This window comes from Phallusia mammillata, chromosome 2 (assembly GCF_965637545.1).
Source record: "Phallusia mammillata chromosome 2, kaPhaMamm4.hap1.1, whole genome shotgun sequence".
Classification (NCBI taxonomy): Eukaryota; Metazoa; Chordata; class Ascidiacea; order Phlebobranchia; family Ascidiidae; genus Phallusia; species Phallusia mammillata.
In genome coordinates, this window is record NC_137253.1 from 26,545,806 (window position 1) to 26,617,099 (window position 71,294).

The window sequence follows — 71,294 nt, forward strand, 5'->3', positions numbered from 1 at the left end:
AATAATCGTGTCCCCTGGTCTTTGTCACAACAACCCGTCCACCAGTTTTATCTGCAGCACAGCATATTCGGTATTACATGGGGGGTCTTAATAAGGATAGGATGTTCATCGTAAGCCACAGCAATATTTGTTGAAGAAAGCACATTGATAAAAAAAATAATTTAACTCGACTCAAACTGTAAATTACAACGCTATTTAATATGATTGATTTGGAATGCTAATAAGCTTAGGATTATGCTAACAATTTTCTCCGCTACCTGTAATAACACCATGATGTAAACCAGCAGCACAAATGTAAGAGTCAAAGGTGTAGGGGTTACTTCCCCACAAACGAATTACTTTTGTTCCGCAACCGGGTGGACAAAGAAAAGTCATCGGAGCAGTTCCCTTAAACTTTAACTGATCAGCTTGTTTTTTGCACCAATCTGTAAACCAAAGGTATCGGACATGCAAAATCGATGATATGTGTTTACTTAATGCAAGTGAAAACTTGTGCTTTAAATTTATGTACCCTTACATATATAACTTAACAAGCAAGTGGGTATTTTTTATTTATTCAAATTTTCGACACGGCTTTTACTTTTGCTTGACAATGAATGTTGGTCATACGGCTAGTATGTTTCCACGAAAAATAATTAAACAACTGAAATTTAACGATTTTTGCAAGACTTGTGAAAAGCGTTTATTTGAAAATAGGTTTAATTTTTAATAAAACATTAAACCAGATTTATTCTTACAATAAATTATTACTTTTACCCTCAAAAGAGAAAGATCCAGAAAACGTTCCCCGTGACATACTAAGGATTCCATTGCGTCTCACTCCTATATAAGAATCCATTCCAGCAAGTTTATAAACAGTAAAACTTCCACCAGCATCTGGAAAGAGCAAGCGGTAGTAGTGTTTTCGCAAGCTCATAACATAAAGTTTTGTTAATCCCATAACTGACTAAGCCGATGGATCAAATCATGGGAGTTATCCTGATGTCGGAAAAATGAAACGACCAATTTTGGTGGCAATAAATATATTCACGATGGAGGCTTACAAAAATTAGGTTTGCAAGGCATTGAAAATCTTATGTAATAAAACATTTTTTTTACTTGTTATTCTTCCGTCATGTATTGCAGCTGCACAAATGTACGAGTCGTCAGTGTAAATCCTAGAACCCCAAAGATCATCCACATGTGCAATGCAACCTTTGGGACATGCAAATTGGATGGAATCTTTTCTGTGGAAATTTATTTTGTTGACTCGTTTGACACATAAATCTGTAAAACATTACATTTGGGTATTATAAATTTTTATGATTATTTTTTCATTTATTTGAAAGAAACTTTTTGATATTTTTTGTAGCAGTCCCTTTGTACGCTGGCCTAAACACCGTAACACAAAACACGTGACACAATCTCAAGTGCAAACACACATCACGAATCGTTACACAAATATTAACACCAACGTTTTGCAGTGTTTGCGCGCGAGTAACAATACCTGTTTGTTAATATTTGTTTAACAATAAGTGCTCAACAAATAAATAATAGTCAGCGTCTGAAAAAAAACATAACATTCAATGCTACGTTTTAATTTCAATTGCTGTTGCTGCTGACTAGACTGGTTTACTAAGTGTGCCTAATGCAATAAACTAACTAAAAACAAAAAAGTCGAATGTCATGAGACAAAAAACGTTTTTGCAGTGGTATTTCATTTGAAATTTAAAACGGCTTTGTGGCTTTCATCGTGTGAAATTGGTCCCAATGGCGCTTGAGTGATAAAGGTTGGCGACCCCTGGTCTACGGGATAAAACACATCAACATTTTTAACAATTTAGTCTTAGGTTATGAGTTAGTTTGGGAGATTGAACACACAGGCGACACAAAAACACAAAAGAAAAAATACAAACGCTCAATAAATAGTAATATTCTATGTAACTTATCGTTGTTGCAAGTAATTAAAGATAGTTTATTCTAGTAATATAAAAAACTTTTGTGAATAAGGCTTACACATGGTTGCTAAACAGGACGAGGGTTAATAAAGGTTGAATATCCGCTGATTACACAAAATATGCCAATACTTTTTATTGTTTTGTAAAAAAAAGTGCAGCGTGATTGCATTAAACTCAGGAAAATATATTTCACAAAAAAATTCTTTTACCTTCAAAAGCGAAAGATCCCTTAAACTTTTTCCAAGACTCACTACGGATACTATTGCGTAGCGTTCCTATATACGACTCCATACCAACAAGTTTATAAACAGTAACACTTCCACCGACAGCATCTGGAAAAAAAAACAGGCGGTAGTCGTATTTTGCAAGAACGCAATATAACGTTTGGTGATCCCATTAGCAGATGGATCAAATCCTCGGACGTTAATAGCAAAATCCTGACGTCGAAAAAATGAAAACGTTTCTTAAACAAAGATCTGACAATCACTTGTGGTGGCAATCAATACATTTTCACGATGAAGGCCTACAAAAGTTAGGTTTGCAAGGCATGTAGCTGCACAAATGTAAGAGTCGTCAGTGTAAATCCCAGAACCCCAAAGACGTTTCACTTTTGCACTGCAACCTTTCGGACATGCAAATCCGATGCTTTTTCCGTAGAACTTTATTTTGTCGACTCGTTTGACACATGGATCTTCAAAACACATGTATTTATTTAATATTTATCAAAACCAAATTTCTGATACATTTTTCGTAGGGGCCTCATAGCAATTTTCTACGACATTCACAGAGCAAACTGAATATCTGCCGAGGTTAACTGTATATTTCCCAGGAAAGTAAAAGATTGTGTTAACGACCAAAATCTATATAATGTCCCAAACAAACTACAAAATTGATAATTTTGGAAATAAGCGAGTGCTTCTATAATAACTTGTGATGCACATTGCATGACGAACAGTCCGTGCAATTTGATATATACAGTTACCCAATTAGTTATCAAAAAGGTTGAAGTAAAACTTCAAGCTCTTGGTGTGTTGGAATGTATAGGTCGCGTGGTAAACGACCCCAAATTGGAACCGCTGAACCACACCAAGGTGGCCGTGCAACCACTTTGTTTTGTGTCCCGACTCAATTTCTTGCGCCTTTCTGGGTATAAAATATCAGTATAACACTGACCTATGAGTTGATCGCAGACAGCTTTACAAGAATACAGCATGTAAGAAAATTTGAAACATACAACGGGCGAATCAATTCCGAAGTGAAATCGAAAAGAGTTTCGAACCACACTTTAAATATGCAACGTGCCAACTTACCTCCAAACACATATGAGTGTATAATTCGCTTTAACGCATATAGCGCCAAAACCTTTGCCGTCCAAATGGCAACCTGCTTCAGCGGCTCCGCCACCAATGGCGATACAAACGCGATGCTGGTTATTCCATTCTGGGAGCTTCCCAAGTATGAAGGTATACCAACGACCATAGTCACAGAAAATGGTTCATCTACGAAAAATGAACACAAGTTTCACAGCCTGCTGTGAAGATTTATTTTTTAACTTTATGACGAAAGTAGGCTACTGTCCCAAATAGAAGGCTACACTTGTTTTTAAAAGCTTGAACAATTGTTAACACAACAAACCGTCTTTGTCGCAGTAAACGAAGCTCAAGAAACTGCCCTGTTTATTTATAAGTATAGTAATGACTTCGTGCCAGACCAATTTTCTAAACGTTGACAATCTGACTATGCTAAAGCGTGCGAGATGTTTTTTTTTTTTTTTTGAAACCATTTTATCGTACGATACACAGCCATTAGTCAATTAAGTAAATTGGTATAAATCTTGGGATAAGGTAAAAATTTGGAAAAAATAAAGTTAGTATAGGTCATAAGAAATGCATCGGATGCAACCCTATCTAGTCCTCGTTCCTCGATCAGTTAACTTGCATGCTTTTTACATACTGACTATGCAGTGGACGGCCATATCTTCTTTATCACCACCATTAAACTAACGATACCAACAAATTTGTCCACCAGCCCACGTTCCTAGTTTTAAACACCAATCTGCCTTTAAAAAAACTTATGCTAACATTATACGAAGTGCACTTCATATCTGTACTTTACCTATCTGCCGATGCATTCTGTTTTAATTTTTACGTGATCTTGTTTAGACATACACGCTTTTTTTCCGATGGTGGTGATAAAGATTTTTTTTCTCTTTTTTTCAACGTTGTTATTAATTTCAAACCTGCCCTAAACCCAAATGCCCTAACCGTCGGGTGAGACCAGGGGCCGCTCGTGCTAGGGTGCGGCGGAGCTGCAGCACCCCCTAAATATTTTTACTTAATATTCCTACCACAACATTACAGATAACTTTCATGACACTTATTTTATTCTTAAGTATAATTTCCGCTTTGACCGGCATTTTTTCATTTTTCAAAAGAAATTATGGCATTAATATGTTATCCATGGTGAAACTGCAGCTCCAGTTTCATGACTAATCGTGACGTTTCATGACGTTTTGCACTTGTGCGCATGCGCACTTGGAAAAGCTACAAGCCGGGCGAAATAGGCGACAGGGTGCTGCGGCTCGCGCAGCTCCACCAATCACGCAGCGTGAGAACCGGCCTGTAGTTCAGTGTTGTCTGTTCCGGGTTTGCTGTGCAACAAAACCAAACCCGTTTGCTATATTCTTAAGTTCGACAGTTAGTACAGTTAGATAATTATTTTGCCATCTTTTAGTTTATTTGTTTAAAGGTTAGTCGTGGTTTTTTAAAGTAACTGTAAGTGCGCTTCAGTTTTTGCAGTGATCATTGGATTAAAAAGTGTATCTACCACCTAGTAAAAGTAAAAATGGTCATCTAACCGGTTGAAAAGTCACGATAAACCTTTATAATAAAAACCTGAATAAAATGTTAAGAAAAATGTGATAAAACATCTGCTACTCCAAATATGTCATGCAGGAATAAGCAACCGCAAGAACTATTCAGTTTTAGTTTTGAATGCTAACAAAGAAAAAAATAGCTTTGTGACTGTGAAGTTAAATGCCTTATTGAACTTCAGGCAATATTAAAAGCAGAACAAACAACTGCACAAGCCACAGGAATTTTGAAATACCTTAGTGATGACAAATTCAATTTTTGGTTTCTTAACACACCATGTGGACAGTATTTGCAACCAAGTGCAATCTTGTGTATTGATATAATGGACATGTACTGTTTCTGTAAACAGTAGCTGCTAAATTGCTTCACAGGAAATGTTTCTTAAGAATGAACATTTTACAGGGGAGACCATCAAGCATATCCTGTTGTCAGAAAAGTTATTGAAACTTTTAAAAGAAAAGCCAGTTAGCCAGCAATTTCCATGAGTCTCTCAAAGGCAAAACGGTTCTTGTCAACACTGAAAAGGATGCAAACTTGTCTAAGGAACACCATTAATCCCAAAAAGACTTGCACTTGCAGTGATAGCACAAAATAGAAAAAAAAACAGTTTCTCTAGTTGTCATTTGGAAATCAAGGAAGAAGCTATCGATTATTTTGCTCAAACTATACCTTTCTGATTCATTTTGGTTTTAAAATAGAAGCACAAGGTTTAATAACATGGTAATAATATGTTTAATAATATAATAATTTAAGTGAGAGTGTTGTAGTTTTCAAAGCTTGGAGAGTTTTGCACTTAAAAAAAGGAATTATAAGCTATTTGCCACCAGATAAAGCAGCAAGTATAGCAGTTAAGAAAATTAAAAACAATTAATAAGCTTAGTTGTACACAAAAATTAAGAAAAGATGTTTAAATAAACAAGTTCTGACACAAATGTAATGTGGTTGTTAAATTTGTCAGTTATGATACAAATAAAAAGCTTTACGGCTGGTTTTTTTTGTGGCAATTATAATCTGTAAAGTGTCATAGAATATGTTGAAAATGCTGACTGTGGCTATACGTTACCTAAACTATACATGACCATATTAATGACTGAATAGCAAGTGTGTTAGTTAGTAGTCATTGTTATGACCAGTTTTACTTTAATGTTGTCCAAATGAAATACTTCGACCTTTTTCGACAGAAGTTTTTTTCTATATACTGTTGTTGTGTTTTACCGTATTTACAACCGCTTCGTTTTGAGTCTGTGTCACGTGTGTTTTTGTGCCACATTAGTGCTGCATGTTATTGAGTTTGGTCCGTCGCTGTGCAAGTAAACAAACTTCCCCAATGACACCGTCTGCTGTTTACACTCGTGTACATTATTGTGTAACAAACAATACGTCACAATGGAGTTGCCAATTAAGATTTGTATTACTTGTTTTTGTACACAAAACAATGGCTAGAAAACTAGAAATGTAGCTTTTCTATATATTGCAAACTTATATTTGTTCACTAACGGCTAAAATTTGTAGCAGCACCGCCAGAAATTTTAGGCACGAGCCGCCACTGGGTGAGACATCGCCTTTAATCAAGCAAACACAGTATTCTTCAAATGGTATTTGTGAACTACGCTTTTAGTGCCAAACAGATTTTGCAAATAATTCTTTTTGGGTAAATTATGCCTACAAATATCGAAAAATACTTCGTTTCCATGGCCACTTTATGTCCGTCTTTTATGGCCATGTGACCATATTTGGAAGTGACGCAAATGACGCATGGCCATATACATGCTTCTTTACTGAGTTGTAAACGGGCCTGAAATTGAAGCCCAAACCCGGTCCAAAAATGAATGTTTTTTTGAGAAGCCCGTGTAGGGCCGAAAATTTGAATGCTACGTCTATAAATAACTGCCTTCTCCAATACAAAAGACAACAAACGCAATAGACAATGACATTCAAAGGTTTGAACAAGGCGTTTTGTGGCTGTTGGGCATTAAGTTAAGCCCAGCAACTTACTACTTTGCTGGTTAAAATTATTTAAAAAGTCAGGCCCTGATCAAGTCCGTTTTTTCAAGAAACCCTAGCTCGAACCCGGCCCAAAAAGACCGGCCCGACTTACAATTTAGATCCCTTTCGCCTTACACTATTTCGCGAAGATGCTTTCGTGACTTGATGATCGTTCTAGTGCTGTTTTGCTGCTACGAATTCTTTTACCGCGCGGAATAAGCTAACCTTAACACAGAATAAGCTAATCAGAATGACCTATTGCAGATATACAAAACATTAATAGCGTTCCTAGCTTATCATTTGGAACAGCATTTACATAAAAAAAAACTTGCACCAGAAAGTGAAGTCACGTTACCGATACCACAGTGATTGTTTATCTGCAAATCTAACCTGTATTTTGACCATAATGTATAGCAGCGGCACATACGTTAGAATCCCCTGTATATATTCCTGTTCCTTTAACAGGAGATGACGTAAAATTGCACTCAGAACTGCACGTGAACATCGTTGAAGCTTCTCCATTAAAATTAAGTTGGTTGAATTGGGTCGAACAAACATCTAATTTCAAATACATAATATCAACTAGAATAGTGGTTTTCCTATATATTGCCAGTTTATATATACTACATCATATTTAACGATGTATCTCATATACCATTTACTATATTTATAATGGATATATACTTGGCATTGGGTCCCTATCTTTTTCCTGGCACTTTATAACATGATTGTTTCTGTAAGCATAATCTAATGGGTTCCCACACATATGCATATGCGATTTGGTAACAGTAAAAATAGGGCACAATCATTGTTAGATATTTACCAATTTACTATACACATCAATTGATCTACACATATGATTGTTTTTGCAAGCAAAAACGAATGGGTCCCCACACGCGCGTTTGTGAGGATTTATGGCAAACAAACATCCTGGTTATTTTTAGATTTTTAAGGAAAAACTTAACCAACTTTAGCCTTAACCCAACTTTAAAAGTTTTGTCGATATTCTTTTTGCATCATTATTGTCATATAATTACAAAAAACAGTAAATAAGAACAGAAAAATACTTTCAATTTAATCTCATGCTTTGACCTTGATATTGTCGTTCAAGGTCAGTTTTCAAGCACAATTTTCCAAAACTGAAAATGAGCTGAATAACTTAATAAAACGACATAGCATGGCTGCGCAAAAACAGCTGTTTGTAATCACCAACACGACTGTCTCGTAAAACGTCCGTCCGGACGTCAAGCTGAGGAGTCCCGCTGTATTCACATGTCCTTAATCGTAAACAAGTGAAATCTACCTTGAAATTTGAGACTTCTATCTGATTGACAGAGTACACATGTTATGGACTGTAAAAGTAACTATTTGGCCGATAAAGGCAATTTTTTTAATAATACTAAACGAATAACCTACTGCAAACAATTGTTTAACATTTCAGCACATTGGGGCTTGTATTTCTGGCCTAAAACTTTTATTTTTAGGTTTAAGGGGTAAACATGGGTGAATGCGATAAAAAGTTAAAAGAATCTTTAGAATAGCTTACATTGCACCAACCAACAAAGCATGAAACCCTCAGATTATGTACTTGGGTCAGTACGGTAGAACTACTAACAGAGGAATTAGCATAGCCCCTGGTTGAAATAGGTGGCGCAACGGAGCATAGGCTTTTATGGTGCTGACTCAGCAATTTGTTTATGGCACCGTAAATGTCTATGCTCCGTTGCGCCACCTATCGAACAAATTTCAACCAGGGGCTATACTAATTCCTCTGTTAGTAGCTCTACCGGTCAGTACAGCCGTTTTTAATTTTTTCGTTTTGGGGGCCTGTGGGTGAGCCACCAAACGCATTTAACAAACCAGTGTTAGACAGAAACGAATATTTTGGGGTTTAAGGGGTGAAACAGGGTAAATCTTTTTTTAAGGTACAAAATTCTTTGAAATACCTTATATTGCACCAAACAACAAAGCATATAACTCCTAAATGAAGTACTTTAGCAAGAATAGCCGTTTTAAAAATTTCACGTTTTGGGGAGCTGTGGGTGAACCGAGGGATCAAACGGGGTCATCACATGGACCATCTTTAGACCAATATCTATAATGTGTGCAAATTTAAAAAAGTTTGAACCATTCTTTCTTGACCAAAACGTGGGAACAAATCCGCGTTAGAAAGAAAAAAAGAAAAACGAAAAAAAATATAGACAAAAACAATATGTGTCCCCTTCAGGGAAGGGTACCCATAATAACCTAACTGAACCAAAGCATTGATATTATGTAACATTAAACCATTAAATGTTGCTTTGGCTGGGATATTATGCCCAAAACCAGTTTTAAAATAAAAATTTCTGGCAGTAAATCAAAATAATATAGCAAACAGTGACAAATCGACGACAAACCGTTTTTTATTGTCTTTCGCCCAACCTAGATGTTGACCGGCAACCACCTACCGACGCGACGTAGCCAAACCGAAAATAACCTCATAATGACGTTTTATTGCGGTTTCACTAAAACTCACATACACCAAGTATGGTTTCCGTTAATGTAAAAGAAACAAACACGCAACCTTGTAGCAGATCTGCGCTGTTTTACTACTGTAGCACTAAATTAACTACACAGCACTAATTAACTGTAGGCTGTAATACAGCAGAGTAGCAAGACCAACCATAAAGAGACCATCGCCCTTTACAGCGTGGGAAAAGTATATAACAATGTAACAGAATATTTACAAACATAAAAAAATGCCCGGTGGCCTCTCCTAACTTAGACGTATCGATCACTCCCATCACAACTCGTGGAATTACAAAGTTGACACATATTCAAAGCTATAAGACTAAATAGGCTGGTCGAGCTAAAATTTGGAAAGACAAACACTACTAACTATGTTTAAAATTGTTTTAAAATATGTTTAAAAACTACTAACTATGTTTAAAAGACATTAGCGGTTGTACTTCTTAACTAAGGACCGTAAACATAAAAAACGAACATTTTGAGGCAATAACGTGAAAAATAGGTAAATCTGACTAAAAGCTAAAAAATGCAAAAAAAGCTATTTAGCAACCAATAAAGTTTAACCTGGGCTATGCAGTCTTTTTTAACTTTATCAAAATTTCACGTTTTGGAGACCTTTGGTTGAACGCCTGGGTTATCGGAGTCAAAATTTAGTAAGACTATACCTTCGGCTCACTTCGTGTGTTATATAAAAAAAATCGCAGCACTTTTTTTAACAAATCGGCGCAAGACAGAAAAAACGAGTGATTTTGTGTGAAAGTAAAAAATATGGTCCTGTGTTAAACTCATACCTACCTTCACAGGTACATGCTGGACACAATTCGCAAGTTTTTGGACAGTAATCACTTGCGTAACTCGGAATATCCGAACAGTAACTTTTGAATTGATCGCAACTTGCTCCTTCTCTATCTTCGCACTTACACTCGTCGCAGACTCTGTGAATTGAACATTTAACATTTTGTTTGCAATGGAGCTTTTGAGTGAAGATAAAAATATGAACAGCAAATATGGTTTAACTAAAACATGATGTAGTTTACGTGTAGTCAATAAATATATCGCAAAACATAATCGTAATATACTTACGGGCATGGTTTTGCCACGCAAATCTTAGATTCAGTGTCACGACCTTCGCATAATTCGCTGTAGCAAAGTCTTAGGCGATACCTTGTTCCATTTCCACAACTCACAAGACAATTGCTCCACTGTGACCAATCGCTCCAACCTCCGGAAAATTATTATTCAATAAATGACGGTCCAAAAAAGAACGCCAGCAGGCATTCCGTTTACAACTCAACGAACTTGAAAACACTATCTCTAAGTATGAACATACCTAAATATTAATAAATGAAATTATACATTAACTAAACTTCGACATTTTCTAAAAAGATAAGACAACCGACATCAACAGGTGTATAATTGGGTAGGCTTAGTAACAATTTATTTTCATGTCAGCGTTACGCATTGTAAAGTAAAATCGACGGTAATTAAGCTTGGAGCAATACAAAAACATCCATTTTGTTTTTCAAACAAACTCTACACAAAGTTTAGTTTATTAAATAATTTATACCTTTATATTAACCTACCAGTAGTACACGATTGAGTGTTACATGGAAGAGTTTCTGTTGAGTTTTGTCCACAATCCACAGTGTATCCGGAACTGCACACTCGGATTCTGTTTGAGGTTCCACCTGCGCACGGTTCTGTACATGGGGTCGGGCTTGTCCATGGACCCCAACTGTAAACTGCAAAATGAAAAACGATAAAACAAAAAATGACGTAAAAAGATAAATGTCTATCCAAAGCAGTTTTGGGTAAAAGTTCCATCAGCAATAGTAGGGGGATAACTACACTCTGAAAATAACTTATATCAGGATAGTATATTTAATGAAGCGATGAGAGCTACAAAAACAACCAGGATGAGTTTAATTTCCAAACAAACTCTTCTTATTGAACTAAATTTAAAACTAGAAAAGTGGCTTTCTGATATACTTTCATTTTATATATTCTATAAGATATTTATGAATTTACTATACTATACACAATTTTGTCCACGTGTATGATTGTTTTTGCAAGCAAAAGCGAATGGGTCCCCACACGCGTGTTTGGGCGCACGCGTAACTATTTGGCCGATAAAGGCAATTTTTTAAATACTAAACGAATAACCTACTGCAAACAATTGTTTAACATTTCAGCACATTGGGGCTTGTATTTCTGGCCTAAAACTTATTATTTTGGGGTTTAAGGGGCAAACATGGGTGAATCCAATAAAAAGTTAAAAAAATCTTTAGACTAGCTTACATTGCACCAACCAACAAAGCATGAAACCCTCAGATTATGTACTTGGGTCAGTACAGCCGTTTTTAATTTTTTCGTTTAGGGGACCTGTGGGTGAACCACCAAACGCATTTAACAAACCAGCGTTAGACAGAAACGAATATTTTGGGGTTTAAGGGGTGAAACAAGGTAAATCTTTTTTAAGGTACAAAATTCTTTGAAATACCTTATATTGCACCAAACAACAAAGCATATAACTCCTAAATGAAGTACTTTAGCAGGTATAGCCGTTTTAAAAATTTCACGTTTTGGGGAGCTGTGGGTGAACCGAGGGATCAAACGGGGTCAAAATTCACATGGACCATTTTTAGACCAATATCTATAATGTGTGTAACTTTGAGAAAGTTTGAACCATTCTTTCTTGACCAAAACGTGGGAGCAAATCCGCGTTAGAAAGAAAGAAAGAAAAACGAAAACAAATATAGACAAAAACAATATGTGTCCCCTTCAGGGAGGGGGACCCTTAATAACCTAACTGAACCAAAGCATTGATGTTATGTAAAATTAAACCTTTGAATGTTGCTTTGGCTGGGATATTATGCCAAAACCAGTTTTAAAGTAAAAACTTCTGGCAGTAAATCAAAATAATATAGCAAACACTGACAAATCGACGACAAACCGTTTTTTATTGTCTTTCGTTTAACCTAGATGTTGACAGACAACCACCTACCGACGCGACGTAGCCAAACCGGAAGTAACCTCATAATGACGTTTTATTGCGGTTTCACTAAAACTCACACACACGAAGTTTGGTTTCACGCGTTTATGTGAATAAAACAAAACACGCAACCTTGTAGCAGATCTGAAAGCGCTGCCTAACTATTGTTGAAAAAACATACAACTACACAGCACTAATTTACTGTAGACTTTAAGACAGCAAAGTAGCAAGACCAACCATAAGAAGGCCATTGCCTTTTACAGCGTGGTAAAACAATCTAACAATGTGACAGCCTAATTTTAACATCAAAAACAATGCCTGGTTGTACGCGGGGCTATGCTTAAACGTATTTATGACTCCCACCTAATCTCGTGCTAATGAAGAGTTTTTGACACATATTCGAGACTAAAAGAGTAATCATGGGCTGATGGAGCTAACATTTGAGACAGCAAACATGGAACTCAATACGAGGAACTGTTTAAAATTTAAGCACGTTAGCGGTTGTATTTCTGATATCTTCTGAAAACGAACAGTTTGGGGTAATAGAGTGACCAATAGGTAAATCTGACTAAAAAGTTCAAAAAGTCATAAAACAAATGTCTGAAACTCCTTGGTTGTGAAGTCCCGTGTAGCTTTTTCAAAATTTACCGTTTTGGGGACCTTTGAGTTATTTGGCGTCAAAATTTTAACTTCGATTAACTTTATGTCACGCGTGTGAATTAAACAAATGCAACACGTTTGTTTTATTAAACCAGCACTGATCAGAAAAAGGGAAACGATTATATGTACTAAAACTTACAAATGTAGTTTGTATTTTTTCCTGAAAGTATAAAATGTGATTCTACGTCGCAGTTCAACTGTAAACCTACCTTCACACTCGCATGCTGGGCACATGTCGCAAGTTTTTGGGCAGTAATCACTTGCGTAGCTTGGAATGTCCGAACAGTAAGGTTTGAATTGATCGCAACTTGCTCCTTCTATATCTTCGCACTTACACTTGTCGCAGACTCTGTGAATTGAACGTTTGACATTTTGTTTGCAATGCAGCTTTCGGATAAGAAAAAATGTAAACAGTAAATGTTATGTTAACTAAAACATGAGTTAGCTACCTTACGTGTAGTCAATTAATGTGTGGAAGCTATTAAAGGCAACTTACGGGCATGGTTTTTCGACGCAAATCTTTGATTCAGTGTCGAGCCCTTCGCATGAATCAAGGCAACGTCTTTGGCGATTCTTTGTTCCATTTCCACAGGTCACAAGACAATTGCTCCACTGAGACCAATCGCTCCAACCTCCAAAAAATTTTCAAACTTACATGGCAACCAATAAATGACATCTCGAATAAAAAAAGTAACGCCAGGCACTCTGTCTACAACTCAACGGACTTAAAAATACTATCTCTCTGTACATATGAACTTACACAGATATTAATAAAAGAAATTATGCAATAATAAAACCATCGACTTGTTTAAATAGACAAAACAACCGATATTGACAAGGGTAATGGGAGAAGTTTAGTAACAATTTATTTCTACGTCAGTGTAACTCATTGTAAAGTAAAATCGGTAATCAAATTTAAAGCAATATTATCAAAAAACAAAAATCATCAAAAAACTTAACACAAAGCTTAATAATAATTTATAAGACTATATTAACCTACCAGTAGGACACGGTAGAGTGTTACATGGAAGAGTTTCTGTTGAGTATTCTCCACAATCCAGAGTGTATCCGGAACTGCACACTCGGATTCTGGTTGTGGTTCCACCTGCGCACGATTCTGTACATGGGGTCGGGCTTGTCCATGGACCCCAACTGTAAACTGCAAAATGAAAAACGATAAAACAAAAAATGATGTAAAAAGATAAATGTCTATCCAAAGCAGTTTTTGGGTAAAAGTTCCATCAGCAATAGTAGGGGAATCACCACACGCTGACAAAAACACATGTTAGGATATATATAAGATAAATGTCTATCCAAATCAGTTTTGTGTCTACGATTTGAAAAATCTTTAACTGCCAACAACTGCATTTCTACCTACCAGTTGAACACTCCTCAGTGTTACACGGCAAGCTCTCTAAGTTTTCACTTCCACAGTTGCCAGTTATTCCAGTACTGCAAAGTCGTGTTCTCGTCGTCTGTCCTGTTCCACAGTTTTTACTGCACGATGACCATGGATCCCAACTAAGCCAAGTTGTCTCTGCAACATAATAGCAACAGCGAAAGTTTTTGACTTTAAGTGGCCTAATAAGGTAACGCAAAGGCCTTACCTGGACATGAAATTATTCTACATGACTCAACGTTTGTTGAAGATCCCTCACAGTCTTGAACATCCCCAGTGTTGCAGTTTCGCGACCGGCGACGATATCCAGGCCCACATGTTTCAGAACAGGATGACCAGTTGTTCCATTCATTCCAAACTGTTAGATACGAACTGACAGTATTTTTAAGAAGAAAATATGCAACCCACCCATAGACAACATCAGTACCAATGATTAAGGGTTACTGCAAACTGATCATAAAAGAATATAATAACAATAAGGTAAATACATTTAGTCAAAATTTTGTAAAACAAGTTAAAAAATCACAATCTGCAAACAATATCTTCATATAATATATTTTATATGGTAATTTAGCAAATTCTAGTCAAATCACAGAAAAAGCTTGCCATTTTAGTAAAAGTTTGCTTGTTTTCATTCATCAGAAACTTTGTAACATTAAATAATTAATTAACTAACATACAATAAATCAGAAATATATTAGATGTATGTTAACATCTGCGGCCACAAACAAGATTCATTCACTGCAATGATTCTTTCAATTTGGGATTGGACAATCAGTAGTTACAGATTAAACAGTATGGTAATGTGCAAAAAGTAAGAAAGTTGTGAATATTAATTGTACCAGATCACAACTTACTTTGGTTTGTATAACTGAGAATGGAAAGCATTTTCCAAGTTACGAAATCTGTCAATGAATTCAATGGAATATATATATTTCGCCTAATGTTGCCTGTTGAAGGGTTAGATACTGTTCAGTTCAAATACTCTCAGTACTTTGGTTTGTATCATTTATGCCAAAGTTAAACCCACAATTACTATGGGTGTTATTGGTTGCTTTCTGTCAACTGGATTGCTTTCTGTCAATAGACTGAATGATTTTCAAATACTTACCTATTAAAACACATGCTGCACCAGGAGTCCATCTTCCATCTTCTTGACATGTAATTGTATTACGTCCTTCAAGTGTATGTCTATTAGCGCAAGTATAAGTAATTGTATCCGTTGGTGTGTAGGGAGGTGCTGAAGTGAAAGTTCCATCAGCAATAGTAGGAGGATCACCACACTCTGAAAATAACTTATGTTAGGTTAATTTACCCAATGAAGCTATAAGTGCTAAAAAAAAACTTGATGAGTTGAATTTTCTTAAAATTATACTTACTGTACTGAATATTAAATCAATTATATGCAACCATTTCCAGTTGATCACCAAATATATTGGCCGTCGTGTGTTCATGAAGGTCATCATTAGCGGGCTACTCTAAATTATGCAAGCTACTTAAAAGCGTATGAAAATGCTGACGGTTAGGGTTTTTAGTGTTGGGGTTATAGATTTTTTACCATAACATTATAATCCGACCTTAGATGCATTTTGGGGTAATATTCATACAAGCATGAAAATACGGTGTTTAGTACCACCCCCGTAGCATGTTAGAATATTAGCCCAAAACAGGTATTAGAGATCAAATTATAATGTTTCTGTGATTCCAAACCACCTTGTTACAGCAAGAATTAATTGTTTCGCTTGGCCGATTCAAGTTTTCGTTTAAGCTAGAGGAGGTGAGGTGTTGAAATATTCATCCGCGAGAGAGTTTTTGCTTTGAACGCCGCATTTTTGTAAGTTGCAGGTTTTGCAGTTAATATAAGTGAATTTAATCTAATTGCTTGTGTCTTTTTGTTTGTAGTGAAACTATATAAGGCTAACAGCATCAGCAGAGGTCGTGGCGCAAACACGCCACCCGGTGCACATTCTGCACATCCATGTTGCGAACTGCAACATGCTATGTTGCGAACCGCAACGTGCCGGTTGAACATAATTACAGCTCCAGACGTGGTAAAATTAGTTTTTGCTATTATTTCTGTGATATTTAGTCAAGCTTTGGGTTTGTTAACGTGTTCAACATGATTACAGCTCCACTTGGTAAAAAACTTTTGCTACAGGAATTTCTGTACTATAGTCGGGTTTTGGTTTGTGGTTGAACGGCAGGTGAAAAAGTTTTACATTTTGTGACAGATCAATCCAGTTTGACGTTTTTCACGCTGGACCGCTAATTTTTAACTAACAGTTATTTTGTCAACACAAGAAACATGCAAAAACATGATGTTTATCAAGGTTTGAACTGGTAAACTTGGTAAATTCCGTTCAGAGCTTAGAGACACAGAAGTTTAGTGCAAGGATCAGTCTTACTGCAAGATGGAAACTTGACAACAGAAGCAAAAACACTTGCAATTTTTGTGAACATACATCTGAACATTAACCCCCTCCCCCAGGGTTTAGCAAGCTTAGTTCCTTTTTGGCAATCCCTTTGCATGCACAAAATAAAACTATCCTTACTAATGCCTACTTGTTATTTATTTCACAGGTAATAAGAAAAGAAAATGAACAATCAAAAAGCTGTTAAATACAAATAGGACATGGCCAAAATACGGATGTAGCAAAACTTTCTGGAATTCCCATACATCTTGCATGGTACCACCTCCAGCATCTGTCACATCCAATCTAAAAAAATGGCATACACTTATTACAAGTTTCGTAAATTAGCATATTGGGCAGAGAGAATATTTACCCATTTTCCAATTTGTGAACCTTTTCCGCACTGGCTGCATAGATTACCTAAATTATCTGAATAAAAATTGAAATGAGCATAAAGGTATGGAAACCCCCCCACATTTAGCCAAACATATAGAGCCATAATCTGACCCTAGATTGCATGTACAACGCGTGGGTCCCTTAACCTTGAAACCAAAAGGGGACTGGGCTAATGAAGTGTAGTTCATGACTAATTTCAACGTTAAACCTCATTACATTGTACTTGTGTATATTATTTTACCCTTATGTTTGTACAATATAAAAAAGACACTTGGGATTATCAGGCAGCTGTCAAGTTTTAAGCATTTATTAAAGCGTAATTCAAAAGTGATTACCTGAATTATTTAAAATGTTTTCTGCAAACTGTTTTCTGCTCTTTTGCAGTGCCCTTTTAGTACTTGGAAAGTACACTTGAAATGGAATGGTGGAGTCCAACTTTGGAGCATTAAACAAGCATTCAGCAATCTGAAACAGAACAATTGCTTTCTGTAACAACGGATTTTTATGTTATTGAGCTTTACCTTCAAGACAAAAAATCCACAGTTGTGTGCATCTTGTTGTATTGGGTGTTTTATCGGTTGGTATGTGGTGACTTGCAGATCTGCGTCACTTTTATTTTTCCGAAGTAACAAGTAAGATCTTTTTGCAATCAAATAAAAGGTGTATGAATGCAAAATTGAATAGTGGTAGTCTGATAAAAATATGATTTAACTTACTGAAATTTCGACACTGCTTCACAATTATTTGGTTGGCTTGGATAAAATGGATCAATTAAAGTTATAGTCTGTGTTTTCCAGTGGACAACCTGCAATATGGAGTATATGATCATGTTTGTTCAATGTCTTTGTAGTTAAGACAATTTATTATTTCTAAATTATACCAACAGGTTCCAATGATTGCCTCCTTTGTTGTATGCACCTACCATGCCCACAAAATTGGATAAAGTGATCTGTCAAAAAATAAAAAATTGTAGGAATACAATTTGATAAGTTATACAATAAAACCTTGTTCAGGGTGTGGCGATGAAGAATATTCATCTTGCTGTCCAAAAAGCAAGTGACCAAGGGGTCAAGGTCAAGGCAGGCCAATATAAAGCCTTTAGTCCAAAAATAATCAGCGCAACATCGCTGTTACCTCATACAACAACCTCGCGCAATGTGTACTACCTGGTCAAAGTGCTAAGCTAGAGCCAACAAGAAAAGCTTTTGAACAATATTCTTGACAATAACTTGCAATAACCAAACCTTACCACCTAAACATCGTACCTTGTGTAACCTGACAAAGCGCAAACATCATGTACAGCAACTGCACCTAGTTCACCCAGGTGAATAACACGTTAACTTAAAGGTGCAACATGTCAACCCGCCATGTGCCAGAAGGCAATCGCTATGTTGCAGATGGCAACGTCTATGTTGCACATGGCAACCGCTGTGTTGCAGATAGCAACCGCTATGTTGCACATGGCAACCGCTATGTTGCAGACAGCAACCGCTATGTTGCAGATGGCAACCGCTATGTTGCACATGTGCACGAGGTGCAATTTTTTGCTCGCGAACCCGTCTCAACAGCATTGGTGAACTCTTTAAATTGTCGACTGCTTACTCAACAGTATTTGGTATCTCTTTTGTTCTTGTTTAATTTGTTTAACTTGAATTAATGTGTACTCAAACTGCTACTGGTCTTATTAGAAGTAAATGGAAGTTTTTGTATTGTACTGTAGAATGTGGCCAATTATTGTACATTTATTTCGAGACCTGTGTGTACCAGGGCTGCCACTTTGTTTGAATGAAACAATCTAGTTTGGCCTCAAAAATATCTAGAGTTATCTAGATAGAAAAATAAAACATCCAGAAATATATCTAAACACAAAATAATCCAATTTAATATGATATATTAGCCAACACCAACACATATGAAGGTTTTTAATATAATTTGCTCTATATTAAATGTTTAAGAAGCTTTACTTCTTCCTTTTCATCTCCCTATTTTTTCTGAAACTGTTATAACATTATAACGTTGAGGCATTTGTAGGCTTGTACTGTTACTATGGTCTTTACAAACGTTAAAAAAGGATCTAGATTTTATAGCCATCATCTAGATCCCAATTTTTCCATCTAGGCTTAATCAAAACTATCTGGATCTTGCTATACAATATCTAGGTTGGCAGTCCTGGTGTGTACTACCTAAATGCTAAACGTGCTTTTGTTATTATTACGTCATAATGGTATGTTTTGTGGTTTACAGAAAAACCGTTGCCATCGCCAAAGACAAATACCTATTAAAACACAGGCTGGACCAGCAGTCCATATTCCATCTTCTTGACATGTAATTGTACCATTTCCCTCAAGAGTATGTGTAGAACTATTGGTGCAAGTATAAGTAATTTTTTTCGTTGGTGTGTAGGGAGGTGTTGGAGTGAAATATCCATTAGCAATGGTAGGGGGATCACCACATCCTGAAAATAACTTATATAAAGATAATGTATTTAATGAAGCGGTGGGAGCAAAAAAAAATGAGTTGAATGTGCTTGAAATTATATTTACTGTACTATATATAAATTAATTATTTCTAGTTGGTCTCTAAAAACATATGAAGACACCGACGTTTAGGGCTATTAGGGTGAGGTTTTATATTTAAAATAATATTATGAACTAATCTTAGATACCGTTTGGGGTCAATACTTTCTCGGGTCACTGCACGTTTCCATTATTAGCCTTTTGTTTATTTGTAATACATCAGCTCAAACGGACGATCTCTTGACACCGCAGCCGCAATGATGACCTTATAAATAGGTCGAGACAGTGTCCACTTTGTGCAGCCTGTTTCATTAATATTTACGTGTAAATGCAAATATGATTCACTTTCGTTACCTTTCAAACATCACCTACATGTTTTTATTATGTTGCATTCAAAACCTTTGCATTCAAAATGAAAACTATATGTATCCCCTACAAGAAATAGGACCCATGAAAACTTCGTTTCAAAAGTTTTGCTTTGTTAGTAAAAAACAAAAGCTAGTCCTGTGGGCAGTTAAGCTACGAACCAACCTTCACACACACATGCTGGGCACAATTCGCAAGTTTTGGGACAATACTCGCGTGCGTAACTCGGGATATCCGAACAGTAAGGTTTGAATTGACTGCATCTCGCTCCTGTATCCTCGCACTTACACTCCTCGCAGACTCTGTGAATTGAACATTTGACATTTTGTTTGCATGGAGCTTTTGAGTGAAGATAAAAATGTGAACAACAAATATGGTCGAACTAAAACACGAGGTAGTTCACGTGCAGTCAATTAATGTGTTGCACAATTTTATTGTATATAAGCTTACTTACGGGCATGGTTTTGTCACACAAATTCCTCGTTCACTGTTATCACCTTCGCACGAATCAACATCGCAACCTCTTAGACGATACCTTGTTCCATTCCCACAGCTTACAGGACAATTGCTCCATCTGGACCATTCGCTCCAACCTACGAAAATTTTTTAAGCTTACATGACAACCAGTTATTAAAATTCGCAACATAAAAAGCGATAAAGGGTAATCGACGTCTGGATGTGTATACCAAATTGAATAGTGACTTGAGCGAAAATGCATCTAAGTTATAAGAAGCTTGCATATTGTAAATACAGGCAATTGTTAAACTCGCAAGACAGTTTTAACGCCATGTGTTGTTTTATGATTTAAGTAACTGGGCAAGACAAGGGATAAGAATTAGTAAAGATTACAACTAAAATAACCTACAGGTGGCCCGCCCCAGTAACAGACAACATCATATTTTCAAAGATGGACTTAAATTCAAAACAAAATCACAGAATGTAAACGTGCTTTGTTAAAAGAATTGAAATATTTCCCCCGTTTTTCGTTTAAATAAGCTTTTTATGTCAGTCGGTCAGCAATAATTAGCAGGCGTGTGTGTATCTTATTTGTCAGGCATTTCTCAGGTGACTTATCAAACGGTCATATCTAAAACGATACGTGAATTTAAAACAAACAGACAACAAATTGAGCTAACCAAGACATGCAAACTTGTTGCACAATAAAGTTTCGATGGAAGTTATTCCACAATCCGAATTCCGTCCGGTACTGCAAGATCTTGTTCGTGTCCGCGATCCTTCTCCACAGGTTTTTGAACAACTTGTCCAACTATTCCACGTGTTCCATTTGCCAACTACATCAAGTTTAAATGTTTCTCAGAAGCATGTGATTTAGAAAACAATCAGTTTGCTCCCTTTCTCCAAAGTATTATTGACAGATTAGGTATGTGACTAAATAGTGTTGTATAAACGTGCTTAAAAAACCCATATGTTCATCGTTTGGAAAAAGTCATCTCTTCAAAAAGTCCTAAACCGTTAAACAAAGTATTTGTTTTCAAAATTGATACGTATGTGCCCAAGCGGATTTTTGCTCGTAATAACATGGGGGAGCGCATACCGTAGCAATTCTTAGTGTTGCATTTCCACTTCTGTCTCCACTCGGTGCCACAATCATCATGCTGTCCTGTTGGACAAGTCCGTGTTCGGGTCTGTGATCCGGAGCCGCAGGACTTGGTACAGGGGCTCCACTGGGTCCACTCATTCCATCTGTAACCTATTATGTCCAAAAATAAACGTTTGTATCTCTATTTACGTAGTAATTGAATGCTTTGTGCATAATCACGATTTAGTTCAACATTCCTTTGTCTTTATTTTACTTTCAAGGCGGTTTACTTTGGAGGAATTCACAAACCGGTTACTTGGATTAAAATAATGTAGGAAAAAAGTATCTAGTAGCCGAAAATCTTCCAATTTATGGATACATTTTACGCTTTAGGCAAACAATGAAAGTAAAATTTTATTCTTTAAAAATAATTACAAGTAAACACACTAGAAAAAAATAAATAAGCTAGTGTTAAATATCTTTGCGTAAATGAGGTATCTTATTCTTACTAAAGGGGCACGCATCTGTGTTACAAGCCCAAGTTTGCTCGGTTTCTTCACTTCCACAATCGGTGTCTATTCCAGTATTGCAACTTCTGCTTCTTGAATGCTTTCCACCGTCTCCACACGATTTTGTGCAAGGCGTCCAGGGACCCCACTCATTCCACTGTATATCTTTAGGAAAACATATGTTGTAAACTAAAACTCATAAAACCCGCTATTGGGCAATAGTTTTGTGGGTTATTTTGGCCACGGTTCACAAACACAGGAAAGGTATGTTTTTCTCCGCTGTTTAGTTTAGGTTAGGTGACTCAAAAAACGTAATCTACGATGATACAATACCTGGACAATCATGCATGTTACACTCTTCACTCTCGCTAGCAGTTGTTCCACAATCGAACGGACGACCAGAACTGCAAATCCTTGACCGTGATCGAGTTCCATTCCCGCATGGATGACTGCAAGATCCCCAGCTCAGCCAATCATTCCATTGAATTGCTGCACATTTTTGACAAAGGTCTTACCAGCGAATTGAATGTTAAAATAGCTTTTACCAATGTTAGTTTAAGTGGCAATATTCGTTTTTCTCTGTTTTCGGGGTAAATGAACCAGCGTGTATGTCATGCAAGGTTTATGGAAAGAAACTAAAGTTGTTGTATAAACTTTTTCGTTGCGTTAATACGTTAGGCTGAGGTACGCTGCGACGCCCTGTTGCGTCTTATGAAATTTGTATTTACAAAAATTTGCGCAATATCTAGTTGAGTTAAAACAAAAATTCAAAATTTGAGAACAGTTTATTACCAGCACATCTGAAGTTAGTAAGGTTCTGAAACAGTGCCGTGGTCAGACCAAAACTTTAGTGGCGAGCAAACATACTGATGCTGCAGGTGAAGTTAATTGGCCAACTTTGGTTAATTGGATTGTAAATAATCTTTTTTTTCCTTCATTAGTCCCAAACCAACCGTCATTGCATGGAAAGTCATTGCAGTATTCATTTTCGTTCCAATTCGATCCACAATTGCTTTCCTGGCCAATATTACATGATCTGGAACGTGACCTCGTTCCCCGACCACATGGCAACGTACACGCACTCCACGTTGTCCATGGCAACCAGGAGAACACTAAAACATGAGAGCATCTATATGATTGAAAATTGTGACGGTTCAAAAACCAAACGTACTCATGACCAAAATTGAACAACAAATCAACCGCAAGATTTCCGCTGTCGAAAAGTACAACGCATGTAATAATTACCTGGACAATCAGCTTCATTGCACAAGTGATGTTCAACCGATAATCTGCCACAGGTTGACGGCACGCCAAAGTTGCAGTTCCGTCGTCTGATTTTCACTCCCTGTCGGCATGTAGGTGTACAGTCGCCCCAGTTTGACCAACTCAGCCACGAATAAACTGAACAGAAAATATAGTGCATTGTTCCAGACAGAACAGACACCACTGACTTAAAAATATTTTTTAACCTTGTGCTCTCACAATTGATTATTTTCTGACAAAAAGTGACCACTTTCTTTCCGATTTTTACAAAGCAAACACATAAACGTTTCTGGCTAAAAGCAAAAAACATTTACCTGGACATGGTGTATCACTGCACGACCGTGACTGCACTTCGTCTTTACTGCAATACTGCAAACAAGTTCGCTTTCGATCTTGCGTTCCACCTCCACACGTTTTTGTACAAGTTCCCCAAGAGGTCCAATTCGAATACTCGGCTGCACGCAAAACGTTCAAATATAGTGCTTTTACAATGTGTTGCGTTTCAGACTGTGTTTCACTTACGCGGACAGTCTTTAATTTTACAAGTTTCTAACTCGGTTGCTAGTCCGGGACAGTCAAAGCGACACAGCATTGCAGCACACAAAAACAGCTGATTTCTAATCACCCAAACGACTGTCTCGTAAAACGTCTGTCCGGACGTCAAGCTAAACACTCCAGCTCTGCCGCCTCAATCGTAAACCCGTGAATTCCTCCCTCGGGACTTATATCTGACTGATAGCGTACATATATTATGAGTTATAAAGGTAACTGGCAAAATTTTAAATACTAAACGAATACCCTGCTCAAACATTTGTTAAATTTTTTAAATATTTCTGCACCATAGGGTTGTATTTCTGGCCTAATACTGAAACCGAATATTTCGGGTGTGAAAAATGGGTGAATCCGAAAAAATGAAACAAAATTCTTTAAAAAACCTTACATTGCATCAAACAACAAAGCATGAAACTCCAAGACGCTGTACTTTAGTCAATACCGCCTCTTTAACAGTTTTGCGTTTTCGGGGCCTGTTGGTGAACCGCTGGGTCAATCGGGGTCAAACTTCAGGAGGATCAAATTTGGATTATTAACTAACATCTCTGTAAATTTGAATAAATTTAAAGCACACTTTCTTGACCAAACGCGTCTCACAAACCAGCGTTAGACAAAACAACAGAAAAAAGAAGAATGAAAAAAGAAAAAAGAATAAAGAAAAAAAGAAAAAAAATACGGACAAAAACAATATTTGTCCCCTTCAGGGAAGGGGACCCATAATTAGTTATATGCAACTATTTCCAGTTGATCTAAAATTATTATATGATAGAAGTCCTGCGGAACATCCACAAAGGTCATCATGTGCGGGCTACTCTTACATACGTCATCTAACATTATGGAATGTTCGTACGCCTAAACAATCCTGCAAGCGGATACAATGTTAAAAATAACGACCAAAATAGTGTGCCATCTGTCGTTTTGCCGCATTTCCCGAATGGTGGATAAACAAAAAAAGACGTAAAAAAATAAATGTCTATCCAAATCAGTTTTGGGGTGAAAGTTCTATCACCAGTAGTAGGGGGATCACCACACGCTGACGAAAACGCATGTTAGGATATAAGATAAATGTCTACTCCAATCAGTTTGGTATCTACGATTTAAAAAATCTTTATCTGCTAAAAACTGCATTTCTACCTACCAGTTTTTCAACTTGCGTTCCATTGACCAACTATATCAAGTTTAAAATGTTTCCAAAAGCATGTGATTTAAAAAACACACAATATGCTCACTTTGGATAATTTTATCCAAAGGGTTAATGATATAAAGTTTATAGAGCTCTTCTGGCGAGTGTATTTTTATTCCGACGTTCGACGTCCTATACAGGTCGTCTTCATCAGGATAAATAACACTGAATTCTAATGTTAATCATATATTAAGTATGTGACTAAATAGTGTTGTATAAACGTGCTTTATAAACCCATATGTTCACCATAAAATTAACGATCAATCACATCAGTTTAAATTAGGTCAGGTCAGTTGTTACCCAAGCATCGGTTGCGACAAGCAAACCAATACCGAAAAATGTTGCGACATTTTCACATAAATGTTGCGACATTTCCACATAAAGAATACATACATAATTAAATAATGTAACTTTTTACAAGCAGCCTTTGGATGACAAATGGCTTTTTTCTAAAGGCATTTTAGCCTAAACTTTTGCGCGATAGTGAAGTTTCGACAAACATCTTAAAGTGTTGCATGTTGCATGCTAAAGACCAGGACCGTAAAACAGATTTATGCACAACTGATATTGTTGATCTACTTCTCAATAAACAGAGGTAAAACAGACTACAGCAGGGGTGTCCAAACTGCGGCCTGCGGCCCAAATGCGGCCCCCGGCGGCATTTTAAGTGGTCCGCGTCTGTTTTTTTGAATTGTGTTGCGTATTGTCCGCCATAGTTTGGAACTAGGTTTTTGGGTTTTGGCGACGCTACATCACGCAAAAGCTTTCCATGGAACTTCATTTACCGGTAAAAAGGAAGGTGCTGACTCAACAAAATCCCTCAATTTCCTTAAATCCCGTAAATTTGTGTTCTAATTCTAAAAAACGTTGGCCCGCCGCAGGCGTCTTCACTTGGTAAAATTGGTCCCCGCTAAAAAAAAGTTTGGACACCCCTGGACTACACCAACAGTAAAACTTCAAACTTACAATCGTACAAACACATACCAAGCAAAGAAAGCATGTTTATAAATGCGGGTAGAAATAAGCATCATTACCTTGACTAACGCTCCGACCGAACAGTGCTAACATCAACGTAAAGAAGAAAATCAACATGTTAACTCGATGGTGTTTTCTCAGAACTACATGCCGAAGCTCATTTCGACAGGCTATATACGGTGATTGGAGGCGTTTTTTGTAACAATTTTCGGGCATCGTTCCTCTGCCTGGAGGAGAATTTACAAATTATTTGTGGGCTTCTTGAAACGAAACCAGGGAATTTGCGGTTTTCTGCAGAAGCCTCCGTGTGCGTTTTTTGACTAAAATAGGTAACTAAGCGCTGCAGGGCGTGCTGCTGCATTTGAATTGAAACACAAAATTGCTATGACACATTAATTACCTTCTTCACAACGGATTTTAGACAGTCACTATAAACGCAAGAAGAAATGTGTAAGCTCGCAAAATAAATCTAAAACGCAAATTTGTGTGCTGTCAGAATTCATTCTGCCCGAAAATGCACACTAACAAGTTAACAAAGGTAACTTTAACATTTTTTGAAAACTTGGTTTACGTCCCTCTTACCGTAAAATGTCCTTGCATGAAGTAAATTCAACCAAATTGAGAGGCTATCTAGGTCGGTCCTGAATCCCAAGGCTATAAGTAGCAGAGCACGAATATCATAGGTAGAACAGTGCTTTTTTAAGGTGTTTTGGTCCCCCAAATTTCTCCAGCGGTTTCCCAAAATTTGGATTTGGCTGTTTTTTTGGTATTTAAATGAAACATTTGCGGTCTCATAAAACTACCTAGCGGTCACCCAAACCAAACCTTAAAAAACCCTGGGTAGAGCTACTAACATAAAACCAACAACAGACAAACTTTGTTAAATACCGATACATGGCGTAAAGCGTACAGTTATTTACACAGTGAAACTGGGACATGGTTAGGAGTTAACTGTAGGGTTAGCAACTACGTTTATAAGTTGGGTTAATTAATATTTTTATCATAAAACCTCGCCCTAAACTTAAAAGCCAGAACCGTTAGCATTTTCACCCAATTTGCTTACAAATATTTGCAAATGCTCTTTGTGCCAACCAACAAAATTTAGCAAACCTTGTGTGTTGTGAGTTATTATTGTGTTAGTAGTTTTACGAAAACCATGAACCCAAGGAACCACGAACTTAAATCTAAAAGGTAGCGCAATGCGATAGGCTATAAACGGTGATTGCAAGCGGTGTTTTGACAACTTTTGGCCATCGCCTTACTGCCTGGAGGTATTTACAAAATTATTTGTGCACTGTTTAAAATGCAACCACGGAATTCTGCAGCTTCTGCAGGAGCCTTCGTACCGTTTTTACCGCAATAGGCGCCAACGGAACTGCAGGGCATGTAGTGACTTTGGAGATTGGAAATGAAAACCGATATTTTTAGACCAACACCAAGTGGTGCCCCAGGGTAGTGTAAAGCGTTTTGAATAATACTCAATAAAAAGTGTTGCTTAACTCTAGCACACCACAAACTATTTGTAATATTTTTTTAAGTTGCCGATTTTGTAAACGTTAAAACAGTGAATGTTGAAAAAGTGCAGGAACTCTTGTTTTCAAACAGTTTCGATACAACATCGTTTTTTTGGTAAAAGCTTGCTAATCGAAAAAAGAATTTACCAACATTTGAAAAAATAGAAACACCTTTCGCATCTCGGTTGTGTGGTTTAGGAAAAATGCATTAGGTGAGTCAGCTCGTCTCCACAATCAGAAACATCTGGAATATCTTCATTTACCTGGGATATTTCTTCCAGCACCCACTGATGGAGATATGAGTACAAAGCCATCTTTTTCTTGTCTAAAACGCAAATATTTATTGCTTTGTGCTGTCAGAATTTATTCTACAAGAAAATGTACACTAACAAGTTAACAAAGGCAAAATTAAATTTTTTTGAAACCTTGGTTTACGGCTTACGCACTAAACTCCCGACAATGTTAAAAGCACCAACCTATAGACAGGCCTGGGAACGTACACAGAGCTGCTCTTACCGTGTAAGGTCCGAACATGAAGTGAATCCAACCGAATTGAGACACTGTTTATACGTCGGACCTGAATCCCAGCGCCACAAGTAACAGATCACGAATACCATAGGTAGAGCTACTAACATAAAAGTAACAACAGAGAAACTTTGCTAAATACCGATAGATGGCGTAAAGCACACAGTTATTTAAATTAACAGACTGGGATATGGTTAGGACGTAGTTGTCGGTTAGCAACTAAGTTTATAAGTTGGGTTAATTGATATTTTTATCACAAAACCTGGCCCCAAACGTAATAGCCAGAACCGTTAGCATTTTCACACAATTTCCTTACAAATATTTGCAAATGTTTTTTGTGCCACCCACCAAAATTTAGCAAACTTTGTGTGTTGTGAGTTATTATTGTGTTAGTAGTTTTACGAAAACCATGAACTCAAGGAGGGTTAAATCTTATAGATAGCGCAATGCGATAGGCTATAAACGGTGATTGCAAACGGTGTATTGACAACTTTTGGCCATCGCCTTACTGCCTGGAGGTATTCACAAAATTATTTGTGCACTGTTTAAAATGCAACCACGGAATTCTGCAGCTTCTGCAGGAGCCTTCGTACCGTTTTTACCGCAATAGGTGCCAACGGAACTGTAGGGCATGTCGTGACATTGAAGATTGGAACTGAAAACCAAGTGGTGCCCCAGGGTAGTGTGAAGCGTTCTGAATAATACTCAATAAAAAGTTTTGCTTAACTCTAACACACCACAAACTATTTGTAATATTTTTTTTAAGTTGCGGATTTTGTAAACGTTAAAACAGTGAATGTTGAAAAGGTGCAGGACCTCTTGTTTTCAAACAGTTTTGATACAACATCGTTTTTTTGGTAAAAGCCTGCTAATCGAAAAAAGAATTTACCAACATTTGAAAAAATAGAAACACCTTTCGCATCTCGGTTGTGTGGTTTAGGAAAAATGCATTAGGTGAGTCAGCTCGTCTTCACAATCAGAAATATCTGGAATATCTTCATTTCCCTTGGATATTTCTTCCAGCACCCACTGATGGAGATATGAGTACAAAGCTATCTTTTTCTTGTCTAAAACGCAAATATTTATTGTTGTTGTGTGCTGTCAGAATGTATTCTGCAAGAAAATGTACACTAACAAGTTAACAAAGGCAACATTAAAATTTTTTGAAACCTTGATATAGTCATAAAACACCCAAAAATGCTAAAAGCACCAACATATTGACAGGCCTGCGAAACGAACGTACACAGACCGTAAAACGTCCAAACATGAAGTGAATCCAACCGAATTGAGACACTGTCCATGTCGGACCTGAATCCCAACGCCACAAGTAACAGAGCACGAATGCCATAGGTAGAGCTACTAACATAAAACCCACAACAGACAAAGTTTGCTAAATACCAATAGATGGTGTAAAGCGCACAGTTATTTAAATTAACAGTAAGACTGGGACATGGTTAGGAGCTATTTGTAGGGTTAGAAACTAAGTGTATCAGTTGGGGTCATTGATAGTTTTATCACAAAACCTCGCTTAGCCTGAACCGTTAGCAATTTCACACAATTTCCTTACAAATATTTGCAAATGGTCTTTGTGCCACCAACCAAAAATTAGCAGACTGTTTATGTTGTGAGTTATTATTATGTTAGTAGCTTTACGAAACCATGAAGACCGGAAGGAGTAACCTTTGAAGATCGCCTAAAGTTCAAAAATTCGATAGGCAAAAGAGACTGATTTCATGTAGTGTATTGACAACTATTTGTCGCCAGTTTACTGCCTTAAGGGGTATTCGCAAAATTATTTGTGCACTGTTTAAAATGCAACCACGGAATTCTGCAGCTTCTGCAGAAGCCTTCGATCCTTTTTCGACCAAAATAGGTGCGAACTAGCTGCAGGGCATGTCGCTACATTGGAGATTGGAACGGAAAGCGTATATATATTTAGACCAACACCAAGTGGTGCCCCAGGGTTGTATGAAGCGTTCTATATGCAATAACAAGTTTTGCTTAACTCTAACACACCACAAATGATTCTTAATATTTGTTTAAAGTTGCCGATTTTGTAAACGTGGAAACAGTGACTGTTGAAAAGGTGTACAACCTACAGAGTTCAAACAGTTTCAATACAACATTCTTCTTTTGGTAAAAGCCGCTATTCGAAAAAAGAATTTACCAACAATTGAAAAAATAAAAATATCTTTCGCATCTCGGTTGTGTGGTTTAGGAAAAATGCATTAAGTGGGTCAGCTCGTCTTCACAATCAGAAACATCTGGAATATCTTCATTTCCCTGGGATATTTCTTCGAGCACCCACTGATGGACATATGAGTACAAAGCCAACTTTTTCTTGTCCCGATGAAAAGAATACACTGTGGCGATCTCGTCCCAAAGCGCCTTTGCCCTTCTTTTGTCCATGAAAGCCCGAACGTTACGTTCAGCTTCGTGATGAGCCTGAGTGAAAAAGTTGTTGAGTGAAATTAATCATATCTTGAATTACAAAAGGGGATCTGTGTTTTAAAAAAAGGATATGGGTTTAGATGTTTTTGCAAAAGTGGAGTAACATGCATTTTGGATAGGGGAAAAATGTTGTTGCTCTGTATCAGCGGTTCCCAACCTGTGGGTCGCAACCCTAACTGGTGTCGCCATACAATTTGCCTTTAGCATGGTTCCCAACTTGTTTTAGGCCAATGACCACTAGCCCTAAAAATAAACTAAACTCATAGACCACTTTACTGTTGAAGAACAACATACAACCAATTTTAATTTGGACTCTACTAATTTTAACCGCAACTTGGCAAATGTTATCAAGGAGTCACGACATTAGAAAGGTTGGGAACCGATATGCTTTATAAATCTGATTTGAAAGGCAAAATTATGAAACCAAATGTGTGTATTTTTTTAAAAACGTATTTAGTAAAGTAATGCTGTAAATACGTACAAAAATATACCATTTTGTGTCTAGATAAATGCCATTAAAAGTATCACTATTGTGTTGTGAAAAAGGCACCTAATTATTGTTAACCATGTAATATACATACATTAGGCGAATATGTAAATCACAAACAACGTATGCCTTCCTTTATGTGCTAAATACGCCAGATCAGCAAAACTCAACCACAAAAATTGAATCTTCAAATTTGCCTTCATTTCCATCTCCTGATCAAACTCAGCTTCTTCAGCCATCCGATAGAACTTGTAATACTTCGCGTGGTAATAAGTAAGAGGAAGTATGCACTGACTAACACCGTATATGGTCAGGCCCAGTAAGAGCGTTCCACAAATGAGAATCCAACCGATAATTTGCGAAAAGTTTCGATTTGAGTGGAATTCGTCAGACATGATTGGAGTCTTGGCTGCAGCCATCTTGGAAATGTAGCAAACACTTATAGACGTTGTGTCATAGTACACAAATATACAGAAAAAGCAGCAAAAAGAAAAATCTAAATAATTTATAGGCAAAGTGGACGGGGACACATGTTGTGATTGTGAAATTGTGATATTTGGACAACAGTATATTGATTGCTGAACGTAATCCATCAGTTTAACTGCAAGGTAGGCTATGGCTGTATGTCAATCATTTATAAGCCTGCACTGGTGTGTGTATTTTTTCTGGGGCAGGGGTGCACACTCTACAACCAACCGAACACACTTATGCGTACCTTTGTTTGTACACTTACTATTTAAAGCAAATTTGGTCCAATTATATTTGGTTTCACCTATCAAGTACTTTCAATATTGCACCAAGCTTACTTTGTTGCAGGATGCATACATGGAATTAGGTTGGCCCACGTCATAGGGCAACTGCGTCACTGCGCATGCGTAGTAGTGCCCGTCGATCATCGCCATTGCAATCCAACTAATTGGTGAAATCATTGCTTTACCGAACACACCAAGTAAGGTCCACGACACTTGCTCCACACTCCGCCTGTGCTGCTGAACCTGGTGTTAAAAATCAGATAACATGACATGATACACTATTATGTAAAAATATCAATGGGTAAACACGCAATGTAAGTTATTTAATTTGGTCATAGTGATTGGGAAGCTTTTTTTGTAACAAGGTTATTAAAAAGAGTGTTCAGGTACAGTAAGAACTACCCAAAGCCAACAAATATTTGTTTAAAGGGCTTGCTGGCGTATAACTTGTTTATTGAAAAAATCCTGATAACTTTGCTTGTTGCGTTTTTAACACTACATTTTCAAAATTGTCTTGAACATATAAGGAAACATACCTTGATAAATTGCACATGAAAAGAGTAGTAAGAAAAAAAGTCCTCCTAAGTAGTATAAAGTATAGCCTACTACGCTACCTTTTTAAGGATTCCAGTTATCGACTTCCACATTTTTGGGTTTGCAGCCACACCGAACACAAAAAATCCGATGGCAGGGGCAAGCATAAACGAAAGTCCGTAGGCGTAGTTTAATGTTGCCGAACACTTCGCATTGCCAAGTTCCTCCGTTGTACAATTAACCATCTGTTTGGAATTGACACAAGGACATCGAAAACCGAGCTTCGTGGTCAACTGCTGAAGGGCAACGGTGCTGGTAATAATAATAGAAAAGAACACCGTGGTTAACGGTGCTTGGAAAACAATAAACAAAAGCGTTCACTGTTTAACAAAAATTCGACATATGGCCCTAATACGTTAAGTATTCAAGCACTACAGAGAAACAGCAAACGTTATATGCGAGGAGTTTATACAAAGGACAAACAAAACACAAACTCACCTTTAATTGTCACTTTAGTTCACTATAGAAGTCAGTAGTGTAACTTAAATAGATTGACTTCTTAGCCACCAGTCAATGTTTACGCATAGGCATGTTTGAAATATAACGAAACAATAGCATTTTAACTGTTCTAACACGTGTTTGCATCGCATGTAGCTGAATAAATGATTTGTGTCAACAGTTTGAATACGGACTATGGGCATTAACAAACTAAGACAAACTCGTAACGTCATTTTCTTACATGGTAGGAGTCAGGTACACGTTGTTGTTACAATTCCATGAAAAATGTATGACAAGTAATTACCGTGACAAGAAATCAATGAATTACAACCAACCGGTTGAACTTTCAATCGATTTTGGTACATTACAGTAACAACGTCCATTCATGTTATAACGTATCATCATTGTTGATTCCCGAATATACAAAAAGAAAAAAGAAATATTTGGATATTACAGTGGAAAATCCACGCGATTGAAATAACTCTAAATCTCAGGAACGACAGAGAACGAAAAATACATAAAGGCCCAAATAAATGTCAACATATGTGTTATGCTTACATGATGTGCGTCCTGAAAATGTTTACTGTTTTTTAAAGGCGAGATCTAGATGACGTAAAAAGAGGACAAAAAAGTTACGTCACCCCTCAACACAGATAGTGACGTGATAATGCTATTTGACACTTAGCGTGTGACGTAACGACGGAAGCAAATACAGCTAGCTGGGCAAAGTTACAACTATACTTTACGTGGTTACGTGTGGGGCAATCTAACTAGGCTATTGCAATTGATACAAACGTAAAACGGACGGGGTCTTTATCCTCTAACAGTGCGTACCGTTTTAAAACGAATGTCAATTTACAATCCGATCATCAAAACCACAAACAAAAGACTAATTATCGCAATTACTCGATTGTAAGCCACATGTTGAGGTGTAAAAAAGTTTTGTTTAATAATGTAAGGTACCTGAAGGTATATAGGCCCGGAAGGCAATAAGGCCCACTGCTAATATTTTTTTATGTGCCAGAAAAAATGCTTTCGTTTTGATGTAATTTTAAAAAATATATGTACCTAAAATGGTTTACTAAGTTTTGGACCTGCAAGTTATATGTAATTGTTATCATGACCAATCCAAATTAAGAAGTGTTTATTTTCAGCTTTTTATTATTTTTTGTTGAAATTGGTAGCAAAGATGAAAAGGTTGTGTTGTCGAAATGAAAACTTATTAGGATGTATTAGTAATAGGGTCATTTTAGTTTAATTGGAGCATTATCCGATCTGGAAAAAAGAATTACTTCAAATAAATTTTATTGCGGTTTTGTTTGTCAGCCATTGCTTGCAATAAGGCCCAACGATAATTTGTTATTTTCTCAAGTGTCTATTATACTAAAGGCGACTGACACGCACAAAATTTGCTTTTTTGCTTTCCTAGAGAGATCAAAAGTCTGAATAAGATGTTTGTGGAAGTAATCTTTCATTTAGTATTTTTGGTTATCAAATGTTAAGGGGTTGTTTATTCTTTTTTTAGTACGTTCAGATTAACAGTTATATGTCTTAGTTAACAGTATATGTGTAATATGAGTTAATAACGTTGCTTGTTTGAACTTTTATTAGACCGAAGCAAAGTATAAATGAGTCTGATTGGTTTCTAGACTATTTTTAAAAACATGAAAATGTTGGGCTTTATTAGCAGCATAGGTTTGTATTAAGGCCCAAGTTTTTATTTTTTTTAAATTGTTATTCTACAAAAACAAAACTTGCAAACGTCCTCAAAATCTAATGGATGTTTAATATCAACCTCTTCAACAATCATGCCGAATTTGGCCTGGAACGGTTGAATTATTTTTTAGTTATACGCAATAGTTTTTTAATGGGCCTTGTTAGCTGCAGGTACCTTATATTTGCAAACGAAAATTTAAAGCACATTGTATCAGATTGCAGGGCGGTCAAATAATATCAGCATGACATTAGACATGTAAGCCGCACAAACGGTAGGGTAAAAACTTAGCGGTGGCTTACAATCGAGTAAATACGATATGGAAACAACACCGGTTTTCAAATGTGGGAACGTGGTTAGATAATCACAGTTATTTGACGACACTTGGTACTTCCTATACGAAATATGTACATGTATATGTATATCTATGATATGGAAAGACGGCGCATATATAAACACAATGCTACTGTTCAGTACGTAGTTTGGAATGGGCAAAATTTGCTAAACACTTGCAAAAACAAGCCACAGTAAACATACGGCGAATTAGATAAACAAAACAGAAGTACGACTTTTCATAGTGCACCAATAAAATGCACAAAACATAGAGAAGCGATTTTGCACAGTGCAAGTGGTAGGAAAAAAACCTGACGTGTTTGATTGTATTTAAACCATGGGTAGCTAAAAATTGTTTACACGTTCAATTGCCGGAAGCAATTTTATGCTCGACTACACGAAGCTCATTAAACACTAAAGCTGGAAAATCGTGCAATAGCTGCTGCTAGACCGTTCAAATTTAAATTCAATTTTCCAAGAGTTAGTAACACAAAAGGATGCAATATTAGTACGAACACTGTCAATGCGAACACGTCGCTTAGTACATAAGTAAAAGGTAAATAGCTGTTCGTAACAAATATACCTAAATAACAATGACGAAAGGACATGTGGTAAAAAAAAGTTAAATTATTTAGGAATGTGTATGGATGGTTTAGATTGTAGCTCGCAAAAACGGTTTTGTGTAATAATCTGTGCAATAAATATGTGTATCTTGCGTTTGTGCATAAAAGCAAACTACAAGGCGCAATATTCTGTATGTTAAAGATAGTTCTTTTTTCATGATTAACAATATTATAAAGGTAAGTGTTTAAAAAAGAAAACTGTTACCACGATTTTATGCAATATCGGATAAACAAGTACAATAAGGAACTTTACATCATTTGGTTAGTATATAGAGGCAGACTTAATAGATTTCGGCAAAGATGCAGCTGCTCGCGTTGTGTGATAGAGAGTGGGCGTAATCTACAATATGGTTCGGGTGTAGAAAGGGTGCGAAAAAATGCAATATCAGGTTGAAAAACAAGCGACGAAAAATGCAATTTTAGCGTCGGGAACATAACGGTACAAAAATAGCGGCATAAAAAATAGAAAAAAAAGACTAAAAATAACTAAAAAGCTTCATTGATGAACTGTACATTCCTCACATTTACAAAAGAGTTGACTGACAATTGAATACCCCTAGGGACCATGCTGGGGTTTTAGGGCCTCATTGAACTTCCAGCAGACGTAGATTGGCCACTAAATCGTGCAAGTTCGTCTCTGATTTGCTGCTGCATTTCGGCGTCGCTAGGCAACGAAGTAGAGGGGAGGCGTACGTTACCAGTCCCATTGGTAAGTGGGGGTGTTGTGGGTATTTCTCGTCCAGGTCGTTGGGGGCGACGGGGCGGAGTTGGGTAAGGAGTCGAATTCACTCTCGAGACAGGAAAATTCGTCGAATGCGCGGTACGGGGTCCAGAATACACTGTTGCCTGAAAATATTTTTAACGTTCAGTAAGAAATTGTTGGAATGTTCTCGTGTTTTCCAAACACACTTGTTCCAGGCTTGTAGAAAGAATGACTAAGTGATCAATATTAGCAATTCCTGACCCTCAAACATACAAGATGAACCAAAATCGATTTTTAGTTTGAAGTAAAAAACGTATAACATGTTTTTAAATCTCGAAATTACTGTAATTTCCGCAGAATGACCCTGCTAGGGGCCATATATGTTACCAGTGTTAGGTTTGAAAAACTAAAGAAAGCGGTTAAAAACAAACGTTATTGCATTGACTGATTTATTAACAAATATGTGGCTCTTTCAGCAGTTTTTTGAAGAAATTAGCCGACGTTTCGATGTTCCATAGGGATCGTATGTACGAGACAGCTTCATCAGGTTAATAGCAGAATTTAAAACACGGAGATGTCGAAACGTTTTATGATAAAAACTGCTAGAAGAGCCACATTTGTCAATACATTATGCATGGCAGCAACATTCATTGGCTGATTTGGTTTCAAAATAAGTTACCATCGGTGGTATGTTTTGTCACAGATTTCCTACAAAATGTAAACCTATGTAGTAAAATGATTAACAGTCATAAATCACAAGGATATGTTTCCTTTTTTGTATGGTATCCCTGGGGTTACTCAATGATAATTTTCAAAACTTCAGCAAATTATACACACCAGGACATGCAAACTTGTTGCACGATAAAGTTTCCTTAGAAGTTGTCCCACAATCCGAATTCCGTCCAGTACTGCAAGATCTTGTTCGGGTACGCGATCCGTCTCAGCAGATTTTTGAGCAAGTTGTCCAACCGTTCCACGCGTTCCATTTACCAACTGTATCATGACAGAAAACGTTTGTCGGAGGCAATGAAACACAACTTTACACCGAGTCAGTACAGTTTGCGTTTTAGACATAGTATTACATCGAGTAGTAGGGTTCTATGCACACCTCATGGGTAAAACAAGTTTACTTTTGTCCTGCATGAGTCTATAATCCGGTGTTTTTTCAACTTTGGGTAACGTTGAAACATGCATGCTCAAGAATCTAGCTGTCCAATTGTTGGTTTTGTTTTTCATTCTGTGGTCGTTGGAAGGTTGTTTTAAACAAAATACTGTCACTTTTAAACTCTGTAGTTGAAAAGATAGAATGGTTATGTTGTGTAATACGATTTCCATTTTACGACATGGGTAGAAGGGTTGGATAGCACTGATTTAAATCATATTGTTCCTCAGATAACTCATTCGATCGCTAAAAGTCTATTCCAGAAATGGGAACAGAGGTTTTGCTTCGTTTCCATTTTAGACCAAATAGTTTTACTCTACTTTACATGACGACCCACAAACCTGCACTTTTCTGTATTGCATTTCCATTTCTGTCTCCACTGGGTTCCACAATCAGCATTTTGTCCAGTGGGACACGTCCGTGTACGGGTCCTTGTTCCGGAGCCGCAGGGCTTGGTACAGGGACTCCACTGAGCCGAATTGTTCCATCTGAAACCTATTATATTAAACAATAGTGTAACTAATGAAAAAATCTCAAATCTGTTACTCGGACTTAGTTCACACAAATAGTAGGCAATGTCTTCTTCAACATTCCATACCACCACCATTAGTAAGTGGTTACTGACAATACCGTGCGGAAACCGTTAGTCAGAAAACTCTACATATCCCTACTATTCTCACAGGTCTATATGTGTTGAACAGTTAGTGTTATATTCACAGTGGCATCCTGTACTTACTAAAGGGACACACATCTGTGTTACAACCCATGTTTGCTGGGGGTCTTCACTTCCACAATCGGCATTTCTTCCAGTATTTCAGCTTCTACTTCTTGATTTCTTTCCACCGTCGCCACACGATCTTGTACACGGCGTCCAGGGACCCCAACCATTCCATTGTACGTCTAATTAGCAAAGTTTGTTTTAACTGCTGTATATATACCGATACCCGACAGTTTTAAATTGTATCATTTTTATACGTGAAAGTCTTTCAAGTGGCAAGTAACTTTACTTAAGTTGGCAAAAGTTTAATCAGAGTAATGCAATGAGTTATAATTTTAGCAAAATATTTTTTTTAAGCAGTGTGACCTGTGGGTCAAAATAAAGATACATTGTCGGTTAAGGTATTTATGTTTAAATTAACTGAATAGTTTGAATTTTGGTAAAGGCACAAAACTTGCAATGTCACCCAACCTGTCCCACACAATTGCAAAACAATTTTTACGAATTCAGACAAAAACAAACCTTACTTTAACTAGCAAAAATGAAATCTGTACTACAATCTATACCTGGGCAATCGTGCATGTTACACTCTTCACTTTCACTATTAGTTGTTCCACAATCCAAGCGACGACCAGAACTGCAAATCCTTGACCGAGACCGAGTCCCACCTCCGCATGGATGAGTGCAGGATCCCCAGTTACGCCAGCTATTCCATTGGATTGCTGCATATACGAATTGAGAGTTTAAAAAGTTTTCTGTAGCATTTTTAAACTGATACGCAAGCAAATGCCTGCACGTGTGTACTGGTTAAAGGAAAAGTTTTCTAAATCATATTAATAGAACAGGGGAATTAATTCAGTAATTATAATTAAACATTTGGTGAAATATATCTCCGGTGAAAATACTGTGTACAATGGTTGATTCTGTTTCACCTACGGATTTGCATATAGGGTTTTGGATTATAATTATCAGTACACAACACCTGTTAGGATTGATCTTTAGTTGCGGTGCTAATTTACTTAATCCATTTAATTCATTTTGATGTAAAAACGGTATATTTAATGTCAACACAAAAACGTTCTGTTAACATCTATACATTTTTACAGCGACGAATCTAAGTACACTACCAAACGAATTCATGATTTTTTCATGTTGGAACGGGCAAAATGTGTTTGCACCTGGACAATCGTGTTGATTGCAAATTTGAGCTTCTTGTACGAGATCACCGCAGTCCCCATTGTTACCAGTGTTGCATTCTCTTTCCCTAAATCGAAATCCCGTCCCGCATGGACGATTGCAGCTCCACCATGGTTTCCATTCTAACCAGGCAACAACGAAATCTGAAAAATGGATTTGATGCAAGTAATCACGTTTAAAGCAAGAATTCAAAGTCAAACACCCAATCTAACTTTATTTATGACTAAAACAGGACCACAAAAATATAATCTGCCCAGAAAAAAATGCTAAAAAGATCACAGCAAATTTGAAATTTAAACAGCACAACTAACCTGGACACAAAAAATTGTTGCAGAACTGATTTTCATCTTCAAATTCTATGCAGGGCGACGTTATACCAGTATAATAGCAGTTCCGCCTTCTTGTCTTCACTCCCCTTCCACAACTTTTTGAGCAAGCACTCCAATTGGCCCAGTCCATCCAAGTAAACACTAAATATTGCGTTCGAGCTTTTCTTGCAAAATATTTAAGCCGCAACAAAGCGACATTTTTCGTAGAAATTTTAATTCGGGATTCCATATTAATTTACTTTGGTTTTGGGCTATCCAAACTTATTATTTGAAATACTTAAAATAGCCTGTAGTAGTTTTAACGTTTCTTTTTCTTGACAACCATATACTAATAAAAACTAGAAGAGTGGCTTTCTGATATACTTCCATTTTATATATTCTATACGATATTTACCAATTAACTATACACATCATTTGATCTACACATATGATTGTTTTTGTAAACAAAAACTGATGGGTCCCCACACGCGCGTTTGTGCGGATTTACAGTAAACAAATGTTGCGGTGATTTTTACATTCTTAAGGACAAATTTTTAGAAAGCATTAACCCAACAATAAAAAAAATTGTTCGTATTCTTTTTGCACTATTATTGTCATGTAATTACAAAATTAAAACAACGTAACAAAGACTTAAATCTAATCTCTTGCTTTGACCCAGATATAGTCCTCCATGGTCGGGTTTTGAACACAATTTTTTTAGAAAGCTGTAACAGTTGTGTTACAGACACTTTAAATTAAAAAGCAATTTGCTACAAGTGTATACATAACAAATTGTTTTTCATTTAACTTTGTTTCGCAAAACGAGTACCATTGACCAGTAGTAACCTCTCAGGGTGTACACGCCAAACGACTGTTTGACCTTTTGACACCATTTTCAATAGCACGCCGTCATTCGTGTTCAACAATACTGTTAAGCCTAATTTATACATGCCTTGAGTATTGACTCCTTAATTGATTGTCAAAAAAACGCTACGTTATGAAGAAAGTTCTGAGCTGTGTTTGTAATACCGACTAGTTGACCTTAAGTAACCCGTGATCATGCGGCAGCCAACCTGACAACGAGCATTTAAAAGACATTTATTTGGCAAAACTCAAGTTAATTTTTTCATCTTAACTTTTATTAACAAAGTTTTTCTTGACATATACAAAACCGAAGCACGGTTATTAGGTTTAAATCACGTCATAGGTGTAAAACCTTCGCCAAAACTGAAAATGTGAGTGACCACTTAATAAAACGACATAGCATTGCTGTGCAAAACAGCTGATTTCTAACCACTGAAACGACGTCTCGTAAAACGTCTGTCCGATGTCAAGCTGAGCCCTCCCGCTATCGTAAACCAGTGAGTTACTCTCTTGGTACTTCTGCCTACAGTGTCTTTCTTGACCAAACGGGCGTTAGACACATTTATGTTTCGGGAGCCTATGGGTGAACCTCTGGGTCATAAGGGGTCAAAATTCACATGGACCATCTTTAGACCAATATCTGCAATGTGTGTAAATTTGAAAAAGTTTGAACCATTCTTTCTTGACCAAAACGTGGGAACAATAGCCGCGCTAAAAATTTCACGTTTTGGGGGGCTGTGGGTGAACCGGGGGATCAAACGGGGTCAAAATTTACATGGACCATCTTTAGACCAATATCTTTAATGTGTGTAAATTTGAAAAAGTTTGAACCATTCTTTCTTGACCAAAACGTGGGAACAAATCTGCGTTAGAAAGAAAAAAAGAAAAAAAGAAAAAAAAAAAAAAGAAAAAAGAAAAAAGAAAAAAAGAAAAAAGAAAAAAAGAAAAAAAAAATATAGACAAAAACAATATGTGTCCCCTTCAGGGAAGGGGACCCATAACTATTAATCAAATCACCGGTGCAGGAAAACTGGTTGCACGAGATAGATTCAGTATATTCTGTTCCACATCTTCCAGTGTTATCGCTGCAGCTTCGTGTACGGTATGAAAATCCAGCCTCACACGTTTTTGTGCAGTCGCTCCAACCTGACCATGGGTTCCAAGATGGCAAATCTAAGCACAAAGCAGAAACAACCTTGTCGTGTGTAGGTAAACTGAAACAAGAGTTGTACAAAAAGCTTATCAAAATAAACAAACAACAAGTTTGTTTTAAAACAAAATAAAACATTGTCTTACAAACTGCAACTAGATTTGATTAAAAAGCATATCTCTAAATAAACATATAAGGTATTCTTCCCTTTTAACGCAAAGTTTTCTTGTGTTTGACGTTTGTTCAAATCGAATTCAATACAAAATACAATTGTTTTAAATTTTGCAGTACTTCTAAGCAAGATGCATACTAAACCTTTGTTCAACATTAAGTCTCCAAAATTGCTTCCGTTCGGTTAAGTTGCTTAAGTCTAGCACACCACAAACTATTTGTAATATTTTTTTAAGTTGCCGATTTTGTAACCGTTAAAACAGTGAATGTTGAAAAGGTGCAAGACCTCTTGTTTGTAAGCAGTTTCGATACAACATCGGTTTTTTTTTGGTAAAAGCCTGCTGGTCGAAAAAAGAATTTATCAACATTTGAAAAAATAAAAACACCTTTCGCATCTCGGTTTTGTGGTTTAGGAAATATGCAATAATTGAGTCTGCTCGTCTCCACAATCAGAAACATCTGGAATATCTTCATTTCCCTGGGATATTTCTTCCAGCACCCACTGATGGAGATGTGGGTAGAAAGCCATCATTTTCTTGTCTAAAACGCAAATATTTATTGTTGTGCTGTCAGAATTTATTCTACAAGAAAATGTACACAAACAAGTTAACAAAGGCAACATTAACATTTTTTAAAACCTTGGTTTACGGCTTACGCACTAAACACCCGACAATGTTAAAAGCACCAACCTATAGGCAGGTCTGGGAACGTACACAGAGCTGCTCTTACCGTGTACCGTGTAACATGAAGTGAATCCAACCTGAATCCCAACGCCACAAGTAACAGATCACGAATACCATAGGTAGAGCTACTAAGATAAAACGAACAACAGACAAACTTTGGTAAATACTGATAGATGGCGTAAAGCGCACATGTCCTTTGTTTGCGGCGAGCCCATAAATGGACCTAGTAATTAAAAACGGCGATAAAATTCATTCTATTTGAGTCAGGAAAAATGTTTTTTTATAGAACCTCGAAAGCTCCTCTGAAAGTTTCAAAAAAAGTTGTAATCCATATACACGCATGAAGTATGTGGCTTTAAGCCCTGATCCTGGTCCATGGTTCTTGATTGCTATTGGGTCGTAAAGAAACACTACATATACGTCCTTAAACTACATACGACTGCCAGTTTTCCGAGTTAGATTTGGATTATTTTATTCGTCGCCATTTATTCATAGACAAAATAACTATATGGTGGACACTTTTGGAACCCGTGAAAGTGATGACAAGTGCATTTAATTTCCATCAAAAGCTTTTTTTTATTTAAACTGTAGACCAATGTATAAGGTTATGTTCTTGACGATGAAGTATTACGTACAAAAAACACGTCTTTCCTTTCAAAGACAACATCTACATGTTTTGCTACATTGATCTGTCAAATATAGGCAGTTGGAAACAAGGCCTACATTTACATAAGGTGAAGTTCGCTGACCTAAATGTTATTAACCCTATACCAGCGGTTCTTAACCTTTTGTTCTCCACGCCCCCCTAAGGTGTTTGTCGGGCACTTCACGCCCCCCTGAAACAGGCAAAAAACGACAGTTTTTATCGAACACATGCAGCAATAGAACTACCAGAATTTTTCGTCGCCTATGTTGTAACCAGGGATCACCTCATTACGGCCCGGGAGCGTTAAAAATTGTGCAAACACGCATAATACATTTTAGTAATAATTTTACCTGGTCAAACACGATTACAAGTTTCATCCAAAAGCAGTTTGTTACGTCACAGAGAAAAGCAAAGAACAGTAATTGTGTACGAACAATTGCCTTTTTAGTTCTTTGTTGTAGAATAAACGTGCATTAGTTCGTATGTGACACTCACTTTTATATTTTTCATAATTTTACAATTAAACAGCTGCACAATCTGAATACAAATAAGATCGTGGGAAGACATGAACCCTTTGCGGTCTCGTCAAAATCGCCTCGCGAGTGCCAGTTTGGGAAAGGCTGCGTCAGGGCTTGAACCTATGCGGCTCTCGTAATTGTTAAAATTATCCGGCCTGTAGTTAAAAATCTTGGTGACCCTTGTTCTAAACTGACCAAATAAAAACTTTGCCACGTATGTCATTATTCAAAATTTGTGTTACGCCATAAGGTATTGCATCATAATATTCGTTTCTTTTAAAAAACGTTTGTGCTTGCAAACAATAGGCTTACACCAAACTTACAAAATCAGTTTTAGGGAAGGTGAAAGTTAAATAAATTTGTTTATTTACCTTTTGGCTCACGCCCCCCTTGAAAAAGCATAATTTCAGGCCCCTGATTGTTTCCAGCTGACTGTACAACGTTTGCAGTATACGTTGGCACAACGCAATTTTGTCGACATTAACGCTAACGCTTTATCCAGAGGAAACTATCAATGACAACAATACGTTGAATTGGCAGTGGTTTTAAATCATCTGATTTTCCCACTTCCTTCTATGAATCCGGGTTATATTTCGGGAACGTAGCCGCAGTTGATCCGAACGGTTTTCAATTGCACATGTTTAAGCATGGGAACCACTAGGTTTGACGCATTTTAACGTTTGTATTAGCATGATTTGGTACGTAAAAAGTGTTTCGGGTTGCTTGTGATTTCAATCACGTGTTTTGTTTTCAAGGTTATACGTCAATGATGATTGAAATTCTTTAAAGATAGAAATTGCTCATTGCTAAACAGGACAAACAACACATTTACATACTACGTGTAGATGCTATGATCCTAGATTTAAAGTCAAACATATTTTAGCCTATTATAACGTTGATTTGTCAATTAAGACATTTAATTTAAACAAGCATTGCTTTAAATTGAATTGCAATTCTACAATAACCATTTTTTCTGACATAGGCCTATGCTTTGCGTGCTTTTGATGCCATATTTGATGCTTTGCTTTTGATGCCATATTCAAGTGGTCTTTATCTGTGCCACTGACATACCAAAGACCATGCATAATATTTTTATAATATCTGACATTTACAACTCATATCTAACTTAAAAGTGCGAAGTGCAAGTGAGTGATAAAAAATCTTCGTTTATTTGCATTTATCGGGAAGATTTGACAAAGTTGAAATTCCAGTAATCGCTTGAATCCAATAACGGTAGACTGCCACTTTGGTATAGACCGCTTGTTGCCCAGGCGTCCTACAATCACGAGACCCGTATGACGTAATACCGATGACGTACCAGGCACATGATTCGCACAACTGACACATGAGGGGCCCTCCACTCTCCATCTATAAACATTGAATGTGATCATAACATACAGTAAACCTTGGGTATACTGGGTTTAGTTAATTCGGAACTTCGACTAATTCGAACATAACTCAAAGTAGAAAAGTTGAGTGATATCTGATTGGACTTTAACTAATCGACATCGGTTAATCCGGATCTTCGCTGAATCCGGACAATTGGTTTTGTACAATCGGGTCCGGATTGTACTTGAGTACTGCTGAGCAGGCAATAAAATTGAATTCTTTGGACCAAGTCGCATATTGTAATGAGAAAAAAATTACCGAATTTACATAGAGCCCTGCTCTTGGGGAAAACATTTTTAATAAACTTGTTTGGAATAAAAGATTTAAGGTGAGTCGAGACGCATTTTTTTGTTTGTCGTTGCTTGAGTCAATTATGGAGTCTATTAAATCAAAACAATCACTTTGCTCAATAAAAAATTTTGCCTACATTCATTTAACATTTTTACACCAATGCACCTCAGGCTTTTTTTATAATATCATTAAACCCGCTGCGTGGCGGCGCAGTTTCAAATTGTAATCGACTTACAAGGCAGGTATTGGTGTTTGTGTCGTTGCTGGATTCCGCGCACAGAACATAATTGGACAGGGTGGGGTAATTCAAGTTGCATTGTTCTTGTGTGACAACTTGCATGACAACCTCGTTAAGGTTTTGAGATTCCACTGAAGTAGATAATAGAGCTGCAAAATACAAATACATTAACAAATTTAGCTTCAACCTTTCAATTTGGAATCATAATTGTTTAACAATATCAACTGTTAACAAACGTTGGTTAGTACAAACAGAATAATTACGAACATTCATAAACAATGACAATGTAATCATCTTACTAAATCCCATCTTTCTGCACTTTTCTTTTCTATAGTTTTCAAATTCAAAAAATACAATATACAGCGATGGTTGAGTGTCTGTGTTTTTGAAAGTAAATGGTCTGTTTGTAACTTTGAGTAAAAAAGTCAACCAAAGCTGTTTAACAAATTTTAGAGTTACTTACTTTCTCTCCAACCCGCAGTGAAACAGGTTTGACCGCTGAGGTCTGTCTCTGTGAAAGACAAACAGATTGGACGAATGTATGCTGTGATTGGAACATCGTCCGAAAGCTAAACCAATCAAAAAACGGTTAAATTTACAAAGTAAGAAACTGTCATCTTTTTTCATGAGTTTTTAACCTTGGTCGTTCCTAGCTAAGAATCCTGACTATTTTTGTACATACAGCCCAAGCACAATATTTGTTACCTGCAATAAGGCTATGTCGTGTTCAATAGTGTCATCCAGTGGATTCTGTCTGTAAGTGGGATAAGTAGTTATGTTCTGGATTCGATAAGTGCGAGAATTTGAACCGGTTTCTTCGTATTTTCCACCAACCGTGGCTGTGACATTGCTAAGGTCGATAGGACTGAAAATTGAAGAAGTTTGTGTTATACGTGTTAGTTGTTTCACTTGCAGAAAAAGCTTACTCGAAGCAGTGGGCTGCTGACATTACCCATCGTCGGTGTATCAACGTTCCTCCACACACTAAGAATCCAGACCTGAGGTAAACCTAAACCAATAGCATACTTTTTTGTGCAATGTATGATATCCATTATTATAATAGTATGTTTTTTCTATTTAAAAATAAAAGGAGTGCGTTTACCCAAAACTTATGAATGGGTTTCTGCCTAAGGTTGCTACAATATTACAACCTTTGTTTTATCATTGTGGCACGATTACGACACTTTTCCGCACCACAAATTTATGTACCGATGCTCAAAGGCAATCATTTGATTTTTTTCTTTCAAAAAAAATATATGTCCTGGAAAAGACCATTTTGGGTACATCAGAAAACGTGCCAACAGAATGATTAATTCTGGCACCATTGAGATAGACCTGGGTACTTCGCCCTTTAGTCCCAACAAACTGACTATACCAGCCTGAACGGACTGTGTCTCGACTCCAGCCGCACTGATGAGATCTGATGACCGTTCGCAGAAAACTTTTCGTGCTTGTTTACAAGTTTTGGTACCTAATAAAACTATTACCATCCAAGGCCAAGTCGTTTGATTTCCGATCTCTCCTCCGACAGTTCCGTCATTTGCCAAATTTTGACCACACGTGACGTTTCGGTTGGTGACGCAACACTTTGTTGAGTTTCGTCGAAGGGTTTCGCCTTCGGGACACGGTGATTCTAAAAACATGATTCGCGATACGTTTTGTATGAAAATCGTACTTTTTCTGTTTTTATTTTGCTTTGTGTTTGTAAAAGTTTCACAAACTAAACACCGTTTTCTAAAATTTTTGAACAAAATGCGTTTCGTTTGTAAGCAATTGGCCAAAAGTTGTTGTTGCTTTTTACTGTCAAATGTTCCTTGCCAGATGCAAAACTTACCTTCACACTCGCATGCTGGACACAATTCGCAAGTTTTGGGACAGTAATTACTGGCGTAGGTCGGAATTTGCGAACAGAAAGGTTTGAATTGATCGCAACCCGCCCCTTCTCTATCTTCGCACTTACACTCTTTGCAGACTCTGTGAATCGAATTTTGATTTTTTAATGCAACAGTTCATCCGGCTGAAATATTTGTGAGAAAAATGAGATTCAATGAAAAATGACAAGTACTGTAAACTAAATACGAAAAATTATGATTTCGGTCTAGGCCAGTAGTTCTCAAACTGTGCGTCGCGACGCCCTGGTGCGTCGTTTCAATTTTCCAAGGGCGTCGCAGAATAGTTCCGTTTCATGGCTTTTTGTTGTTGTATCAATAAACACAACTTTAAGAATAAGTTTCCTCATTAACTTTTATTTGCTGGTGCGTCGCAAGTCCAGAAAACTTTTCCAAAGTTTGAGAATCACTGGTCTAGGCCTACTCACGGGCAAGGTTTTGTCACGCAAATCCTCGATTCAGTGTTAAGTTCTTCGCATGAATCACCAAGGCAACGTCTTCGATACACTGTTCCACTTCCACAGCTTACAGGACAATTGCTCCACTCGGACCATTGGCCCCAGCCTAAAAAAAACACTTTGTAATGCATCAATCAACAGTTAACTCCAGGGTCACACACATAAATTAAGAGAGCCACTTGAACATTTTTGCGTTTTTCGAGCTGTTGGCATGGCTGGGATGACCAGGACCCAAATTTACTTTAAAACATTTTAGATGTAAATACATCAACTTTAGTCAGTTTGAAGCACAGTTTCTTCACCAAACGGAAGGTACAAACTCATGTTAACAGTACAAGAAAAAACAACGAAAGATTATACTTTAGTTATACTTTTTATTATACCGAAGAGCACAATAATCTAAAAAACGTTTTTACCCAATGGTAATGAACGTTAAGTTGATTAACAACAAAAACGACACAAAAACATGAAAGAAAATTACACATAATGAAGAAAAGGTATTCATCTATGTGATTTATCGTTGTTGCAAGCAATAGAGATTATAAAACCTAAAGGGGTTGACAAGTTACCTTCGGTTGCCAACAAAGGTTGTGGGATGAAAAATGGTAATAGCCACTAAGCAAAGCCGCCAATATTTCGTTAAAAAAGCGTCTAAAAGTGCGATTTGAAAATAGGTTTTTTGTTTAAGAAAACATAAAACCTGATTTATTGTTACAATAAATGATTACTTTTACCCTCAAAAGCGAAAGATCCAGGAAACTTTCCCCGTGACAAACTAATGATGCTATTGCGTCTCACTCCTATATAGGAATTCATTCCAGCAAGTTTATAAACAGTAAAACTTCCACCAGCATCTGAAAAAAGCAGGCGGTAGTAGTGTTATCGCAAGCTCCTAACATAAAGTTTTGTGGACCAATAACTGACTAAGCCGATGGATAAAATCATGGTTATCCTTATGTCTGAATAATGAAACAATCAATTTTGGTGGCAATAAATACATTTTCACGATAAAGGCCTACAAAAATTAGGTTTGCGAGGCATTTGAAATCTTATGAAATCAAATATTTTTTTACTTGTCATTTTTCCGTCATGCATTGCAGCTGCACAAATGTACGAGTCGTCTGTGTAAATCCTAGAACCCCAAAGGCGATTCACATGTGCAATGCAACCTTTAGGACATGCGAATTCGATGAAATCTTTTTTGTGGAAATTCATTTGGTCTCCTCGTTTGACACACATATCTGTAAAACAGTACATTTGGGTATTTTAGATTTTTATAATTATTTTTATAATTATCTAAAAGGAACTTTCTGATGTTTATTTCGTAGCGGTCCTATTGTACGGTGGCCCAAACAAAACACGTGACACAACATCACATGTAAACACACAACCCGAAGTCGAAACCGACTTTCAGGGAAGCGAACCCATAAATAGCACAAGGGATGATAAAGGTTAAAATTAACTGATTACACAAAATATGCCAATACTTCTCATTGTTTTGTAAAACAAAATCCAGCATGATTGCATTAAACTCAGGAAAAAATATTTAACTAAAAAATCTTTTACCTTCAAAAGCGAAAGATCCCTTAAACTTTTCCTTCGGCTTACTATCAATTTTATTGCGTGTCACTCCTATATAAGACTTCATTCCAACAAGTTTATAAACAGTAACACTTCCACCAGCATCTGAAAAACAGCAGGCGGTAGTAGTGTTTTCGCAAGCACACAATATAACGTTTTGTTGATCCCATAACTGGCTAAGTCGATAGATCAAATCCTCGGATATTAATCGCGAAATCCTGATGTCGAAAAAATGAAACAGTTTCTTAAACATAGATCTGACGATCACTTTTGGTGGCGATAAATACATTTTCACGATAAAGGCCTACAAAATTTAGGTTTGCAAAGCAGTGAAAATCTTATGTAATCAAACAATTTTTTCACCTGTTATTTGTCCGTCATGTATTGCAGCTGCACAAATGTATGAGTCGTCAGTGTAAATCGCAGAACCCCAAACACGATCCACATGTGCACTGCAACCTTTGGGACATGCAAATTGGATGGAATCTTTTTTGTGGAAGTTTATTTTGTCTCCTCGTTTGACACACATATCTGTAAAAAAGTACATTTGGGTATTTTAGATTTTTATAATTATTTTTATAATTATCTAAAAGGAACTTTCTGATGTTTATTTCGTAGCGGTCCTATTGTACGGTGGCCCAAACAAAACACGTGACACAACATCACATGTAAACACACAACCCGAAGTCGAAACCGACTTTCAGGGAAGCGAACCCATAAATAGCACAAGGGATGATAAAGGTTAAAATTAACTGATTACACAAAATATGCCAATACTTCTCATTGTTTTGTAAAACAAAATCCAGCATGATTGCATTAAACTCAGGAAAAAATATTTCACTAAAAAATCTTTTACCTTCAAAAGCGAAAGATCCCTTAAACTTTTCCTTCGGCTTACTATCAATTTTATTGCGTGTCACTCCTATATAAGACTTCATTCCAACAAGTTTATAAACAGTAACACTTCCACCAGCATCTGAAAAACAGCAGGCGGTAGTAGTGTTTTCGCAAGCACACAATATAACGTTTTGTTGATCCCATAACTGGCTAAGTCGATAGATCAAATCCTCGGACATTAATCGCGAAATCCTGATGTCGAAAAAATGAAACAGTTTCTTAAACATAGATCTGACGATCACTTTTGGTGGCGATAAATACATTTTCACGATAAAGGCCTACAAAATTTAGGTTTGCAAAGCAGTGAAAATCTTATGTAATCAAACAATTTTTTCACCTGTTATTTGTCCGTCATGTATTGCAGCTGCACAAATGTATGAGTCGTCAGTGTAAATCGCAGAACCCCAAACACGATCCACATGTGCACTGCAACCTTTGGGACATGCAAATTGGATGGAATCTTTTTTGTGGAAGTTTATTTTGTCTCCTCGTTTGACACACATATCTATAAAACAGTACATTGGGGTATTTTATCTTTTTATGTTTTTTTTAAATATCTTTAAAGGAACTTTCTGATACTTTTTTCGTAGCGGTCCCTTTGTCACGTCTGAGTTAAGTCGGGCCGGGCTTTTCGGTTCGGGTTCGTTTCTTGACACAACCTCAAGTGTAAACACCCAAATGTCGAAATATATATAACGTGCTACACAACAAATTTAAAACACTGACTGCATGTCAAAACTTCTGTTTAGATCTATGCACCTTTAAAATGTTGAGTTGAGTTGAGTTTCTTTCGCTTGGTGAAAGACGACATAGCGACACAATTGCACTAAAACAATCACCTATCCGGAAATAGCTGCGCAACGTTAAAACGTTATGGAGCGCATAAAAGTATCAGGCACAAGTGGTGGATGAGAGCCAAAACGCGCTGCAGCTACACCGCCATTACAAGTCGTTAAGTGTCTGGGGCTCACAAGAAAGTGAGGTTGGCGCATTGTGGGTAAACCCGACTGGGGGAGGGACGTTGGTGGAACCAGTCGAGGGGGGCCCTATAAACTAACCACCCGTGTTAGGGAAAGAGGGTGGGGTTCGACAGCAAAAGAAACCACCAAAAGAAACCCTGTCGGATAGTTTTAGGCGCCGGTTATATACCAGTACAGTGGTTTTCAACCTTTAGTGGACCGTTGTCACCTAATGGAACTTTTTGGCCTTGTAGCCCCCTTCAAGTAACCCTATGGGAATAAAGTTATTTGCAACATACAATAATTATGAGCAATAATAAGAGAAAATCAAATAGCTTTTAGTGGGTGTTTCTGGTGAATCTACATCTGCCCCCCCGTGAAATTAGTCCGAATGGCTCTTAGAGTGAGATTGGCGAACCCTGGTCCAAGGGATAAAACACATTAACATTTTTGACAATTTAGTCTTAGGTGATGAGTTGGTAGGGAGATTAAAAACACAAAAACACAAAAGGAAAAATACAAACGATCAATAAATGGAAATCTTCTATGTAACTTATCGTTGTTGCAAGTAAGACAGTTTAGTCTAGTGATTATAAAACAGGAACTTTGCGAATAAGGGTTCGCAAGATACAATTGGTTGATAAAATAGGACAATGAATAATAAAGGTTAAAGTTAACTAATTACACAAAATATGATATTACTTCTTATTGTTTGTTAAAAAAGTCCATCATGATTGCATTAAACTTGGAAAAATGTATTTCACAAAAAAATTCTTTTACCTTCAAAAGCGAAAGATCCGGTAAACTTTTTCCTCTTCGTACTAGTGATTCCATTACGTGTCGCTCCTATATACGACTCCATACCAACAAGTTTATAAACAGTAACACTTCCACCAGCATCTGAAAAACAGCAGGCGGTAGTAGTGTTTTCGCAAACTTGTAACATGACGTTTTGTTGATCCCATGACTGGCTAAGCGGATAGATAAAATCCTCGGACATTAACCGCGAAATCCTGATGTCGAAAAAATGAAACAGTTTGACGATCACTTTTCGTGGCAATAAATACATTTTCACGATGAAGGACTACAAAATTTAGGTTTGCAAAGCAGTGAAAATCTTATGTAATCAAACAATTTTTTTACCTGTTATTCGTCCATCATGTATTGCAGCTGCACAAATGTACGAGTCTTCTGTGTAAATCCCAGAACCCCAAAGACGATCCACATGTGCAACGCATCCTTTGGGACATGCGAATTCGATAGAATCTTTTCGGTTGAAATTTATTTGGTCTCCTCGTTTGACACACATATCTGTAAAACAGTACATTTGGGTATTTTACATTTTTATAAAAATCTAAAACACACACCCCGACGTCGAAACATATATACCGACTTTCAGGGAAGGGAACCTTGTCAAAACTTGTGTTTAGACTTATGCACCTAAAAATGTAATATAGTAGTATATACTTATTTTTTATTTGTGCCCAAGTTCAGAGACTGTATATTTTTGTGCTCGTGTATAACACAGACTATTAGGAAATAGATAAGCGTTAAACAAATGAATTGCTACGTGGGGACGTGGAGAGTTTCAATTTCAAATGCTTTTACTGTTGACGAGACTAGTTTACCAAGTGTGCCTAATGCAAGAAACTAACTAACAACCAAAAATCGGAAGTCGTGAGACAAAAAATGTTTTTGCAGTAGCATTTCATTTCAAATTTCAAAACGGCTTTGTGGCTTCCATCGTTTTTCTTTACTCTGTGAAATTAGTCCGAATGGCTCTTAGAGTGCTAAAGGTTGGCGACCCCTGGTCTAAGGGTTAAAACACATTAAAATTTTGAACAAATTTGTAAAATTTTACAAAAACAGAAAAGGAAAAATACAAACGTTCAATAAATGGTAATCTTCTATGTAACTTATCGTTGTTGCGGTAAGTTAAGTAAGAGAGTTTTGTCTAGTGATAATAACACAGGAATTTTTGTGAATAAGGGTTCGCAGGATACAATTGGTTAATGAAATAGGACAAGGAATGATAAAGATTGAAGTTAACTGATTACACAAAATATGCTATTACTTCTTATTGTTTGTTAAAAAAGTCCATCATGATTGCATTAAACTTGGAAAAATGTATTTCACAAAAAAATTCTTTTACCTTCAAAAGCGAAAGATCCGGTAAACTTTTTCCTCTTCGTACTAGTGATTCCATTACGTGTCGCTCCTATATACGACTCCATACCAACAAGTTTATAAACAGTAACACTTCCACCAGCATCTGAAAAACAGCAGGCGGTAGTAGTGTTTTCGCAAACTTGTAACATGACGTTTTGTTGATCCCATGACTGGCTAAGCGGATAGATAAAATCCTCGGACATTAACCGCGAAATCCTGATGTCGAAAAAATGAAACAGTTTGACGATCACTTTTCGTGGCAATAAATACATTTTCACGATGAAGGACTACAAAATTTAGGTTTGCAAAGCAGTGAAAATCTTATGTAATCAAACAATTTTTTTACCTGTTATTCGTCCATCATGTATTGCAGCTGCACAAATGTACGAGTCTTCTGTGTAAATCCCAGAACCCCAAAGACGATCCACATGTGCAACGCATCCTTTGGGACATGCGAATTCGATAGAATCTTTTCGGTTGAAATTTATTTGGTCTCCTCGTTTGACACACATATCTGTAAAACAGTACATTTGGGTATTTTACATTTTTATAAAAATCTAAAACACACACCCCGACGTCGAAACATATATACCGACTTTCAGGGAAGGGAACCTTGTCAAAACTTGTGTTTAGACTTATGCACCTAAAAATGTAATATAGTAGTATATACTTATTTTTTATTTGTGCCCAAGTTCAGAGACTGTATATTTTTGTGCTCGTGTATAACACAGACTATTAGGAAATAGTAGAGACTACAAGGTCAAAATACGCAATCATTGTACTCCAATACCTGTATAAATACTGTATTTTTTAATTTGAAATTTGTCAAATTTAAGAGCGCTAGCAAAATAAGTGCTTAGTCCAAGGCAGCAGTCGCCAACTCGCGGCGCTTTAACTTCTTTGATTTGGCTCAGTTTTTGAGATTACCAAATATTTTGATTGGACATTCTGTGTCGATTATGTCGAACACAAAAGTTGGAAATAAAACTTGCAGTGCAATAACATGAGCGAACCCACTTCTGGTAGTGAGCTACAACCACGTCCATATACCAAGAAACGTATAAAGTCTGAAAGAGGCAAACTTGCGGCGCACAGGTTAACACACAACGTTTTGCAGTGTGTGTGCGCGCGCAGCAAAATACCTGTTTGTTAATATTTGTGTAATGATAAGCGTTAAACAAATGAATTGCTACGTGGGGACGTGGAGAGTTTCAATTTCAAATGCTTTTACTGTTGACGAGACTAGTTTACCAAGTGTGCCTAATGCAAGAAACTAACTAACAACCAAAAATCGGAAGTCGTGAGACAAAAAATGTTTTTGCAGTAGCATTTCATTTCAAATTTCAAAACGGCTTTGTGGCTTCCATCGTTTTTCTTTACTCTGTGAAATTAGTCCGAATGGCTCTTAGAGTGCTAAAGGTTGGCGACCCCTGGTCTAAGGGTTAAAACACATTAAAATTTTGAACAAATTTGTAAAATTTTACAAAAACAGAAAAGGAAAAATACAAACGTTCAATAAATGGTAATCTTCTATGTAACTTATCGTTGTTGCGGTAAGTTAAGTAAGAGAGTTTTGTCTAGTGATAATAACACAGGAATTTTTGTGAATAAGGGTTCGCAGGATATAATTGGTTAATGAAATAGGACAAGGAATGATAAAGATTGAAGTTAACTGATTACACAAAATATGCTATTACTTCTTATTGTTTGTTAAAAAAGTCCATCATGATTGCATTAAACTTGGAAAAATGTATTTCACAAAAAAATTCTTTTACCTTCAAAAGCGAAAGATCCGGTAAACTTTTTCCACTTCGTACTAGTGATTCCATTACGTGTCGCTCCTATATACGACTCCATACCAACAAGTTTATAAACAGTAACACTTCCACCAGCATCTGAAAAACAGCAGGCGGTAGTAGTGTTTTCGCAAGCACACAATACAACGTTTTGTTGGTCCCATAACTGGCTAAGCCGATAGATCAAATCCTCGGACATTAATCGCGATTTCCTGATGTCGAAAAAATGAAAAGGTTTCATATACATAGATGTGACGATAACTTTTGCTGGTAATCAATAGATTTTCACGATGAAGGACTACAAAATTTAGGTTTGCAAAGCAGTGAAAATCTTATGTAATCAAACAATTTTTTTACCTGTTATTCGTCCGTCATGTATTGCAGCTGCACAAATGTATGAGTCTTCTGTGTAAATCCCAGAACCCCAAAGACGATCCACATGTGCAACGCATCCTTTGGGACATGCGAATTCGATAGAATCTTTTCGGTTGAAATTTATTTGGTCTCCTCGTTTGACACACATATCTGTAAAACAGTACATTTGGGTATTTTACATTTTTATAAAAATCTAAAACACACACCCCGACGTCGAAACATATATACCGACTTTCAGGGAAGGGAACCTTGTCAAAACTTGTGTTTAGACTTATGCACCTAAAAATGTAATATAGTAGTATATACTTATTTTTTATTTGTGCCCAAGTTCAGAGACTGTATATTTTTGTGCTCGTGTATAACACAGACTATTAGGAAATAGTAGAGACTACAAGGTCAAAATACGCAATCATTGTACTCCAATACCTGTATAAATACTGTATTTTTTAATTTGAAATTTGTCAAATTTAAGAGCGCTAGCAAAATAAGTGCTTAGTCCAAGGCAGCAGTCGCCAACTCGCGGCGCTTTAACTTCTTTGATTTGGCTCAGTTTTTGAGATTACCAAATATTTTGATTGGACATTCTGTGTCGATTATGTCGAACACAAAAGTTGGAAATAAAACTTGCAGTGCAATAACATGAGCGAACCCACTTCTGGTAGTGAGCTATAACCACGTCCATATACCAAGAAACGTATAAAGTCTGAAAGAGGCAAACTTGCGGCCCACAGGTTAACACACAACGTTTTGCAGTGTGTGTGCGCGCGCAGCAAAATACCTGTTTGTTAATATTTGTGTAATGATAAGCGTTAAACAAATGAATTGCTACGTGGGGACGTGGAGAGTTTCAATTTCAAATGCTTTTACTGCTGACGAGACTAGTTTACCAAGTGTGCCTAATGCAAGAAACTAACTAACAACCAAAAATCGGAAGTCGTGAGACAAAAAATGTTTTTGCAGTAGCATTTCATTTCAAATTTCAAAACGGCTTTGTGGCTTCCATCGTTTTTCTTTACTCTGTGAAATTAGTCCGAATGGCTCTTAGAGTGCTAAAGGTTGGCGACCCCTGGTCTAAGGGTTAAAACACATTAAAATTTTGAACAAATTTGTAAAATTTTACAAAAACAGAAAAGGAAAAATACAAACGTTCAATAAATGGTAATCTTCTATGTAACTTATCGTTGTTGCGGTAAGTTAAGTAAGAGAGTTTAGTCTAGTGATAATAACACAGGAATTTTAGTGAATAAGGGTTCGCAGGATACAATTGGTTAATGAAATAGGACAAGGAATGATAAAGATTGAAGTTAACTGATTACACAAAATATGCCATTACTTCTTATTGTTTTGTAAAACAAAATCCAGCATGATTGCATTAAACTTAGGAAAATATATTTCACAAAAAAAATTTTTTACCTTCAAAAGCGAAAGATCCAGGAAACTTTCCCCACTTCTTACTAGTGATTCCATTACGAGTCGCTCCTATATATGACTCCATACCAACAAGTTTATAAACAGTAACACTTCCACCAGCATCTGAAAAACAGCAGGCGGTAGTAGTGTTTTCGCAAGCACACAATATAACGTTTTGTTGATCCCATAACTGGCTAAGCCGATAGATCAAATCCTCGGACATTAATCGCGAAATCCTGATGTCGAAAAAATTAAACAGTTTCTTAAACATAGATCTGACGATCACTTTTGGTGGCAATAAATACATTTTCACGATGAAGGCATACAAAATTTAGGTTTGCAAAGCAGTGAAAATCTTATGTAATCAAACAATTTTTTTACTTGTTATTCGTCCGTCATGTGTTGCAGCTGCACAAATGTACGAGTCGTCTGTGTAAATCCCAGAACCCCAAAGACGATTCACATGTGCACTGCAACCTTTGGGACATGCAAATTGGATGGAATCTTTTTCGTGATGGAAACTTATTTGGTCGCCTCGTTTGACACACATATCTGTAAAACAGAACATCGGTGTATTTTATCTTTTTATGTTTTTTTTAATATATTTAAAGGAACTTTCTGATACTTTTTTCGTAGCGGTCCCTTTGTCACGTCTGAGTTAAGTCGGGCCGGGCTTTTCGGTTCGGGTTCGTTTCTTGACACAACCTCAAGTGTAAACACCCAAATGTCGAAATATGTATAACGTGCTACACAACAAATTTAAAACACTGACTGCAGGTCAAAACTTCTGTTTAGACTGATGCACCTTTAAAATGTCATATACTAGTACAGTGGTTCTAAACCTTTAGTGGAACATGGCCCCCTTAAATTAACTTTTTGGCCTCGTGGCCCCCTTCAATTTACCCTGTAAGTCCTGCGGCCCCCCATAAAAAATCAAAGTGGCAACCTGTGTTGGGATTCGGCAGTAGTTTCGGCTTTAAACAGGTCGAATGGAGTAGACAAGAATCCGTAATCGTGAAAAACTTCAATATAGACAAAGTGTGCAAAATAGTGGACTAAATTAGGGAATAAAGTTATTTCAACATACAATTAATTATGCACATTAAAAAAGAAAACGGCTTTCCGTGGGTGTTTCTGGTGAATCTACACCTGTGGCCCCAGGAGCACAGCTCGTGGCCCCTCTGGGGGGCCTTGGGCCCTGGTTGAGAACCACTGTACTAGTGCATACTTTTTTTAAGTTCTGACACGGCATATTTTTCAAAGGTCAAAGAAACACAATCAATATACTTCAATACTATGATGTATAAATTTGAAAGGTTAACACTGTATTTTTCAATTTAAAATCGTCAAATTTACGGGCCTAAGCAAGATCAGTGTTTAGTCTAAGGCAGCGGTCGCCACCCCGTGGTTCCGGATCCGCACCCGGCTCTCTGACTCCTTTGATTGGTCTTAGTTTTTGAAATTACCATATGTTTTGATCACACATTCTGTTACGATTATGTCGAACACAAAACTTAGAAATAAAAATTGCAGTGCAATAACATGAGCGAATCCGCTTCTGGTATTGAGCTACAGTCGCGTCTATATACCATGAAACGTATACAGTCTGAAAGAGGAAAACTTGCGGCCCGCGGGTTAACGCGCAAAGTTTTGCAGCATTTGCGCGCGGGCAACAATACTTGTTTATTAATATTTGTGTAACGATAAGCGTTAAACAGATAAATAATAATCAGTGTCTGAAGAAAACGGAACATATAATGCTACGTGGGAGCGTGTGGAGTTTCAATTCAATTGCTTTTACTGCTGACGAGACTAGTTTATCAAGAGTGCTGAAACAAACTAGCAACTAAAAGTCGAAGGTCGTGAGACAAAAAAACGTGTTTGCAGTGGCGTTTAAATTCAAATTTCAAAACAGCTTTGTGTCTTTCATCGTCTTTTTACTCTGTGAAATTAGTCCGAATGGCTCTTAGAGTGCTAAAGATTGGCGAACCCTGGTCTAAGGGAAATGACACATTAAAATTTTTAACAATTTAGTCTTAGGTGATGAGGTAGTTAGGGAGATTAAAAACAAAAAAACACAAAAGGGAAAATACAAACGATCAATAAATGGAAATCTTCTATGTAACTTATCGTTGTTGCAAGTAAGAGAGTTTAGTCTAGTGATTATAAAACAGGATTTTTTGTGAATAAGGGTTCGCAAAATACTATTGGTTGATAAAATAGGACAAGGAATGATAAAGGTTAAAGTTAACTGATTACACAAAATATACTATTACTTCCTATTGATTGTTAAAAAAGTCCATCATGATTGCATTAAACTTGGAAAAATGTATTTCACAAAAAAATGTTTACCTTCAAAAGCGAAAGATCCCTTAAACTTTCCACTCGGCATACTAAGAATTCCGTTACGAAACCTTCTTATATACGACTTCATTCCACCAAGTTTATAAACAGTAAAACTTCCACCAGCATCTGAAAAAAGCAGGCGGTAGTAATATTTTTGCAGGCACACAACATAAAAGTTTTGTTGAACCTATAACTTTGTAAGCCGATGGAACAAATTATGGGACGTTAATCGCGAAATCCTGACGACGAAAAAATGAAAACGTTTCTTAAACATAGATCTGACGATACATTTTGCTGGCAATCAATAGATTTTCACGATGAAGGCCTAGGTGTGCAAGACATTGAAAATCTTACGCAATTAAACACATTTTACTTGTGATTCGTCCGTCATGTATTGCAGCTGCACAAATGTACGAGTTGTCTGTGTAAATACCAGAACCCCAAAGAAGTTTTGCTTTTGCAAGGCAACCTTTCGGACATGCAAATTGTATGGAATCTTGTCCGTCAGGGAAACTTATTTCGTCGCCTTGTTTGAAGCACGTATCTGTAAAACAGTAGGCTACATTGGGGTATTTTATCTTTTTATGTTTTTTCAATAATCTCAAAGAAACTTTCTGACACTTTTTTTTCGTAACGGTCCCTTTGTTTGGCCCAAACAAATCACGTTTGAGTTAAGTCGGGCCGGGCTTTTCGGTTCGGGTTCGTTTCTTGACACAACCTCAAGTGTAAACACCCAAATGTCGAAATATATATAACGTGCTACACAACAAATTTAAAACACTGACTGCAGGTCAAAACTTCTGTTTTACTCATGCACCTTCAAAATGTTATATACTAGTACAATGGGTCTCAACCTTTAGTAGTCCGTGGCCACCTTATGGAACTTTTTGGCCTCGTAGCCCCCTTTAAGTAACCCTATGGGAATAAAGTTATTTGCAACATACAATAATTATGCGCAAAGAAAAGAAAATGGCTTTTAGTGGGTGTTTCTGATGAATTTACAGCTATGCCCCCCGGAACACAGCTCGTGGCCCCCCTGGGGGGCCATGGGCCCTGGTTGAGAACCCTTGCACTAGTACATACTTATTTTTTTATTTGTGCTTGTATATGTTCTGACAGTGTATATTTTTTGCTTGTCTATAACAGACTATAAGGTCAAAGAAACGAAATCAATATACTCCAATAATATGATGTATAAACTTGAAAGGTTAACACTGTATTTTTCAATTTAAAAATCGTCAAATTTACGGGCCTAAGCAAGATCATTGTTTATAGTCTAAGGCAGCGGTCGGCAACCCGTGGCTCCGGATCCGCACCCGGCTCTTTGACTCCTTTGATTGGACCTAGATTATTTTAAATAACCAAATGTTTTAATTGGACATTCTGTTACGATTATGTCTAACACAAAAGTTGGAAATAATATTGCAGTGCAATAACATGAGCGAATCCGCTTCTGGTAGTGAGCTACAACTGCATCTACCATGAAAGGTAAAGTCTGACAGAGGCAAACTTGCGTCCCACAGGTTAACACACAACGATTTGCAGTGTGCACACACATGTGTGCGCGCGCAGCAATACCTGTTTGTTAATATTTGTGTAATGATAAGTGTTAAACAAATGAATTGCTACGTGGGGACGTGGAGAGTTTCAATTTCAAATGCTTTTACTGTTGACGAGACTAGTTTACCAAGTGTGCCTAATGCAAGAAACTAACTAACAACCAAAAATCGGAAGTCGTGAGACAAAAAATGTTTTTGCAGTAGCATTTCATTTCAAATTTCAAAACGGCTTTGTGGCTTCCATCGTTTTTCTTTACTCTGTGAAATTAGTCCGAATGGCTCTTAGAGTGCTAAAGGTTGGCGACCCCTGGTCTAAGGGTTAAAACACATTAAAATTTTGAACAAATTTGTAAAATTTTACAAAAACAGAAAAGGAAAAATACAAACGTTCAATAAATGGTAATCTTCTATGTAACTTATCGTTGTTGCGGTAAGTTAAGTAAGAGAGTTTTGTCTAGTGATAATAACACAGGAATTTTTGTGAATAAGGGTTCGCAGGATACAATTGGTTAATGAAATAGGACAAGGAATGATAAAGATTGAAGTTAACTGATTACACAAAATATGCTATTACTTCTTATTGTTTGTTAAAAAAGTCCATCATGATTGCATTAAACTTGGAAAAATGTATTTCACAAAAAAATTCTTTTACCTTCAAAAGCGAAAGATCCGGTAAACTTTTTCCACTTCGTACTAGTGATTCCATTACGTGTCGCTCCTATATACGACTCCATACCAACAAGTTTATAAACAGTAACACTTCCACCAGCATCTGAAAAACAGCAGGCGGTAGTAGTGTTTTCGCAAGCACACAATACAACGTTTTGTTGGTCCCATAACTGGCTAAGCCGATAGATCAAATCCTCGGACATTAATCGCGATTTCCTGATGTCGAAAAAATGAAAAGGTTTCATATACATAGATGTGACGATAACTTTTGCTGGTAATCAATAGATTTTCACGATGAAGGACTACAAAATTTAGGTTTGCAAAGCAGTGAAAATCTTATGTAATCAAACAATTTTTTTACCTGTTATTCGTCCGTCATGTATTGCAGCTGCACAAATGTATGAGTCTTCTGTGTAAATCCCAGAACCCCAAAGACGATCCACATGTGCAACGCATCCTTTGGGACATGCGAATTCGATAGAATCTTTTCGGTTGAAATTTATTTGGTCTCCTCGTTTGACACACATATCTGTAAAACAGTACATTTGGGTATTTTACATTTTTATAAAAATCTAAAACACACACCCCGACGTCGAAACATATATACCGACTTTCAGGGAAGGGAACCTTGTCAAAACTTGTGTTTAGACTTATGCACCTAAAAATGTAATATAGTAGTATATACTTATTTTTTATTTGTGCCCAAGTTCAGAGACTGTATATTTTTGTGCTCGTGTATAACACAGACTATTAGGAAATAGTAGAGACTACAAGGTCAAAATACGCAATCATTGTACTCCAATACCTGTATAAATACTGTATTTTTTAATTTGAAATTTGTCAAATTTAAGAGCGCTAGCAAAATAAGTGCTTAGTCCAAGGCAGCAGTCGCCAACTCGCGGCGCTTTAACTTCTTTGATTTGGCTCAGTTTTTGAGATTACCAAATATTTTGATTGGACATTCTGTGTCGATTATGTCGAACACAAAAGTTGGAAATAAAACTTGCAGTGCAATAACATGAGCGAACCCACTTCTGGTAGTGAGCTATAACCACGTCCATATACCAAGAAACGTATAAAGTCTGAAAGAGGCAAACTTGCGGCCCACAGGTTAACACACAACGTTTTGCAGTGTGTGTGCGCGCGCAGCAAAATACCTGTTTGTTAATATTTGTGTAATGATAAGCGTTAAACAAATGAATTGCTACGTGGGGACGTGGAGAGTTTCAATTTCAAATGCTTTTACTGCTGACGAGACTAGTTTACCAAGTGTGCCTAATGCAAGAAACTAACTAACAACCAAAAATCGGAAGTCGTGAGACAAAAAATGTTTTTGCAGTAGCATTTCATTTCAAATTTCAAAACGGCTTTGTGGCTTCCATCGTTTTTCTTTACTCTGTGAAATTAGTCCGAATGGCTCTTAGAGTGCTAAAGGTTGGCGACCCCTGGTCTAAGGGTTAAAACACATTAAAATTTTGAACAAATTTGTAAAATTTTACAAAAACAGAAAAGGAAAAATACAAACGTTCAATAAATGGTAATCTTCTATGTAACTTATCGTTGTTGCGGTAAGTTAAGTAAGAGAGTTTAGTCTAGTGATAATAACACAGGAATTTTAGTGAATAAGGGTTCGCAGGATACAATTGGTTAATGAAATAGGACAAGGAATGATAAAGATTGAAGTTAACTGATTACACAAAATATGCCATTACTTCTTATTGTTTTGTAAAACAAAATCCAGCATGATTGCATTAAACTTAGGAAAATATATTTCACAAAAAAAATTTTTTACCTTCAAAAGCGAAAGATCCAGGAAACTTTGCCCACTTCTTACTAGTGATTCCATTACGAGTCGCTCCTATATATGACTCCATACCAACAAGTTTATAAACAGTAACACTTCCACCAGCATCTGAAAAACAGCAGGCGGTAGTAGTGTTTTCGCAAGCACACAATATAACGTTTTGTTGATCCCATAACTGGCTAAGCCGATAGATCAAATCCTCGGACATTAATCGCGAAATCCTGATGTCGAAAAAATTAAACAGTTTCTTAAACATAGATCTGACGATCACTTTTGGTGGCAATAAATACATTTTCACGATGAAGGCATACAAAATTTAGGTTTGCAAAGCAGTGAAAATCTTATGTAATCAAACAATTTTTTTACTTGTTATTCGTCCGTCATGTGTTGCAGCTGCACAAATGTACGAGTCGTCTGTGTAAATCCCAGAACCCCAAAGACGATTCACATGTGCACTGCAACCTTTGGGACATGCAAATTGGATGGAATCTTTTTCGTGATGGAAACTTATTTGGTCGCCTCGTTTGACACACATATCTGTAAAACAGAACATCGGTGTATTTTATCTTTTTATGTTTTTTTTAATATATTTAAAGGAACTTTCTGATACTTTTTTCGTAGCGGTCCCTTTGTCACGTCTGAGTTAAGTCGGGCCGGGCTTTTCGGTTCGGGTTCGTTTCTTGACACAACCTCAAGTGTAAACACCCAAATGTCGAAATATGTATAACGTGCTACACAACAAATTTAAAACACTGACTGCAGGTCAAAACTTCTGTTTAGACTGATGCACCTTTAAAATGTCATATACTAGTACAGTGGTTCTAAACCTTTAGTGGAACATGGCCCCCTTAAATTAACTTTTTGGCCTCGTGGCCCCCTTCAATTTACCCTGTAAGTCCTGCGGCCCCCCATAAAAAATCAAAGTGGCAACCTGTGTTGGGATTCGGCAGTAGTTTCGGCTTTAAACAGGTCGAATGGAGTAGACAAGAATCCGTAATCGTGAAAAACTTCAATATAGACAAAGTGTGCAAAATAGTGGACTAAATTAGGGAATAAAGTTATTTCAACATACAATTAATTATGCACATTAAAAAAGAAAACGGCTTTCCGTGGGTGTTTCTGGTGAATCTACACCTGTGGCCCCAGGAGCACAGCTCGTGGCCCCTCTGGGGGGCCTTGGGCCCTGGTTGAGAACCACTGTACTAGTGCATACTTTTTTTAAGTTCTGACACGGCATATTTTTCAAAGGTCAAAGAAACACAATCAATATACTTCAATACTATGATGTATAAATTTGAAAGGTTAACACTGTATTTTTCAATTTAAAATCGTCAAATTTACGGGCCTAAGCAAGATCAGTGTTTAGTCTAAGGCAGCGGTCGCCACCCCGTGGTTCCGGATCCGCACCCGGCTCTCTGACTCCTTTGATTGGTCTTAGTTTTTGAAATTACCATATGTTTTGATCACACATTCTGTTACGATTATGTCGAACACAAAACTTAGAAATAAAAATTGCAGTGCAATAACATGAGCGAATCCGCTTCTGGTATTGAGCTACAGTCGCGTCTATATACCATGAAACGTATACAGTCTGAAAGAGGAAAACTTGCGGCCCGCGGGTTAACGCGCAAAGTTTTGCAGCATTTGCGCGCGGGCAACAATACTTGTTTATTAATATTTGTGTAACGATAAGCGTTAAACAGATAAATAATAATCAGTGTCTGAAGAAAACGGAACATATAATGCTACGTGGGAGCGTGTGGAGTTTCAATTCAATTGCTTTTACTGCTGACGAGACTAGTTTATCAAGAGTGCTGAAACAAACTAGCAACTAAAAGTCGAAGGTCGTGAGACAAAAAAACGTGTTTGCAGTGGCGTTTAAATTCAAATTTCAAAACAGCTTTGTGTCTTTCATCGTCTTTTTACTCTGTGAAATTAGTCCGAATGGCTCTTAGAGTGCTAAAGATTGGCGAACCCTGGTCTAAGGGAAATGACACATTAAAATTTTTAACAATTTAGTCTTAGGTGATGAGGTAGTTAGGGAGATTAAAAACAAAAAAACACAAAAGGGAAAATACAAACGATCAATAAATGGAAATCTTCTATGTAACTTATCGTTGTTGCAAGTAAGAGAGTTTAGTCTAGTGATTATAAAACAGGATTTTTTGTGAATAAGGGTTCGCAAAATACTATTGGTTGATAAAATAGGACAAGGAATGATAAAGGTTAAAGTTAACTAATTACACAAAATATACTATTACTTCCTATTGATTGTTAAAAAAGTCCATCATGATTGCATTAAACTTGGAAAAATGTATTTCACAAAAAAATGTTTACCTTCAAAAGCGAAAGATCCCTTAAACTTTCCACTCGGCATACTAAGAATTCCGTTACGAAACCTTCTTATATACGACTTCATTCCACCAAGTTTATAAACAGTAAAACTTCCACCAGCATCTGAAAAAAGCAGGCGGTAGTAATATTTTTGCAGGCACACAACATAAAAGTTTTGTTGAACCTATAACTTTGTAAGCCGATGGAACAAATTATGGGACGTTAATCGCGAAATCCTGACGACGAAAAAATGAAAACGTTTCTTAAACATAGATCTGACGATACATTTTGCTGGCAATCAATAGATTTTCACGATGAAGGCCTAGGTGTGCAAGACATTGAAAATCTTACGCAATTAAACACATTTTACTTGTGATTCGTCCGTCATGTATTGCAGCTGCACAAATGTACGAGTTGTCTGTGTAAATACCAGAACCCCAAAGAAGTTTTGCTTTTGCAAGGCAACCTTTCGGACATGCAAATTGTATGGAATCTTGTCCGTCAGGGAAACTTATTTCGTCGCCTTGTTTGAAGCACGTATCTGTAAAACAGTAGGCTACATTGGGGTATTTTATCTTTTTATGTTTTTTCAATAATCTCAAAGAAACTTTCTGACACTTTTTTTTCGTAACGGTCCCTTTGTTTGGCCCAAACAAATCACGTTTGAGTTAAGTCGGGCCGGGCTTTTCGGTTCGGGTTCGTTTCTTGACACAACCTCAAGTGTAAACACCCAAATGTCGAAATATATATAACGTGCTACACAACAAATTTAAAACACTGACTGCAGGTCAAAACTTCTGTTTTACTCATGCACCTTCAAAATGTTATATACTAGTACAATGGGTCTCAACCTTTAGTAGTCCGTGGCCACCTTATGGAACTTTTTGGCCTCGTAGCCCCCTTTAAGTAACCCTATGGGAATAAAGTTATTTGCAACATACAATAATTATGCGCAAAGAAAAGAAAATGGCTTTTAGTGGGTGTTTCTGATGAATTTACAGCTATGCCCCCCGGAACACAGCTCGTGGCCCCCCTGGGGGGCCATGGGCCCTGGTTGAGAACCCTTGCACTAGTACATACTTATTTTTTTATTTGTGCTTGTATATGTTCTGACAGTGTATATTTTTTGCTTGTCTATAACAGACTATAAGGTCAAAGAAACGAAATCAATATACTCCAATAATATGATGTATAAACTTGAAAGGTTAACACTGTATTTTTCAATTTAAAAATCGTCAAATTTACGGGCCTAAGCAAGATCATTGTTTATAGTCTAAGGCAGCGGTCGGCAACCCGTGGCTCCGGATCCGCACCCGGCTCTTTGACTCCTTTGATTGGACCTAGATTATTTTAAATAACCAAATGTTTTAATTGGACATTCTGTTACGATTATGTCGAACACAAAAGTTGGAAATAATATTGCAGTGCAATAACATGAGCGAATCCGCTTCTGGTAGTGAGCTACAACTGCATCTACCATGAAAGGTAAAGTCTGACAGAGGCAAACTTGCGTCCCACAGGTTAACACACAACGATTTGCAGTGTGCACACACATGTGTGCGCGCGCAGCAATACCTGTTTGTTAATATTTGTGTAATGATAAGTGTTAAACAAATAAATTGCTCCGTAGGAACGTGGAGTTTCCCAAAGACGTTTCACTTTTGCATGGCAACCTTTCGGACATGCAAATATAATGGAATCGCTTCCGTGAAAATTCATTTTGTCGGCTCGTTGGATACATGGATCTTCAGAACACATTTAGGTACTCTTACTTTTGTATTTATTTGTTAACTATCTAAACCAAACTTTCTAAAACTTTTTTCGTTGCGGCAAGTTAGCAATTTTCCACGACATTCGCAGTGCAAACTGAATATCGTGTCGAGGTTAACTGTAGATATTTCCCAGGAAAATAAAATATTGTGTTAACGACAAAACGCATGTTCCAAACAAACTGCATAATTGGTAAATCTGGAAATAAGCGAGTGCTTATATTATAACTTGTGATGTACATTGCATGACGAACAGCCCGTGCAATTTGGTATATACAGCGGCCCAATTAGCTATCAAACAAGATTGCAGTAAAACTTCAGGCTCTTGGTGTGATTGATCGCGTGGGAAACCTCCCCAAATTGGAACCCGCTGATCCACACCAAGGTGGCCGTGCAACCACTTTGTTTTGTGTCCCGACTCAATTTCTTGCGCCTTTCTGGGTATAAAACATCAGTATAACTCGAACCTATAATCGCAGACAGCTTTACAAGAATATAGTATGTCGGAAAATCCGAAACATACAACGGGCGACTCAATTTCGAAGTGAAATCATGGAGTTTCAAACTACACTTTAAATATGCAACGTGCCAACTTTACCTCCAAACACATATAAGTATGTAATTTTTATTAACGCATCTAGCGCCACCGCCTTCGCCGTCCACTTTGCCCCTTTCTTTCGATAACATTGTGCAACTAAACCTCAATAAAACAACTTTTAAACCTCATATTATTTGCGTTTGTTGCTATGTAAGCAGTCATTGTCAGTTTGGGAGTAACAAACAGTTTGTAGGCTCCCGGTTGATGCGTTCAGTGGTATTCGTTCTTTACCGATGCCCGAAAATGCAGTTTTGCTGGAATGAGAGTTATTCCAATCCCTGGGTGTCTTGAGGCTCCGAATTCGCATTGCAGTTTGAATCGAATCCTAGAGCTTTATCCGAATTTTTTCCGATGGTGGTGAACTGGTTATAAAGATTTTTTTTCTCATTTTTATTATGTTTTATTAAAATCTTCATTGTGGTTGGTTTCAACGTTGTTATTAATTTCAAACCTGACCTAAACCCAAATGCCCTAACCGTCTGCAGTTTTTCTGCAAATTTGAAGAAAAGGATTTCGAGAATTTCGAATTCGACCTCGAAAACATGCGGGTGCTGAGACATCGCCTTTAATCAAGCGAACACAGTATTCTTCAAATGGTATTTCCACCTTCAAATGCTATTTTTAATCCCTTTTATTGCTTTCTAGACACTGAAGATGCTTTTTAGCGAAATTAATTTGTTTTTACAACACTGTCAACACTGATTTCAGCCTGGAAATAAACATTTCCCGAACTTGTGATTTATAAAATGAAAGGTGGAAATCGTTGCGACAATGGCAATAGAATAGGGAAAGATTCCCAGAATAAATTTACCAGGATTTGTAACATTTGATTTTTAAAATTAAAAATAGTATTTGACCGGTTATATAAAGTGCTGTCAATTGATCGGTCAATTGACCGTATTTGACCGGTCAATTGACCGGCTTGCCAACCCTAGGTTGAAGTGATTCTGATTACACAAAATATGCCATTACTTCTTATTGTTTTGTCAAAAAAAAAGTCCAGCATGATTGCATTAAACTTGGGAAAATATATTTCACAAAAAAATATTTTACCTTCAAAAGCGAAAGATCCCTCAAACTCATCATACTTCGTACTAGTGATTCCATTACGTCCCACTCCTATATACGACTCCATACCAACAAGTTTATGAACTGTAACAATTCCACCAGCGTCTAAAAAACAGCAGGCGGTAGTAGTGTTTTCGCAAGCAAACAATATAACGTTTTGTTGATTCCCTAACTGGCTAAGCTGATGGATCAAATCCTCGGACATTAATCGCGAAATCCTGATGTCGAAAAAATGAAAACGTTTCTTAAACAAAGATCTGACAATCACTTTTGGTGGCAATAAATAAATGTTTACGATGGAGGCATACAAAAGTTAGGTTAACAAAGCAGTGAAAGTATTATGATCAAACAGATTTTTACTTGTTATTCGTCGGTCATGTATTGCAGCTGCACAAATGTACGAGTCGTCAGTGTAAATACCAGAACCCCAAAGACGACCCACATGTGCAATGCAACCTTTCGGACATGCAAATATGATGAATTTTTGTCCATGGAACTTCATTTCGTCGACTCGTTTGACACATGGATCTTCAAAACACATTTAGGTACTTTTACTCTTGTATTTAACTTATTTATTAATTATCTAAACCAAAATTCTGATACTTTTTTTCGTAGCGGCCGCAATTTTCTACGCTATTCGCAGTGCAAAGTGAGTATCCTGTCGAGGTTAACTATATATTTCCAAGGAAAACAAAATATTGTGTTAACGACCAAAAGCTAATGTCCCGAACAAACTACAAAATTGGTAAATCTGGAAATAAGCGAGTGCTTATATTATAACATGTGATGTGCATTGCATGACGAACAGCCCGTGCAATTTGATATATACAGTGGCCCAATTAGCTATCAAACAAGATTACAGTAAAACTTCAGGCTCTTGGTGTGATGGAATGTATAGGTCGCGTGGGAAACGACCCCAAATTGGAACCCCCTGATCCACACCAAGGTGGCCGTGCAACCACTTTGTTTTGTGTCTCTACTCAATTTCTTGCGCCTTCCGGGATATAAAATATCAGTATAACTCGAACCTATGAGTTAATCGCAGACAGCTTTACAAGAATACAGTATGTCGGAAAATCCGAAGCATACAACGGGCGACTCAATTTCGAAGTGAAATCATAAAGTTTAAAACTACACTTTAAATATGCAACGTGCCAACTTTACCTCCAAACACATATGAGTATGTAATTTTTATTAACGCATCTAGCGCCACCGCCTCCGCCGCCCACTTTGCCCCTTTCTTTGTCACTTTCCACAACTTCTTTAGGAGCCTTCCACGCAACGTGCTGTTTATTCCATTTTGGGTGCTTCCCAAGTATGAAGGCATACCAACGAGCATAGTCACAGAAAGTGGTTTATCTACAAAAAAGAACACAAATTTCGCAGCCTGTGCAGATGTATTCTTAAACTTCATCATGAAAATACTGTCCGACATAGAAGACTACACTAGTTTTAAACGTTTAAACAATTGTTAACACAGCACACCGATACTGTCGCAGAGAAAAGTTCGAAAAACTGCCCTGTTTACGTACAAGTATAGTAATGACGTCGTGCCAGACCAATTTTGTAAAAAGTTGACAATCTGACTATGCTAAAGCGTGCGAGATGTTTTTTTCGAAACCATTTTGTCGGAAGATACACAGTCTTTTGTCAGTAAAGCAAATTGGTGTACAAGTTGGGATAAGCTAAACATTTGGAAAAAATAAAGTTCGTTTAGGACATAAGAAATGCACCAAAAGCAACCCTACCTATCAGTTGACTTGCAAGCGTTATGGTTGCTGACCATGCAGTGAACGGCCATATGCTTTTTACCCCCACCATCACACTAACGATACTCACAAATTTGTATACCAGCCCACATTCCTAGTTTTAAACACCAATCCACCTTTTTTGAAAAACTTATGCAAACATTATACGAAGTTCACTTTATATCTGTACTTTACCTATCTGCCGATGCATTCTGTTTTAACTTTTTATCTGATCTTGATTAGACATTCACGATTTTTTCCGATCATTGTGGTTGGTTTCAATGTTGTTATTAATTTCAAACCTGCCCTAAACCCAAATGCCCTAACCGT

At 37.0% G+C, this 71,294-nt stretch overlaps 4 protein-coding genes and 1 pseudogene across 11 annotated transcripts in view; all 5 read right to left on the reverse strand.

The window, feature by feature from the left end:
• Positions 1-822: 822 nt before the first annotated feature.
• On the reverse strand, positions 823-26,535 carry LOC145214735 (SCO-spondin-like; annotated as a pseudogene). Its single transcript, XR_013857106.1, has 25 exons — positions 26,467-26,535; positions 26,126-26,293; positions 23,671-23,811; positions 23,339-23,494; positions 23,047-23,205; positions 22,427-22,582; positions 22,094-22,258; positions 21,600-21,755; positions 21,181-21,336; positions 20,499-20,637; positions 20,210-20,346; positions 19,438-19,617; positions 15,467-15,640; positions 15,213-15,305; positions 14,564-14,713; positions 14,335-14,493; positions 13,957-14,115; positions 13,453-13,588; positions 13,166-13,305; positions 7,187-7,354; positions 3,248-3,436; positions 2,482-2,628; positions 2,147-2,296; positions 1,099-1,266; positions 823-876 (listed from the first exon to the last, which is right to left on the reverse strand). The product of XR_013857106.1 is annotated as an SCO-spondin-like (transcript).
• Positions 16,908-18,275, reverse strand: LOC145215464 (uncharacterized). Its single transcript, XM_080084165.1, has 7 exons — positions 18,167-18,275; positions 18,043-18,111; positions 17,879-17,967; positions 17,693-17,801; positions 17,498-17,648; positions 17,140-17,195; positions 16,908-17,072 (listed from the first exon to the last, which is right to left on the reverse strand). Exons 1-7 carry the CDS (start codon positions 18,197-18,199, stop codon positions 16,971-16,973), a joined length of 609 nt encoding a protein of 202 aa, XP_079940291.1. The 5' UTR covers positions 18,200-18,275; the 3' UTR covers positions 16,908-16,970.
• Positions 26,536-30,085: 3,550 nt separating the features above from the next.
• LOC145214742 (calcium homeostasis modulator protein 6-like) lies at positions 30,086-33,763 on the reverse strand. Of its 2 annotated transcripts, XM_080083346.1 has the most exons (5): positions 32,828-33,763; positions 32,410-32,641; positions 31,850-32,038; positions 31,241-31,462; positions 30,086-30,550 (listed from the first exon to the last, which is right to left on the reverse strand). In XM_080083346.1, the coding sequence occupies exons 2-5, from the start codon at positions 32,572-32,574 to the stop codon at positions 30,320-30,322; spliced, it is 807 nt and encodes a 268-aa protein (XP_079939472.1). In that variant the 5' UTR covers positions 32,575-32,641; positions 32,828-33,763; the 3' UTR covers positions 30,086-30,319. The 2 variants fall into 2 exon arrangements, with proteins under 2 accessions (XP_079939472.1, XP_079939473.1); XM_080083347.1 differs by lacking the exon at positions 32,828-33,763 and having other exon boundaries at positions 32,410-32,815.
• Positions 33,764-37,130: 3,367 nt separating this feature from the next.
• LOC145214743 (adhesion G protein-coupled receptor B1-like) lies at positions 37,131-41,669 on the reverse strand. The gene is made up of 7 exons (XM_080083348.1): positions 41,467-41,669; positions 39,589-39,747; positions 39,259-39,420; positions 38,647-38,802; positions 37,704-37,857; positions 37,309-37,437; positions 37,131-37,193 (listed from the first exon to the last, which is right to left on the reverse strand). Exons 2-7 carry the CDS (start codon positions 39,734-39,736, stop codon positions 37,187-37,189), a joined length of 756 nt encoding a protein of 251 aa, XP_079939474.1. The 5' UTR covers positions 39,737-39,747; positions 41,467-41,669; the 3' UTR covers positions 37,131-37,186.
• A 3,094-nt stretch (positions 41,670-44,763) lies between these two features.
• The window catches only part of LOC145214730 (uncharacterized), a 37,034-nt gene continuing 10,503 nt past the window's right edge, over positions 44,764-71,294 (reverse strand). For 3 of the 6 annotated variants that reach the window (XM_080083321.1, XM_080083317.1, XM_080083323.1), the window contains 33 exons: positions 70,381-70,575; positions 69,577-69,744; positions 69,202-69,321; positions 66,152-66,322; positions 65,785-65,904; positions 63,814-63,984; positions 63,436-63,555; positions 62,005-62,172; positions 61,627-61,746; positions 59,789-59,959; positions 59,422-59,541; positions 57,451-57,621; positions 57,073-57,192; positions 55,642-55,809; positions 55,264-55,383; positions 53,835-54,002; positions 53,472-53,591; positions 52,463-52,630; positions 52,100-52,219; positions 50,698-50,865; positions 50,320-50,439; positions 49,827-49,994; positions 49,449-49,568; positions 48,956-49,123; positions 48,617-48,736; positions 47,853-47,988; positions 47,370-47,509; positions 47,023-47,168; positions 46,462-46,544; positions 46,241-46,400; positions 45,999-46,104; positions 45,533-45,684; positions 44,764-44,985 (listed from right to left, as the gene is read on the reverse strand). In XM_080083321.1, coding sequence (XP_079939447.1) covers positions 44,785-44,985; positions 45,533-45,684; positions 45,999-46,104; positions 46,241-46,400; positions 46,462-46,544; positions 47,023-47,168; positions 47,370-47,509; positions 47,853-47,988; positions 48,617-48,736; positions 48,956-49,123; positions 49,449-49,568; positions 49,827-49,994; positions 50,320-50,439; positions 50,698-50,865; positions 52,100-52,219; positions 52,463-52,630; positions 53,472-53,591; positions 53,835-54,002; positions 55,264-55,383; positions 55,642-55,809; positions 57,073-57,192; positions 57,451-57,621; positions 59,422-59,541; positions 59,789-59,959; positions 61,627-61,746; positions 62,005-62,172; positions 63,436-63,555; positions 63,814-63,984; positions 65,785-65,904; positions 66,152-66,322; positions 69,202-69,321; positions 69,577-69,744; positions 70,381-70,575 — 4,787 coding nt within the window. In that variant the 3' untranslated portion in view covers positions 44,764-44,784. The remainder of the gene's footprint in view (positions 44,986-45,532; positions 45,685-45,998; positions 46,105-46,240; positions 46,401-46,461; positions 46,545-47,022; positions 47,169-47,369; positions 47,510-47,852; positions 47,989-48,616; positions 48,737-48,955; positions 49,124-49,448; positions 49,569-49,826; positions 49,995-50,319; positions 50,440-50,697; positions 50,866-52,099; positions 52,220-52,462; positions 52,631-53,471; positions 53,592-53,834; positions 54,003-55,263; positions 55,384-55,641; positions 55,810-57,072; positions 57,193-57,450; positions 57,622-59,421; positions 59,542-59,788; positions 59,960-61,626; positions 61,747-62,004; positions 62,173-63,435; positions 63,556-63,813; positions 63,985-65,784; positions 65,905-66,151; positions 66,323-69,201; positions 69,322-69,576; positions 69,745-70,380; positions 70,576-71,294) is intronic. The other 3 variants (XM_080083319.1, XM_080083318.1, XM_080083320.1) reach the window with 3 other exon arrangements.

Bases quoted from the DNA above. Each gene is read 5' to 3' on its own strand.
- LOC145214743 (XM_080083348.1), bottom strand. From the start codon at position 39,736: ATGGACTGGGCCAATTGGAGTGCTTGCTCAAAAAGTTGTGGAAGGGGA. The intron at 38,803-39,258 runs GTGCAAACACAT...TCGTATATGCAG, and splicing joins CAATCAACACGATTGTCCAG to CAATCCAATGGAATAGCTGG. The intron at 37,438-37,703 runs GTTTGTGGGTCG...CAACGACCACAG, and splicing joins TGCAATACAGAAAAGTGCAG to AATGAAAAACAAAACCAACA.
- LOC145215464 (XM_080084165.1), bottom strand. From the start codon at position 18,199: ATGAATATTCTTCATCGCCACACCCTGAACAAG. The intron at 18,112-18,166 runs GTTTTATTGTAT...ATTTTTTGACAG, and splicing joins ATCGCCACACCCTGAACAAG to ATCACTTTATCCAATTTTGT. The intron at 17,073-17,139 runs GTAAATATTCTC...CCATTTTTTTAG, and splicing joins GTTCACAAATTGGAAAATGG to ATTGGATGTGACAGATGCTG.
- LOC145214742 (XM_080083346.1), bottom strand. From the start codon at position 32,574: ATGGTTAATTGTACAACGGAGGAACTTGGCAATGCGAAGTGTTCGGCA. The intron at 32,039-32,409 runs GTAGCGTAGTAG...TTTTAACACCAG, and splicing joins TAACTGGAATCCTTAAAAAG to GTTCAGCAGCACAGGCGGAG. The intron at 31,463-31,849 runs GTAAGCTTGGTG...TACATTTCCAAG, and splicing joins TGTATGCATCCTGCAACAAA to ATGGCTGCAGCCAAGACTCC.